General features: G+C 36.1%; 3 protein-coding genes across 7 annotated transcripts; all 3 read right to left on the reverse strand.

The window, feature by feature from the left end:
• Positions 1-2,475: 2,475 nt before the first annotated feature.
• LOC104898833 (protein TIC 22, chloroplastic) lies at positions 2,476-15,625 on the reverse strand. Of its 5 annotated transcripts, XR_790841.3 has the most exons (9): positions 15,184-15,622; positions 15,037-15,099; positions 12,723-12,797; positions 11,095-11,145; positions 7,682-7,741; positions 7,535-7,600; positions 3,568-3,603; positions 3,099-3,259; positions 2,476-2,944 (listed from the first exon to the last, which is right to left on the reverse strand). XR_790841.3 is itself a non-coding variant. In XM_010685944.3 (8 exons), exons 1-8 carry the CDS (start codon positions 15,580-15,582, stop codon positions 3,167-3,169), a joined length of 843 nt encoding a protein of 280 aa, XP_010684246.2. In that variant the 5' UTR covers positions 15,583-15,623; the 3' UTR covers positions 2,476-3,166. The 5 variants fall into 5 exon arrangements, 1 of the variants encoding a protein (XP_010684246.2); XR_007268389.2 differs by lacking the exon at positions 3,568-3,603 and having other exon boundaries at positions 15,184-15,625; XM_010685944.3 differs by having other exon boundaries at positions 2,476-3,259; positions 15,184-15,623.
• Positions 15,626-25,303: 9,678 nt separating this feature from the next.
• LOC104898831 (hypothetical protein) lies at positions 25,304-25,994 on the reverse strand. The gene has a single exon (XM_010685942.3). It carries the CDS (start codon positions 25,992-25,994, stop codon positions 25,497-25,499), a length of 498 nt encoding a protein of 165 aa, XP_010684244.2. The 3' UTR covers positions 25,304-25,496.
• A 206-nt stretch (positions 25,995-26,200) lies between these two features.
• On the reverse strand, positions 26,201-28,565 carry LOC104898832 (protein WHAT'S THIS FACTOR 1, chloroplastic). The gene is made up of 2 exons (XM_048648006.2): positions 27,256-28,565; positions 26,201-26,352 (listed from the first exon to the last, which is right to left on the reverse strand). Exon 1 carries the CDS (start codon positions 28,491-28,493, stop codon positions 27,297-27,299), a length of 1,197 nt encoding a protein of 398 aa, XP_048503963.1. The 5' UTR covers positions 28,494-28,565; the 3' UTR covers positions 26,201-26,352; positions 27,256-27,296.
• Positions 28,566-72,089: the final 43,524 nt, after the last annotated feature.

Genomic DNA, 72,089 nt, shown 5'->3' on the forward strand with positions numbered 1-72,089 from the left:
GCGACGAGTGGAGACCATACCCATCCGACTTTGCTGGAGAGTTTGTTGAAGATGAGATGCAATCAAGGTGACGTTTGTTGCATTTATAGGTGGAGGGTCAACTACTTATATCTGACCCGATGTTGCGGGATGACCGACTTCACAGTGGATTCCCCATCGGGGTGGAATCATCATCATTCGGATAGAGGGATAGCAACATAGGTGCATATGGGATGCTTGAGCACTCCCGTAACGGTTAGCTTGGGAGCGTGTCTTCTTGGTTGGGGCCATTGCTGAGCAACAATGAGGTGAGTTTTGCTGAGTAGCATCAAGGTGAATCTTGCTGAGTAGTGGCGAAGTAACTTCTTGTACTATCCCCACAGACGGCGCCAAACTGTTTCTGCTAAGAAATTGAGGATGCTAATGTGTGCTGAGAGACTTGATGTGGGCTCTAAGAAGGTATGCCTGCGATCCGTTATCCATACCTCGGAATCCTGCAAAACAAGGTTAGCCTACCCCGGGGGTGGTCTCGGAATCGGCCCTCCGACGCTCAAGTCAGTAAATGATTGAGGTAGAGAGAGAAATGGATCAATGTAGAGAGAGATGCTCTGGGTTTTGCAGCTTAGAATTGCCTACCTTTGTCTGATGAGACAACCCCTATTTATAGAGGATAGGAGCCCCAAAAAATGAGGGTATTTTAGTCAACTCCAGCTAGTGGAGGATTGGCTTCCCTAGATGTAGAGGTATTTCAGTAACTTTGCCATAGGTGGGCTGGTCCAGGAAATGTGCTCAAACACCAACTACTATCAGATTTGGAATTGTAATCCCACCATTCAATCCAGTCATTGTCCTATTTTTTGTAGCTATTGCAAATATACTTACCCAATCTAGCTATATTCCAGACCTTCTCATATCTAAACCCCAAACCACCATTCTGTATTAGAAGATGTAAGTGATCTCAAGCTACATGCCTAGCTTTAGTATTGTACTGGTGCTAGACCAAAAAAAAAGCCCTACAAATTTTCTCAAATCTCCTCTAGAACACTTATCGAAAGAATACATACCTAAGCCAAGTAAACATGGGTACTCATTAAGAACTTAGTTCATTTGATGCACTCACCCAAGATAAATTCGTAGAGCCCCCACAGTCTTATATTAGCTGTCATCTTTTCCACCAAATTGTCACATTCATAGTAAAGATCCTCTAGAGCAGATATGAACTACTAAAGAGACTTAAAGGGTAAGCTTCTCTCATAAACTCTTGAACCCTATTAATAAAAGCCTCATCCATACCACAATAGTAGAAAGTTGATTTTTGAGCATTGCCTTTCGATCTAGAATAGGAAAAAAGCCTAAAAACTCTAAACATTAAAAGAAAATGGATGGAAATTTCCCTTAATTTTTTTTAAATTTTTTTTTGAAAATTTATTAAATAATGTCAAAACGTTAACTTTTATTTCTCATAGATTATCTGAAAGGATTTAATAACACATTTTAAGTTATAATATTTGATAAAAGATAAGATACGGTAGTGGTATACAATAAAGGAGAAATTCAATTGATGTCACGTAGGTGTTATTCTTGTAAGAAAAAAAAAATAACTATTATCAATATGATGCTCTTGTGCCAGGCTCAATTTATTTTGGTCTATTTGACTAGAAAAATTTCTTTGCGTTTTTTAATTTACCATAACGAAGTCCAAAACCTTTTTTCATTTACCAAAATGACAAAAGCACATTTGTTATCATCAAGTTATCACAAACTTACCTCTACTGGTTTTACCAATTTGATCAGGGTCTCAGTTAGAGATGGCAGTGGGTAATGGACCCTACTCGGATCCGTAGATCCAGATCCATTTTTTATGGATCTGGATACTCAAATTTTGGACGCTATGGATCCGGGTAGGAGGATCCTCCTTGAAAAAAATGAATCTAAACCAAGTCCTAAATTATTAACCATATTCAGATCTGTTTACCCATTTTTATAATATTATAATATTAGTTATTGCATGTAAAATGAATTTTCGCTTGAATTTTGGATTATTATTCTAATTCATTTGATTTTTGTGCGAATTTACAGAATAATTAAGTCCGAAAATTGAGTTGATATCTATAATTTGATAATTGAATAGTTGTAAGTAGTTGCAATGGTTATTTTTCAAAAATTAAATGTATTTTTTGGTTAATATTAGATGACTTTATTATTTAAAATCTTTAATTATTGTGAAAATTAGATTGATTTGAAAACAATACACAAGGATCCATTTTGGATCCGTTTAGGACCCAGATTCATAGGATCCATACGAATTTGGATCTGGATCCTCATTCTTATTATCCAGTGCATCCGAGCAGGATATGGATCATTGCCTAAAAACAAATCTGGATCCTAGAGAATCCTGTCCAGATCCTACCCATTGTCATCTCTAGCCTCAGCCGAACTTACTTGATAAATTTCCAAGAGCAATAGATCAAAAGAAGCAGCGGAAGGTACACCAAATTAGAATGAAAAAGTTAATAATTAGTTCTCGTTCACCGAGACGTGCACAACTCCCTTCCTGATACAAAATCCACTTTAACTAAGACAAATGTAATTGTAACTATTACGCAGATAAAGTACAAGTCTGCCCTCAGGAGAATGGATACCAATGTATCTCGATCCACATTGATTCAGTAACTACTGGTATGTTATCTAACAAATCCGCACATCCAGGATATATCAGTAAGTTCGATCATTAACGACATTAGAGTACTAGTAAAAAGGGTTCATTGGTGTCATGTCACCAAAGTCTCCTGTAAACAGGTAAGACGAGCACATTATCTAGTAGCTGCATGCCAGCCCAACCAAATCCCCTTTCTACAGTTATTACCTTAATTTGTTCTATCTGTGTACGTTCCTGATATGTCAAAAAAGAAAAGTATAAGTCTGGCCTGATGCGTGCAGCATCCATTTCTGCCGTTCGACAAACCTGCTTCAAGAAAACTGACCTCAGTTATCCTACATCTTTGTAAGAAGTGTAAAAAATTTTCAATCAACTGCCAATCTTGACAACCATCCAGTACTGAATATAGAGAATAAAAAACAATTCATATTTTTTCTAATCAACTGACAGATAAAGAGACCTCGAGTCTTCAATGCTGCTTCCTCTACTCCCAAATCAGAACTACGGGCATAAAGTATGCACTATACATCACACTTTTGCCACCTCTTGAATGTGTTGTGAATGGCTTTTACCAGGTGGAATGAAAATCAAATCGTCCCAGCCAGAATTCTTCTCCCTTACCTGTATTCAAACAGAGTAAACATAACTAAGGGTCCGAATTCTACATATAGTGCACTAAGCACTACACTGGAAATCAAAATTCTTAGGACACACGGTTTGACAAGAAGCCCTCATTTGGACCAAGTATTAGAAACTGCAAAACATTAAAAATAAAACAACATACATAATATAGGAATTACTACTAATCTAAGGATAGAAGAAACTGAGGAAGTAAAGAGGGAAATACAGCTAATAATAGCATTAAGTACACTGAAATTGCTAATGAGAAAACGAAAAGCTAAAGAATCACATTAAAGCACAACATTTACCTCCATTTTCTTCAAAACATTCTCTAAACTCCCCACCTGTTCACCCAAAACAATTAAATTATATGTTATTATATAAAGATCACCAAGAAAAAGCAGAGAGTTGATAGTCCAATCGAACTATGACATGGGCTGCAGCTTAAGCACCAGAGCACATAACCCGGGTCAGAGAGTTAGTGCCCCAGGAGATGATTATAATTTTGTAAAGACCCACAAGAATCTACGGGTCTGATAAATCAAGTTTCTAAAGGATCGAAAGACAAGACATCCTACAACATCATCAGCAAGAAAATGGACATACATTTGATGTCTCGTCCTTCTATGGAACTCATGTTGGGAGATACATGGGTTGTTTTAGATTACGGCAACAACATTAAAGCAGGGTTCGAGATCAGCCACTGCCAAAATTATACCATCCAAGGAAAGTTCTAGCAGGTTAATCTAAAATGTGCACTAGAAAGCCAGCCAGGTATAAGTACAGATGGTTCATAAGACCAAGTTATCTGTACAAATCAAAACGAGAAGGAAAATTGAAGAGGACCGGACTTTTGAGATTCATAAGGAAAACCAACTTAACTTGCACAACCTGTACTTTTTGCCAAGCTTTCTGTAACCTTGTTCTTTTACGTGGGTAATACGCAAGATTTACTCATTCAGTAAGGTTTGAAATGGTGTATAAGTATTAGAAACAGGGCTTAATTTCTATTTAGCAGCAAGAGCCAACAAATACTTAAATCTGTTTTAGTGCCAGAGAGGCAATCAGATTCGTATTAGAGGAAGTTCTCAAGCAAGCCAGAACCCCAATATCTTACATGTAGCTCCAGCACAGGAATCATCAAAGAACAAAAGAGATGTGGAGAAAACATGCTCTTACCAAGAGAAATAAGAATACCCGTACGAATTTCTTGTCATGCCCTTAGGGCTTACCAACACCCCCTCCACTTTTCAAGCATTCATGAACGAGGTATTTAAACCATTCCGACGTTTGACGATATCCTTGTGTATAGTCGTGATGAAAAGACCCACTGTGAAAACATAAATTAAATGGTAATGGGGGAAAATCCGAGTTAAGTAAAATTTAGGTGGCATATTTAGGCCACGTTATCTCATTGAGCTTCGGGGAGACCTTGGGCTCACGGGGTATTATTACAAGTTTATCGCCAATCATGCCAATATTGCACTAAGCAGAACTCAAGAAGCATGCTTTCAATTTGGGGGGAGGAGGTTGCAATAGCTTTGAACAACTTTAAAAAGGCAATGACCACGGCACCGGTGTTGGCCATGCCAAACTTCCAGCAAACCTTTGTGCTCGAGACCGATGAATCAGGGCTTGGTTTGGGGGTGTAGGATTTTTCAGTCACACATTTGGGGGAAAGGGCTCGGCTAAAATTAATTTATGAGGAGCTACAACAATTGTTTTTGCCTTGCAAAAATGGCGACATTATATTTAATGGGGAGGAGATTTCTTATTCGGACACATGAGAAAAGCCTAAAGTTCCTCATCCAACAAAGAATGGTAGGCGAGGAATATCAAAGGTGGTTCAGCAAGCTCTTAGGGTTTGAAGTTGACATCCAATACAACCCCGAGGCATCCAACAAAGTGGTCGACGCTTTGTCATGCAAATCTACTGAGGTTGAATTGGGAAATTTGGAAAGAATTTGTGGAATTCCATGGAACCAAATTCGGCGAGGGATTAATGACGATGACTTCATCCAGCGTAAAGAAGGAGATTATGGAGGGTCAACTGCATTCGGGTTTTATTGTTGCAAGGGAGAAGGTGTTATACAAGGGTGACGTCATGGTCCCAACATCATCATCAATTACTCAAGCTCTCTTGATAGAATATCATGATTCTCCTACCGGGGTCAGTGATATTCTCCTACCGGGGGTCAGTTGGGGGAACTCAAAACTGTGCCTTGCTACGGAGAAGGTGTTATACAAGGAAGCTGTTGTGTATATCCAAAAATGCTCCATAGGCCAACAGCAAAAAACCCTTAACACCAGCCCAGCTGGGTTGCTGCACCCCCTCCAAATCCCAACCCAAGGGTGGGATGAAATCTCAATGGATTTCATAGAGGGACTTCCCCTCTCTCGCGCTTGTAGTGATAGATCGCCTGTCCAAATTTGCGCATTTCATTAGCTTAAGACACCACTCAATTTAGTTGGTCAACTGCATATCACCCTCAAAGTGACGGGCAAACGGAGGTCGTCAACATAAGTTCGGAAACTTATTGCGATGTTACATCAGTGGGCATCCCCGAAAGTGGGCTCAATGGTTGTCGTGGGCCGAATACTCATACAATAAATCCCCACACTTGTCCTCTTTGTTCTCTCCTTTCAAGGTCTTGTACGGGAGAGACCCCCTACCTTGGTGCGAGTTGGGAAGGGGCAGAACCCCAGTGGACTCACTGGAAGAGCAGTTGCAGCTTCGTGATGCGATGCTTGATGAGCTGAAGTTAAATCTTTTGAAGACTCGGCAAAGGCAGAAGAAATGGGCAGACATAAGGGAGCACAGAAGAAAATTTTGAGGAAGGTAAGTGGGTTCTCTCGAAGCTCCAATCATATAATCAATAGTCATTGGCAAAAAGGCAATTCGCAAAGCTGTTTCCAAACTTCTATGGGACATTGCAGATCATACAAAAAGTGGGGCAAATAGCCTACTAGCTGAATTTGCCTGCAAAAGCGCAAATTCACCCAGTTTTTCACGTGTCTCTACTAAAGCGCCTTCAAAGGCCTTCCCCCCTCTGGTCAATATCCCCCCAGAATTAACCTTTGATATGGAAATGTGCGGTTTTTCACGTCTCTAGTCTCTACTAAAGCGCGCCTTCAAAGGCCTTTCCCCCCTCTGGTCAATATCCCCCTAGAATTAACCTTTGATATGGAAATGCACACTGAGCCTAAGGCCCTGTTCGGAGTTCGTGGCAGCAGCAGCATGGAGGTATTAGTCAAATGGAAGAATCTCTCGGAAGAAGAAGCAACATGGGAGCATGCCAAGGTTGTCCAACAGCAGTTTCCCACCTTTCACCTTGAGGACAAGGTGAGTCTTTGGGCGGCGGGTAATGTAACAGAATGGAGGCCTCCAATCAAATTCACTTACTCTAGACGCCAAAACAAAGGTACACCTGGGCAGCCTTCTAGAAAACTCTAGAAGAGGTAATGATTGGGAAAGGACGAGCACTGTTGACAGCTCACAAGGACAGCACAGGAAATAGTACAGAATGGAGTGTGGCTCAGAGAGAGAATATTCTGTAGAGAGAGAAAAAATTGTACAATCTAGTAGTATAAAAAATGAGGAGCTAGATAAGAAAGATATGAAAATTGTAAAAGATCTAGTGTATTGGGAGTGTGAAGGCTACTGGAAAACCTTTCTTTTGTTCTTGTTTACTAGGGGAATCATCCTCAATCAATCAAAGTCTCTCTCTTTCTCCTTTATTTCTCTCTTATTTTCCATAGTTGTGCTGCTGCTAGCTGTTTTTATTACAAGGAGCTTTTTTGGGTGTATACGAGCAACTAAGTGCATTGACGTAGACATGATTCTATCCCAAGTCTTAGCCTATTGGGTACCACCCCAAAGGACTTTACCAACTAAGCTAGATGACATCCATTAAGTTAGATTAATTGTTTAAGTGAGTGAAGCTCATATAAGCAATATAAAACTCTCCTAATCCAAACCCCCCAGTTAGAGACGCCTTGGAATTGTGAATTAGAATGTGTTAGTGTTCTTGAAATTTGAACGCCTTGGAATGCAAGGGTCTAAGTTAGTATCCATCCGGTTACATATCTGGAGATGGGTGTGATTCTTTGACTTTGCACAAACAAAAAAAACTATACCAAATTCAGTATTTCTAACTATCCTCCGTTTCTTTTTAAATGCAACAAAGGGGTATTTTTTGTAAGATATAAAATATTCCTTTGTTGCATTTAAAAAGAAACACGGGAGGTATTTGAAAGTTTTAGATATTCAAATACCACTATGGGCTGAGAGAGGCCCCGTCCTCGCGATGATCTCTGAGATAGTTCTTTTTCTATATCTTCCTGCAGCAAAGAATCATGAATTTCAGTCTATATTCAAGTCTTATTGATGGGGAATGAGAAAAAACCAAAGAAACAACTGACCTTTCTGAAAAAAATAGGGCAGTAACGCTTATTTTTCTTCTTGACGACTAAAAGGTCGGACTGCAGCAGTCAACAAAATTTTTTGAAAAAATTGGATTAGGAAGGGACGAAATGAACAATTCATATGCACGTGTACAAGTAATAGACCTACATTTTGCGAAAAAGAAATTAGATAGACCTAGTGTCAAAACTTGTCAAAACATATTCATGATTGCTGATCACAATAAGCAGCTTCAATTCCCCGGTTGCGTTCTCTATCTTACTAAACCTCAAATGAAAAATCTCAGATAAATGAGACTTTTCTCTTTTAAGGTAGCCGCTGCTACTAAAAAAAAGTACATTCAGGGGTTATGAAATAGCTCGACCAGAGAGGTACTTCAAGGGCAAGAGTTAGTCTTACTCAAATACATATTTGCTGTTGAATGAAGACTTGCCTTAGGATTAGTCAGTTCTATTTCTCGATGGGGAAAATCTATCTTCTTATCAGTTAGTTATACCATTACACAAAAGCTAGTTCAAAAATATACATGTTCACTCAAAACTCCTAATTAAAACCACCATTACAGATTGCAGCTAACTTACTTTAATGATGACAAAACAATCTTGGGAATCAGGCCTTTAGGGTGGGGATACGCAGAAAATCAACAGCAGTAACAAATAGAAAATTTATTGGCAGCAATAGCCCATTTGATTTAAGTATAAGGTAGTGATGAAGGTGCAAACTAATAGATTAGCCTAATGAAGTGAACTAAACAAAACACAATAAAGAATTGTGTTTTAAGTTGTAGAAAGAAAACAAGCAATGAGAGCCACTCTTAAAGCTTGAATTCGGATATTAAAGTTTAGGGAATAGAATCACTCTTACCCTAAAATTATATGGTATTATCAGAGTAAGAGATAACTCTCGAATTCTGCTAATAAGGGTGAACACTTGTAGTTTAACCTACCAATTAATTTGTACAAGAAGATTAAAAACATTCAGTATTTAAGCTCCAAAACACGTTTTTTTTAAAAAATTTTACAAAACTCAAATCTCCTTTCTGTTCATACCCTTCCATCCCTAAATGTCTAGCAACTAAACACATACAGGAAACATTAGAAATACACGTATACTTAAGTTTACAAAACAAACATACAAAACAGTCCTAAAAAATGTAAAAATTCGCAACTTCTATCTTTCTTGCTTTTTATTCTGATTGGTGGCTTTAAAATGGTTGCAAACCAATAGGGACCTTACCCTCACTTGGAGAATGCTCCAACCAAGAATAGAAAACCATCATTTTCTCAAAAAACAAGGCTGCAACTGTACCTCAAACTCGCCACTTTCAGGACAGTGCTTCACCATTTCGGCTTTCTCTTCTACAGTTCAAGATTTTGCTATAAAACCAATAGGAGGGTTTCCTATACTTAATGTTCCTTCCAACCATAGGTCTTTTGCTGCAATTGGATGAGAATCCGTGGCTGCCAATAATAGAAAGAAAACATGCAGATTTCACGTTGTTCCAGTACTTCCAGCAAATTGCAGCAAGCATCAATTAGGAGCTTTTCTTCCTAGGTTAACTTGCTTATCATTGGACCTTCTTAAGTACACATCTCAAGCAGCTCAGTATGCGGGAGCTGAAACTTGCTTAGCAATCAAAATCCGGACTCCAGAACCAGATGGACAAGCAACTAAATTACGTGCTATGTCTGATGCTGCTGCGAATTCGTTACTCAATGAAATGTGACCAAAATTTACATGATGACATTTCAAGATGCGAGCAATCCGAAAAAAAAAAAAGAATCATTGAAAAATTCCAAGTAGATTGCTCACAATCATCAAAAACATTTTGCAGCACCAGCAACAAAAACAATACACTATTTTTTTAGCTTCCTGTGCTACTTAATCACCACCTTAGGATGATTAGCGTTGGTTGAACCCTTAACCATCTTCTTAATCCTTAAGATTAACCAAATCCAAAGATTAAATACCCGTAAAACAATCTCCTAAGGCAAAATAAGCACAAGGAAAGAGCAATAGACATCTTCACAATGAAAGGTCGCCAAAACAAGACTGAAATGGTCGGTTTAACCAACTGTACAAGGAATAAGTATTTCTTAAGACACGGAAAAAGAATTGGTACTGCCAAGAATGAGGGGAAAACCCATTAAAAAAAAAGAAAAGAAAAAGAATAAGGTAGAGACATTGAGGCTTGCGAACCAGCACAACTAGAATATACACCTACCACAAGGTAAGGTTTAACCACCACTACTAAGTTATATATCTAATTATATATATATACCCCTGGCACCCCCTATCCCGCATCTAAGAATTTGTTACATATACCAAGAGCATAGAGGCTCAACAACAAGGTTTTCCATGCCCCACAAAATCAACTTAACTTTCAAAATCTATGAGTTGATACAACTGACAGATGACAACCAAAAACAAAATGTGTAAACATGAAAAGCAAAAGGAAAACCAAGTATGAACCCACACTTAGGTTGACCAAGGCAGTCAAATAATTTGCTGGGGGTGTATGCGAAATTGCGAATTGGTTCGAACGTTCCACCGGTTCCAGTATGGAATTTGGCAATTCGCAATTCGTCGATAAAGGGGATCCTCCCTAAAATCAAACTACTATGAAGCGAATACCGTTCCAAATTCGTTCCGCTTTCCAAAACAAATTGTGAATTATGTGACAGTGGCAGCTTAACATGCTGCACTGAGTCTGTTGCCAGTCTGTTCCATATAACCTTTATCAAGTGCTATCTTAATTCTCAAACCCATAAAAAAAAGTTCTCTTAAAATTTAAACATTGTTGTCGATTTCCCATAAGTAAACATATCCTATGATAAAAACACAGGTAAGGCAGCGTACATCTACAAAAAAACATAAGGCCATAACCTTCTTGAAGTGGGACCTTGCAAGAGACATTGAGGCACTAATATAGTTCGGTACATTAATCATGTTACACAAAATCTTCCACCTCATGTTTTCTCTAAGATAAAAGAAATGCCAAAAGAAGCTTAGAGTATGGAGTTTGTTACTCTCACAAGGCAACAACGAGATCATTTCCAAAGAGCAGAAGATCATATCATCATATAGTAAACTTCTAAAGGAAGCGTGAGCCACGAGAGTCAAGAGCTTTAAAATCTTCTTACTAAATTAAACAAGGACTGCGCAACCAGTCCTTTGACAGCTTGTACATCTATCGATCAAAACTCAGTGTCTATATACAATAACTTCTATTGATAAGTGACTCAAGTTACCAAGCAAAGGCATACATGACAAATAAGAAGATGAATGTGCATTTAGTATTTTTTACAGAGATAAACTGAAGCATGTGGAATTAAAATTTTACTTATATTCAAGCACGAACAAAATATTGCTAGTAACCAGAAATGTGATTAGATGAAGCAATTTAGCATACCTGAAAGACAGGAACGCCGTCAAACCCACTTTTAGTCTCTGATGCTTTTAACTGGAGCAAGAAAGTGAAATATTGTGCATCAAGAAAGATTTTTAATTCTATATAACATTTCTATGTCAGGCAGGTCAAAAATTTCATCCGAAATTTGCAACCTTTTTCAGTTGAGTGGTCAACTCTTGTAGCTTCCAAAAAAGAGTATGCTAAAGACATGGAATGCTTTGTTCACACAGTTTAAGAGCAATAACTTTCATGAATACCTAGTAGCCTAAGAACAACATAATTGCATACCTAATGGCAACGATCCACAGCAAATGGCCACTATATCATTATGGACCACCAAGGGGTACATTGGTTAGAATGACCAAACATAAAATGATCTAGTCTTTTTTCCTTGTTTTCTCTACTGTATTTGAAGAATTCTACCAAGGTGTTGCGTGTATTCGTACAAAAGAGTACTTGATCTTATTTTCCATGCTTAAAAGGGAAGTGTTTATAAATGACTGATTGAAATGGAAGCAGCATCATCATGTGATCACTAATTGGGTCCAGTTATATTAGTGGTTGAGGAAAACAGCTAATACACAAGGAGATCAATTAAAATGGTGGCTGGTTTTGGCCCAGGATAAATACAGCTGCTCAAAAGATTTAGGCAGAGCATATTGGTCTTAGCTCGTCGGTTATAGTAGGGAAGTTATTGAAGGTAAAATTATGCACTGGAGTAGATAAGTCGTATTGTTTTGCCATATAGTTCGGGAAAAGCAATAGTAATTAGTGGAAAAGACAAGTTTAATTGGTGTTTTGCTTATAATGAACGGCCAGCAGCCTATCTTTCCAATTTCATGCACCCGAATTAAAAGTCGAAGAAGTGTCATTTCTAATAGATTTGGAGCTTTTTACAACACTGACTCCTATGTGTCCAAGAATCTTCTTTTTCAAAAGGAGTTTGCTATTTTTCACATTTGGCTAGATTTGGCATTTTATTAATTAAAAATTCTATTAGGAAATAATGTTCCAGAGATTCTTTTCGGCCTTGTTCCAAATTTAATGTGCTATTCTGTCCAAGGAAGACTGGCTGAAATCTTCAACTGTTTTTGATACCTTCTGGTCCACACCTAGTACCTGTTACCAGAATGTGCCATGCAAGTTCAATTATTTTTGCTTATTTCGATTAACACCTGAAGTTTTACTTGATTATCAGGTTCTTCATTGACTTTGATAAGTGATATATGTATTTGCCTCGCCAACTTTTCATATATTTTCTCTTCAGATTCAATGAGCGAAGGTGAAACCTTCAAGAACCCTTAACTTCAAAAGTAAAACTAAGCCTACTTTTGCTTTTCTTAAATTAAAGATAGTTGACGGGAACCAAGTATCTAAAAATAAGACCCTCAAAATTTTGCTAACATGACACATAGTGAGGGTAGTTACTAATTTAGAATTTGAAGGTCTTATATTTTTCAATGATCAAGACTTTAATTAGATTGTTTAACTTTTGGGAAACAATCGATTTGTGCCACTAGGAAAAAGAAAACGGAATGGCCTTTTTACAAAGTGGCTAAGACTCCCCAAATAAATACAATACAAAAACAATCAATTTCAAGAAAAAGTAGTTGAAATACAGAGCTTACATCCAACGCATTCTTAATTTGAACTGGATCAGGCAAGAAGCGGAATGCAATTCCTTCAACCTTTAACATGTATACCTGCAAAAGTTCACATTGTTTCGAAGAAATTATAAGGATGGTAAGTAAAGGGAGAGACGGGACGAGGCTAAAATCAGGGAGCAGAGCAAGGTAGAGAAAAAATAAAACAAAGAAATAGACACAGTAATTTACAATCAAAAGACACAACTAAAAGCTAGTCTGCAAAAGCCACCCTTGTATTCGATTTCCATTCATCCTTTCATATGTGATTCATCATGAATGACCTACAACTCACCCATACTGTCCACACCAAAGAAGCTGAGAGAAATATAACCATGTGGATAGACTAGGAGCATTTTCCATATGTTCTATTTTAATACCTACATCTCACTAGAACTGAAAACATTGCCAATTGTCTAATATTGGAAAATTCCTCATTAGAAACCAGTAAAGATATGAAAAATAAAAGGATAACTTCAGCCTTTTAATATTTCAAAGTAGAAGACCTAGAATTTGCAGAAAACGTTATTATTCGTAATTCTGATAAACCAAAAGTCAAAAAGCTATTTACTATAGCACAAAGTCACCAAGTATTTTACCCCTCATCTGTAAGAAAGTCTGTAACTTAATAGTACTTTAAAGCCTTCTAATAAAGCTACACCAAATAAGGTTCGTGCTTATGGTTGCTAATTGGGTTAAGCAGCTCGAACTCGACTCAGTCAAAATTCGGTCAATGCTCGACTTGATCTAGAACTCGACTTGATACATTAACAAGTCAGTTTGAGCTAGCCTAAACTCAACTTGATAAAAATGTCAACTATTATTAGGATAAAATATTAAACTAACTATGTGTATGTTACTTGAAAAGTTGAAATGACTATGAAATTAAGAACTTAACATTAAATACATAAGGCAATAGATTAATAAAAATAGAGGAAACTTTATTGCCAACAATTTACGGATACTAGTCAAGTGTATCTGCTTGTGAGCAACTCAAACTCAACTCGAAACTTTAACGAGTTGAACCAGGCTAGAGAATTTCAAGTTTGATACCTTAATAAATTGAGTCGAGCACATGCCAGCTCATGACCGACTTGCTCAATAAGCACCCCTAATCTAGCTCTTGCAATTGAGTACAAAACTTCTATAATAAAAGTTAAAAGAAGACCTAAAATCCGTAAGTTTTGTCCAATCGCGACTACATAACCAAAAAGTTACAGAATTGTTATATTTTTTTCCACTTGTTGTAACATGCCAGTTGCAAACGTTTCAGTGTGGCTCTCTTCATTCACATAACAAACATACTTAGAACCATCTCCATATCCCCATTCGAAACACACCAATAACTCTGTCTAACATGTACATTCTCTCCAAACTTTCAATCCAAACAAGTAAAAATTACCCAATAACCATCCAACAACCTCATCCAATCATTTCAACAATTTCAAGGAAGATAAAGAAACACAACCAAATAAAATGGGAAATGTTTGTGTAACTTAAGGCTCGGCAACCGCTTTGAGAGATAGAAGGATATTAAATTCAATATTTTAGAGTGAGAAAAACCATTAAGATTATTACATTAGTTATACTTTCGTTTCTATCTCGGAGTTGTCAACTCTTAGCATCACCCTATCACTCAACAACTAAAGTGATCTGACTTGAGTTTGTGTTCAACCCACTAAACAAACCAAAAAAATAAATAATTGAGAAATTCTTCTAACAAAAGAAGAAAAAGTTAGTAAGAGCATAGCAGAATTCACAGCTTTTGAGCATATTGTTAAACATACTTTGATGGTACCTTTTCAATTTTAACACTTCGACTTTCACACACTTCAATACACAACTTTAACTATCAATATATAATTACTTAGTACTAAATATTACAAATAGAAAAAAGAAACATAGATATAGACAATATATCCGTTGGGACAAACCAACTATATTTAACATAGAAATATACTCCTTCCGTTTTTTTAATTGTTATACTTTTCTTAAATGATTGTTTCTTTTTAATTGCTACATTGTTTAAACTTTCTTTATTTGAAGTATTTGGCCCACCATAAAGTAATACTATTATGTTTCTTTTTCTGTTTTTCCACCCGGAAGTACTACTTTTCACTTTTGCCATTCTTCAAAAAGTAACTCCAAAAAGCTGTCTTAATTCATACAACAATGTAACAATAAAAAGAAAAGGAGGGAGTATCTACTAGGATAAAGTCAGAGCTAACGTATAAATAATGCAAAAGTCAAAGCGTTGCCACTAAAAAGAAACACAGAATTAATAGTTAACATTAGTCACCTGGTCAAGGCTGATGGGAACAATCTTAGCCTGACTCCGCAACTCCTTCCTCCTCAACTGAACCTAAATTTCCAAAAACATCATCCCAAAATTCAACAAACAACTCCAAAATGCAATGGATAATAACAAAAAAAAAAAGCAAAAAACCTGAGCAAGGAAAGCCTCGGCGTCCTCTTTGCGAAAACAAAGCAAACCAATGGACTTAGCCCCATCATTAGGGTCGGAAATCAGCACAAACTCATTGTTAGTATTGCTAACTGTGTAAACCGAAGTTCCCGCGAGAGTATTGGCGACATGGTTGGAACTCGAAGCGACGTTGAGTGATTGCTTGGCTTGTCCGATGGAAGCAAAAGACGATGAGAGAGAAAGAGGCGCAGTGGTGCGCGAACGAGGGGGCGACGGTGCGAGTGTGGAGATTAGGGCGCCGGCGAGTCTGCGGCCGTCGTCGAGACGAGTGGTGAGGTCTGTGCCGAGTCGGTTGATGAATGTTGAGAGTGATAACAAAGGATTGGTGCGAACCAAGGGTGCGGATTGTGGAGAGTCCATTTTACTTGCTTGACTCTTGTTTTTGGAGAGTTGTCTTCATTTAATATATTTTCACTCAAAATTGTATTGTGCTCCCAGGAGCACGTAGCACATGATGCTCCCGGTATCAAAACGATAGCGTTAATGCGTTATGTCTTTTATTAGAAACCTATAAAAACAGTCAAATAGAACATTTATTTCAGCCGATCGTTATTATATTCGAAATTCTCTTTCTTCTCCAACACTATATTTTTCTTCGCGAATTATTGATTTCATGATGATCGTTGCTCGTCGATCTTTTTGAATTTAGCTCATCAAATGTCGAATTTAGCTTCTGGTATTTTTGTTTGAAGTTCGACAGAAAATGCTAATTCAATTTTTCCTAATTCGAAATCAATTTGTAAGTGTTGAATGATTTCAATTGCTTATTGTTGGTTTATTGTTGTTCAATTTTGCAATTTGTTGTTGAATTGTTGCTAATTATATTGTGTTGTTGCTGGTTTTGTGAATTGCATGTTATTTTTTGTGATTGCATTGTAGGTTGTGTTGTTAATTCTTCTACACAATTTGCTAATTCAATTGTGAGTAATTCAAAATCAATTGGTAAGTTTTTGAATAATTGTATGATTTTTATCTTAAGTAATTTCATAATATCATGTGTTTACAATTTTTATGAATTTTTTCTGTTATTTTTGTGAATCAGTTCATAATTGAATATAAAAGTGTAGAACATTATACGCAATTGAATTAGAACAAGTACCAATTGAAGTAGAACATGCTTAAAGTAATTATGTAGAACTTAATGAGCTTGATGTGATCATTTTTCATTTTGAATATTATTAGTTGGTGTTAGAACATTGTCTATGGTCTTTTGAACAACTATGTATTTAATGTAGACATAATAGAATTTTCTATTTTATTCAAAAAGAACATTTTCCGTTTTCATTTTGAACAAATTTTCATTATATGTAGAACACGTATTAGTTTGATGTGGAGCATAGTACAATTTTCTTAATATGGAACTTATTTCCTTTTAATTTTGAATAATGAGGCATTTCTATAGAACATATAGAACAATGAGACATTTATGTAGAACATTCTAATGTTTGAAACAGTACATATATGAAAAAGAACATATGTCATTTTCATTTAGAACATTTCTGTAGAACATTCTAATGTTTGAAATAGTACATATATGAAGTAGAACATCCTGTCATTATTATTTTATTTTGTGATTTAGGGAAGAAGACTTATGTAGTTGAGTTTAAGGAAGGTTCTGAATCTGAGTTGCTACAGAAGCAAGTGAAAAATGATGAAGAAGCTTTTGAATTGTACAATGAGTATGCTTTTAAGTTTGGTTTTTGGTGTTTGTAAGGGTAAAACAAGGTGCAGGGTCAAAGATGGTAGTGTTTGTATGAGACAAATGGTTTGTTGGAGGGTTGGTTTCAAGAATGTAAATAATGTAGGACAAAAGTTGTATTTGAAAAGTTGATTATAGAACTGGTTTGCAGAGCTTATATATAGTTTCATGTTGATGAAGATGGTGTTTATACTTTGGTTGCACATGTAATGGGACATAATCATGGAATATAATGGTTCCACTTCATGACCGTCATTATATTAGGTCACATAGATTAGTGTGTTTTGAACAATTGGCATTTATTTCAAACTTGTAGAGAATTGGAATTCCTGTAGCGGATGCTATTCGGTTTATGAGGAAAGAAGTTGGGGGTTCTCCTAATCTAGGTTTTACTGTTAGTGATGCTTATATTGCTCTTGCTGCTGAGAAGGTTAAAAGTAGTAGTTTTTCAGACTCAAATCGGTTGATAAAGTTTTTTGCACAAAGGCAAGCAAGTGAGTTACATCTAACCATTGGCATTTATTTCAAACTTGTGTCTTTTGAGGATTACACCTAACCAGGCTTCTTATAGGTGTAATCCTCAAAAGACACAAGAATTACAAAGGCAAATTGAAGAATTAATGTCTAGAGGGTATGTACGTGAAAGCATGAGTCCATGTGTCGTTCCTGGATTGTTAGTACCTAAGAAGAAGGATGGTACTTGGCGCATGTGCATTGATAGTAGGGTTGTTAACAACATCACTTTGAAGTATCGTTTTCCTATCCCTAGATTGGATGACCTACTTGATGAGTTACATGGTTCTACTATCTTCTCTAAGATTGATTTGAGGAGTGGTTACCATCAAATCAGGATGAGAGAAGGAGATGAGTGGAAAACTACATTCAAGACTAAGATGGGACTATATGAGTGACTTGTCATGCCATGATGAATGAGTTGTTGAAACCCTTCTTAGGCAGATGTGTAGTGGTATATCTCGATGATATCCTTGTGCATAGCAGAAGTGTTGTGGAGCATCTTACTCACCTAAGAGAAGTCTTTGAGGTGTTGCGCAAACAGAAGCTATATGGGAAGCTAGAGAAGTGCTATTTCCTAGCTCCTAGTGTTACATTCTTAGGCTACATTGTCTCCAAAGATGGCGTGTCAGATGATCCATCCAAGGTAGAGGCAATCAAGAGTTGGCCTATTCCTTCTACCATTTTAGAGGTACGTTCCTTTCATGGTTTAACCTTTTTTTATAGAAGGTTTGTGCACAACTTTAGTAGCATTGTAGTTCCTATGACTGAATGTATCAAGCAAGGTAAGTTTACATGGACTAAGGCAGCTCAGCAAGCATTTGATATCATTAAAGAGTTGTTGTACAATACCCCTATTCTTGCACTTCCAGATTTCACTCAATCTTTTGCAGTTGAATGTGATGCTAGTGGGGTTGGCATTGGAGCTGTGATGATACAAAAGAAGCGCCCTATTGAATACTTTAGTGATAAGTTGGGTGGTGCTAAGCTCAATTACTCTACATATGACAAGGAATTTTATGCAATAGTTCGAGCACTTGATCATTGGAGTCATTACCTTCGTCCAAGCCACTTTGTGTTTCACTCTGATCATGAAGCATTGAAGTACATACATGGACAACAAAAGTTAAACCCTCGACATGCCAAATGGGTTGAATTTTTGCAATCTTTTAACTTCTCTTCTAAGTATAAGGAAGGCAAGGCATATATGGTGGCAGATGCTTTGTCTAGGAGACACTCTTTACTTGGGGTGTTGAGTTCAAAGCTCCTTGATTTTGAGTTGGTAAAGGAGTACTACAAAGAAGTTGAGAATTTTAGAGAGGTGTTGGAGGCGTGCTCCAAGGGATCACATGGTGCTTATGTGATTCATGATGGGTTCATTTTCAAAGGGAAAGGCTATGCATTCCTTCTTGTTCCATTTGTGAGCTCTTGGTGAGGGAAGCTCATGGTGGAGGTCTTGCTGGTCACTTTGAAATGAACAAGACTTTGGCTATTCTCCAAGAGCATTTCTATTGGCCAAAGATGCAAGGAGATGTTCAAGAGGTTATCTCACGTTGTGCTACATGTCAAAAGGCCAAGATCACTTTTCACCAAGGGTTATATACTCCTCTACCTATTACAGATTGTCCTTGGGAAGATGTTGCTATGGATTTCATTGTGGGATTACCTAGACACAAAGAGGCAAAGATTCTATCATGGTGGTCATTGATAGGTTCTCTAAGATGGCACACTTTGTTCCTTGTCACAAGATTGATGATGCTTCAAAGGTGGCTGATTTGTATTGTAAGGTGATCATTTGTCTCCATGGTGTTCCTAAAACTATTGTGAGTGATAGAGATACTAAATTCATGAGCTACTTTTGGAAGACCTTATGGAAGCTCCTTGGTACAAAGTTGTGTTTTAGCACCTCACACCATCCTCAAACTGATGGGCAAACTAAAGTCACTAATAAAACTTTAGGCTCCTTACTTAGGGGTTTGGTTAGCAAGAGTACAAAGGATTGAGATGTGAAGGTTGCATATGCTGAGTTTTCTTATAATAGGTCACCTATGTATGTGGCAAGATGCTCTCCTTTTGAGGTCGTCTATGGTGCTAACCTTAGGGTGCCTATTGATGATCTTATTCCCTTCCCTAGTGATAAGGTTTATCATGTGGATGCTAAGGAGAAGGCGCAAGCTATGCTCAAGCTTCATGCACAAGTGAAGGCTCGAATTGAGAAGGTGAACACCAAGTACCAACAACTAGCTAACAAGAATCGAATGCAACATGTGTTCAAGGTTGGTGATTTGGTTTGGTTGCACCTAAGGAAGGAGAGGTTTCCCAGGACTTCGGAAGAACAAGCTAATGCCACGTTCATATGGACCATTTAAGATTGTAGAGAAGGTTAATGATAATGCCTTCAAGCTTGACTTACCTGGAGACTACAATGTGAGTGCCACTGTGAATGTGGGTGATTTGGCTCCCTATGTCCATGATGATGATATGGCTCAATTGAGGTCAATTGTTTCTAAAGAAGAGGAGGATGATACAGGATTAGTTGATGTAAGTTTGCTAGCTCTTGTTCATAAGAATGTTTCAGTGGACCTTAACTCAATTGATGTACATGGAGGACTCTTCATGGGGATGACTACAAAGGTGGTAGCATGTTTGCTAACCAACTTAGGTAGCATGGAAGAGGTGTGTGATATTAACATGTCTATGAGAGTTCTAATTCTGTTAGGACTCATACTATCTTTATTTGCTTTCCTAGTTATGTTTGTAATAGGAATCATGATTTTGCCTGCGTTCTTAAAACCATGGATTTTACATGATTCAAAAGTCTAGAGAGTCTAGGACTTAAGGATTTGTCCTAAGCCTATTAGGATTAGTATGTTTGATTCCTACTAGGATTAACATGCATAAACTACTATAAATACCACCTATGTATTCGATTATTTTCATAGAGTGATTAATAAAAAATTTCGTGAGTTTTCTTAAAACTTAAGTGTGTTTACACAATTCTTTTGATTGCTGGTGGCTTTGCTTTTATGCTTTCGAAACCCTTATCTTTATTCATTGTGGTGGCTTTGCCTTTATCATTGAATAGACTAAGAACTATCTTGTTCTTTATTTCGAGTGTTTTGTTCGAACATAGCTTAATTATTATACATACTTCCGCACTTGTTAGTTGATCTTGATAGATTAAATACATCAGTCCAACTCCTAACTGGACTCCTAGTGGGGGAAACTGTAAATACCCCTGTTTGTACACAAACTCCGACACTCTTCATTTTCTCTCTCCTTCCTCCTCATTATTTTCGGCCTCCATCTTCTTTATCCCTTCTCACCCGACTTCTCCCTCCTCCTTCGCTTTCGATGAGCCATGACAGCAGCCACTGGCGCTACCACCAACCGACAGCAGCAGCCGGCGCACGCCCGCCCTTCTCCCTTGTTGCTGCCGATTCTCTCTCTTCTTCTTCTTGGTTTATTTCTTCCTCCTCTATTTTTATTTGATCCAAAGTTTATATTTTTAAGAGTTTTTTAATATGTTTATGTTTAAAGTAATAGTTTGATGATTTAAATATGAATCTATGATTATATAGTTTATATAATGAAGTAATTAAATTTTAGATTTAATTATTATGTTTGAATTGAGATCTTAAGTATCAAAGTATGGATTTTTAGGGTTTTATAAATTGGAAAATCATTGTAGTATACTATAGTTTACAAAATTGAGTATTCTTTTGATTTTAATTATGTTTAAGTATGTTTAAAAAGGGTTTTATTATTTTATAAGTTGCTGGAAATTTCGTAAGTATACTTATGATGAAGTTTTTATGATAAAAGTATGAGTTTTGACTAGTATAGGGGTACTATACTCAAAAGTATTAATAATTGAAGTTTTAATGATGGGAAAGGTTTTTAAATACTTTTAAAGAGGGTTTAAAAATATTTTAAAGTTGGTGGAAATTATTTGAGTATTATTCTAGGCTATGTTGGTATTTGCTATGCGAAGAATATTCTTTAGGCGACTTTTAATCTTGTTAAAGTAGCCTCGAATTTTGACTACACAAGGTACGTACATACCTATGTGTTGATTGGATTAATATAATGATAAGCAATTAAGAAAATAAGTGGACGAAAAGTTTAGGTCCTTATCTATAAATAAATATGTATAGATACAACATATATACTCAGTCTTTAAAAGAGATTTGAAGGTTAAGTATGGATTTTTCTCGTTTATCCATGTTTCACCAAATTACTCCAACATATATGGCATATCCCTTAAAATGTCCAAATTATCATACGGCATTGGATATTATATCAGGAGATAAAGATAAGTTCATGAAAAAAGAACCCGGTAAATGGAATGCCACAATCAATAGATGTAATTGGAAATAATTCTATTATACAAAAGGATTCAAAATATATAAACAGATATAAAGCCTTTCAAATAGGGTTAGATTTAGACTTAATGCAAGAATGAATATCTCCAAAATTTTATAAAAATGATCAAGTCACTTCCTTATTGGTATGCAATTCATGGGATAAAACCATAATAGAAGAAATTTGGCAACCTGATATGCCTTAGAGATATCTAAGAAGACTTTTTGTTAAAGGAAATACAAAGAGCAAAGAAGTCTTTCGAATGGTGGAGGGATCATCTCAAGAGATTTAGCGCAATATATATGTGCATGTCAAATATGACATAATCTCATGATCCTTGACGTGGATCCCCATTGGATGTTACAAAATTATCCCATGGGACCACGTCCTAAGCAAACTTACTTAATGGATTTCATAGTGGCTAGAAGAAAGAGAGACGGAAAACATGATAGATTATTCTTCTCAACTAAATTCAGTCATTCTAAAGAGAGATTTGTTAATCACCTTAAAATAATGGAAGATGCTACCTTCAGAATATTATTAGAAAATATTGGTTATAGCCATTGAGTGTAATTCTCTGCTAATAATTTGTGGGTTCTGAGCACATCACCTCACAAATCAGGGAGGCAATTTGTTACTACTATTTTTATATGATAGCTAACATTTATTATGATACATTGTATTAAGCCCCAAATGGTTTAATGTTTATGTAGATATAGAGGCCCAATCATAAAAAAGAAGCCCATAATAAAAAGTCAAGGAAGGTCAACGACCAGAATCCCATAAAAGAAAGCCTATAGAAGTCAAAAATGTTCAGGAGATGGAAGCCAAATAACATCAGGACATGGACAAAAACGTGGGTAACTGATTATGAGGCATGCAAGTTACGTGGGTAATGAGACGTGACCACTATGGCGCCAGAAAGGAAGCAGTTATGATTTGAATCATAAATGATTCAAATCATTTCTCTCTAAAGAAGCAAGGAAGTTATGCGTAATTATGAAGTATAAATACAAGAAGTAGGATCAATTGAAAAACAACAACCAACACACAACAACGTGCAATTTACTTCCTTTCTAGCGTAGCTTTAACCTAAAATTAGGCTTTGTTTAGTTCACCTGAAATTTTCTGATCTGAACTTATCTGATCTGATCTGATCTAAACTTATCTGATCTGATCTGATCTGAACTGATCTGATCCGATCTTGATCCGATTTACAAGATTTTATCTTTTATAAAATATATTATTACTATTATATTATTACTTTGTAATTCATTATTATGCAATACATTATAAGATCTTATTTATAGTATTACTATTATTATCATTTTATTTCTATTACAACTTTTACACAACTTTTATTAATAATAATAATAATAATAACTATTATCATTATTATAATAACAACAACAATAATTATAATTATAACAATAATAATTATTACTAAAAATAATTACATAACCCAAGTCAATAATTTATAAGAGCACTTATACAATGTTTCACACTTTTCCTTAAATAAAATATTTCACACTTGAGAAGTCGGCAGACTCAACTCTTTTTTTCCATATAATATAACATATGATATACAAACAACTATGACTTACGCAAGAAAGAAATAAATAGTGTGCAACTTCAAATAGCTTGAGAGATTTGGAATTCGGTAGGAAGAGGTATACCCAATCTAAATTTATAATTTATATCTCGCACTTAGCTTATTTTGAAATGTAATCCGAACTTAGTAGTTTCGTTGTCATGAATTTGAGCTATCATATTTTATATATTTCTTATTTTTGCGTCAATTCTATTATTTAATAACAACGAAATAACTTAAAATAATAATAACAATGATATTTATAATGACAACAATAAGATTAATAGTAATTACCAATATTAATAATTAATAAGTACAACAACAATAATAATAATCCTTTTGAACAAATGTACTAGTAAATAATAATACTCCCTTTGTATATTTTTATCTTTCTCACTTAGAATCTTGACACTATTGACAATTAGAGAAAATCTTTTAGATTTTTCTCAATATATAAGAAAAAATATAGTCGTGTGGGGTCTTGTTTGATTCGTCTCAATGAGTACTTTATTAATATTAATTATTATAATTTAACTAATATGTAATGAAAGATATTTAATAGTAATAATGAGTTATTAAATATAAGCATGATCTGAACTGATATGATATGATCTGATCTGATCTGGTCTGATATGATCTGATCTGATCTGATCTGATCTGAAATCAGTAAAAATAAGGTGAACTGAATATAGCCTTAGTCAACCCCATTCTGGTGTTATAGTTTAGTTTCTAGCCTATACTTAGAGCATGTACTAAAGTGACAAGTTTGTTCATCTCTAGTTTTAGCCGGAACTCATGAAGGTATTCATCTTCATGTTTTTCCTTTAATTTTTCAGCCTGATTTATATTCATGTGTGTTATACAAGAAGCATTCTAGAAGTTTGTGATATCAGTGGGAATATTCAGCTCGAAGTAATAGATTAATTATTGTGTTTTTGTTCAATTCAATAGCCATCGCCTGAATTTATTAGACGTTGTAGTTTAATTAATTTAGATTACAAAAAAGTACGTTAGCAAGGTTTTAACTAATTAAAACTGGTAACCCCCAGGGACTAAGTCTCCCGTGGCACTCAATATCTAACTATTGGGTGTGCATTGACTTGTTTGCAAAGTCAACCAACTGATTTTGCACCATCAAACTCATAAATATTTTATTTGATAACCGCTTCTAGTAATAGTGGTTTCCCCTTTATTAATCAGTACTGCTAGTAGCAGTTTGTCTTAATGTTAACCGCTACTTTATATAGTGGTTATTTGTCGAAAATAAAAACAAAAATATTATGGTATGCTGTCTTATATGAACGGTATACATGGAAATAATTGTAATTGGACATATAGAGGGAATTAAAACTCCCTTTAACAATATTTAGGGAAAAAATTATGAGTTATTTTGATAAAATGCAACTGGAGAAAATAATTTATTTCATCGTCATGGGCTTGATACAGGCACCTTAAAAATTATGGGTTGATGCTAGAGCACGGAATCGTATGATGTGTTTGGTGAAAGTTTCTACACAACAGTCAAAATACGCAAACTTGCCATTTTTATAGGTTTTACCACGACCAGTCTCTGTTGTTGGGGGTGTGCCCTCGACTCAAAGGTACGCAAACTTTTGCCTGGGCGTTTTCCAGTGGCTATTGTGCATGCAGGGAAGAGCCCCAGAGGGCCTTTTGACTAACCAATGCAATGAAAATATTTTGTGCAAATTCTTGAAACTAGATCGGTGATGAAATGATACTAGATCTTACAGGGTGGTTAAGCCTATAATCATTTGGAGCTTCCCTTACTTCATCCATGCCAACTTCTTACAGGGTGCTGCATCGATGAAGCGATAGCCGCATTCATGAAGACACCAAAATAGCCTAATTTAAAAGAGCTATTACAGTTCAAGCAAGGAATAGGAGTATAGGACTACGCATATAGGTATAAGAAAATATAGCGTGAAGGAAATTACTATCTGCAAAGAGCTAGTATTATTTGGAAAGTACACACAAAAGAAAGCATCATATGCAAACAGCTATTATTTAAAAAAGCAACATAACCAAATACAAGACCCTCCTCCTTAGCCTACATTACCCTATCACCTTAGAATCAAAGTTGAGCTCTCAAGTCATTACCCTGCCTGGACATTGGTAGGTGACACTACAATCATCACTGACAGCAACCGTAAAGTCATGCGCAGGCTTAGCCAGGAAAATAGGCAAACGAACGAGCAAATCACAGACACATTGAGTGTCAACTTCTTTCAACCAGCGGCAACATTCTTCTACTGCAGCGTTGACATGGGTACTTGTTGTATGCCTATGCCTGTGGTGGTGTCCATGCCGATGACTATTTCTCGGGGGGCAAGGGGGTTGAGCAATTGCAGGTGAACTAGGAGGAGAAGGTGGAGCAGGAGGTGGTACCGGAGTATACGGAAGCATAGAACATGCATGGTTAACAAGCGCGAACTGGGAAAGGCACAGCGGACGGAGGGCTGGAAAGCTCGGGAAAGGAAGTGCAGGGGTGGGTCTATATTGACTGTTTGACTTTGATATCAAAGCTAAAAATGCAGCAAGGAGCACCAGTATAGCAGTCTTTGTTCTCTCCATTTTCAGCAACATCACAAATTAAAAGGGCAAGGACAGATGCTAGATAAAAGAATAATGTTACTTTCTGTAAGTAAGTAGATTGTAATTAGCTTCTCTACTTAAATAGTAGGGCATTCATGCACTTCTTGTTGGTCACAAGATGGCGTTTCTTTGATAATCAGAATATTATAAAAAAGATGAACAAGGGAGTGATTTTGGAAAACCAGCTGATATAAAGCAGATTAGGTTCCAAATGGTTGTAAAATATGGCATTTCTTTTGTGTGAGCAACATTTTGCTAGATTATGACCACTTTGCCCATAGCAGCTGTTGTAATGACAACTTCCCTCCTACCTTGTCCTTAAGTCAAAGTTGTTTCCCGTAGTGTGCTCCTGCATAAAAACAATTAATCAAATAAATTACAAACTGCAAATCTACTAAATAACATAATGTGCAAACTTTCCCCTCATAATTTACATTTCATTATTCACTTTATCTCTAATCTCCAAAACAGGCAGAATCTATCTGTGAAAAAAGTTTTTTAACTTAATCATAATGTTTGTTTGATAAACGTCCATCTCCTACATAAAGTGCACTATGTCAAATCTGTTGGAACTCATATTCTCTAACATGAGCTAAGGTCAATTCATGAGCTTTGAAAAGGCAAATACAATTAACTGTAACCATGTATGCTTCAAGCAAGCATTTCAGCTAGCTCTTGACAGTAAAAGAATCCCAGATATATTACCAACAGCTGAAGACATATTCTTGAACATGAGCTAAGGTCTTCTGAACGTCTGAAATAGTTTCGACATTTATAGCAATTTCGATTCAGTATAAAACTTTGTCTAATACACTGAGTGAAGTAGAATTACAATCTGTTCAGCTCTAACTACATTGAAGGGTAGGTAACATAGCATCAACAGGGCTAACCGGCAAAGTATTCATTATTCATATAGTCATATCAAGTTAATTCTGGCAGCAATCTTCCTCAAACAAAGGAGCAAGCATATAGCAGCAACAATAACAAATAAATAATATACAGGGTAAGGAGTAAGGCGTAGCACACTCTAGGGGCCGAAATGCTGGTACTCCTCATGTTGTTTATACTTCAAACCCAAGCTAGTGAGCTACACATACATAACCAGCAACCTCAGACAGATGTAGCATAACATCAAAAACTGAAAACCACGAACCCTACTTTTGCAGCCAAAATCTATAATATAAGACCTTCATGAACATAAGAAGCATTTCAAATCCACTGCACAAGATAAAACATTCTCAAACTACTTAACAATGAATGATTCAGCAAATTCTCAGCCCACATTCAAAGCTGTTATTCACTCTCTTGAAACTGCAACTCCGAACTAGCAGGTGACATTAACTCCATATCCTTCCCAACAGCTTCCCTCCTCAACCTAAGTTCCTCCATCCTCACTTTCCATCCCTCCTCCACTAACTCAACAAACTTATCCTTAATCTCAAGCAACGGATCACGATCAATCAACACACCATCCTCATACGCCTCCCTCAGCACTGCAGTCTCAATCCCTCCTTTCAGAGATACATAGAATATACCCGAATGCCTAGTGAATGCACTCGAAAATGCATTCGACAGCCTATAATCCTCACTGAACTTCCCTAAAATCGGAACAGGCATTCGCTTAAACAACGATAATGACAACAATTCATGAAGCACTCCCACCATTCTCTTCTCCATTTCCCTGGAACCTGGTTCCAAATTCGAAGTATCATCATAAGGATTAACATAAGGCATCTCTATCCAATCTCGCACCCACTCTCTCATCTCTTTCTTGATATAAAATCCAGGTGGTAATCTCCAATTAAACGAAGGCCTCACCTTAATCCCTGTTAATTTCTCTTCATCCTCTGCCCTTTGCATTATCACCGACCTCGCGAATTCGGTCTCCCAACCAACTAACTCCAAGAATGGTTTCTCCTGCGACCCACCAACTAGCCTAAAATACTGTGGGTATCTAGGCACAATCTTGCTCAAAAAATCATTAGGAAACCCGAATTCTCGCTTCACATGAACTAACTTCTCCACATTAATGGCTCTATTTTCTGCCATCATCAACATCTTACACAGTTTAGCAACGATTAATGGTTCATTCTTGGTATTAATAAACTCCTCATGTTGCAATAATCGTCGAAGCGAATTACTTGGGCGGATAAATGGCAGAAGTTGTGATTTGGGTTTGATTCGATCATAGTAGGTGTCGAAAAGAAGTGGATTTTGGTGAAGGAAGGTTTTGGCTTTGACATTGAGTTTGAGTCTGGTTCTTCGATTCTCTAAGTATTGCAGTGGCATGAATTGACCTGGTTCGTTGAGGACTTCTTTTACAACTCTGGCGCAGAGTCGCCATTTTTTGTCGGCTTGAATGGCTGTGTCAAGCTTCTCATCTTTGCGCCAATGGACTTTTAGGTTGGAAAATGATGCCCATTGTAGCAAGATTCTAACCCTGAAATTAGAATTTAGGAAAGGAAGTGATTTGGGCTGATTCAGTAGCATAGTAGCTTTGGTGGTGGTATTGGTGTTGGTGTTGGTGTTGGTGAATGTCAGGTTGAATTAGTCAATTTAGGCTCTTAAAAAATGAAAATAGAAACCATGGGTTTGAGTATTATGGGCTCGCCTATGATTCCGGTTTCAAGTAGAGCAGTCCAAAACTAAAAACTGACCTGTTTTGGAAAACTAGGAATGTCAATAGAATCGGGCGGGTGCGGAGGAGTGTATCTCAACGGATCACATTCATCACCACCTTAAGTTTTCATGTCCATCTCCCGTTGGCGGGTGTAAAATCGAAATTCATTATTGTCCCGGCTAGGTACAAAGTAAAAAAAAAGTATCATCACTCCTTTCACCCAATCGGTATTGATATCCATCTCATACCGATCTCACCCTACCGGCCTGAAATTAATAAATGTACACACTTAGTATATTATATTAAGAATTCAACATAAGTGTATTCTTTAAAATGTTTGCATAAAAACATTAAAATACACATTATGAAATTAGGGGATTAACTTTTGCCTTAATTAGGTGATGTGGGGCGTGTGCGTGTCTACAATTTGTAGGTTGGGGTGGATGGGATTAATGGTCGAACATTTATGTCGTTAGAGGATTAATAATTTATTCATTTAGCTTAGACCTAAAACCATTGTATTAGGGTTACTGAGGGTCAAACCCATAGAAAGCAAGCTGCTGAACTAATATGGGGAAAACTTGTTATCGAAGATATGATCGTTTTGCAGCGGATGAGATTTCTTTCATCTTTGTTCAACTAAATTCTTTCAGTTTCCCTTGTGTTTCATCTTATTTTGCTTGGAGACAAGCAATAGTCTAGCTTGGGAGATTTGATGTCTTGTTTATATTATTGTCTTTTATGGGTTTTTAGATAGCTTTTGAGAGTATTTAAGCTAGTTTAACTTTATTATTTAGTTAAGTATTTGAATTATGCAATATTACTCCTTGTTGTGTGTATTTGGGCACCATTGACTTGCATGTTATAAGAACATGCTTAGAGTACATTTATACAAGCCCAATCACTAGGACGCGAAGAGGAAACCTGAAAGAATGTCAAAGAGCTCAAAAAGGACCTCAAATATTAAAGAGTAGGGCAATCCTTGCACCCGGGTTGGGCTATCCTCTAGCTCACCTTGTCAGGGACTGTAGCAACGATTCAACCAAGTCGACACTCTCGGGTGACTTGGTTGACCCGTCCAGTTCAGCTCCAACCTGAGCGTTTGGGTCGGGTCAAGTTCTTTTACATAAATTAATCCTCATTTTTCTATAGGGGTGATTATGTAGATATACTTAGTTTATTTAGCACTATTTAGAGGAATATATAGTCTGTCATTCTAGGATATGCTTTCATACATTAATATTAAGTGGAATTTTGTTTCTAATTAGCATCCAAATCTTAGCACCTGAGGAGAGAGAAAGTGGATCTTGAAGCTTTTGAACTCCATTTTTAGAATTTATTCCAGATAAAGTTTTCATTTTCACTATTCTTGATTTATTTTATTTTATGTCTTCCTTTGATTAATACTTGGATTATGGAATTATTGGATTCCTCTTCCTTTTCTCCTCCATTTATGATGAACATATCTATTAATGTTTTGCCTTGGTTTTCTTATATAATGTGTGAGTAGTTCTTTACTAAGGGAAGGGATGTACTCTTCAATTAATGCATAAATCCTTGATCTAGGTTAGTGAGTCGTTTAGCATTGGGATTTAGCTTGTTCAATCAAACTTGTGTTAATTGGTTTATTGAGTGCTTAATCACTACATGCTTGCATTTAGGAACCTTTAGTGAAGAATTAAGGAATGAAGCTAGGGGTAGACTTTGTTCTATTGTTGAATTTAGATTTCCTTGAAAATAGACATTTTTTAATCTATGGTTTCTTGATTAATCAGCATCCATGTTTGTGAAATTGCTAGATTAGTTACTTATGCCATGAGAATAGGCCATGAGTGACTAATCGAGCTTCTTTGATTAGCTCGGGAGAGCAATTAGGGTTTTGTTTGAACGATTCTCCCCTTGCAAAAATCCCAATATGATTCCATTTAATTTGATTTGTATGCGTTGAGAAATCCCTCAATCCCCTAGTTCCTTTACGTGTGATTCATCTTTTACATCCTATTTTTGTTAGTTTAAGTTGTTGGATTATCAAATTTAATTTAGACCTCAGTCCTTCGATCTATTCGTTCCTCAAACCCAAAATACCTTTAGCTCACTGTAATTAATTGATGCTTGACCCTACTTTCTAGTGGATTTGACCCTTTGCTTTCCTTATATTGGGTAGATTAGTTTTTATTTGGCGTGTCACAACGAGCCCGTCAAAATTTACCGTCGTTGCTAGGGAGGTAATTGTTGACATCAAATTAATTTATTAGTTTTGAGACTAGCTCACCTTTTCTTTTTGTTTAACTCTTGGTTCTTGACTACTTGTGGAATTTTGCCTTGTTATTTGCTCATCTTTTCCTTGGTTGCGTTGTTTGCATGCCAAGAGCGTTAATGGACGAGCCTTTGTTGAGTTCCTTGGTTTTGTATGATGACAAACAAATGAGTTGTTATTCTAATCTACTTGTTGATGTGCTGTCTACTACCCTATGTGCTTCAAACATGTTAAAGATTAGGATATTAAAGGAAAAAACTCAATTCTTGAAGTGCATGAAGATAATGAAGATTGTAAATCTTATTTGTCTTTTTGTAATATTGTGGACTTGATAAGTGAGGGAAAATACTTTATTGTTCTTAAAGGGGTACCATTAGTGTTATGAGTATAGTTAGGGGTGTTCACCAGTCGAGGACCGAACCGCACCGGACACGGAACCGGCTGAACTGATGGACCGGAATCTAGAAAAAATTGGACCTGGATCGGACCGGGAAAATTCCAATCGAGTCTGGTCCGGTCTTGGACCTGTTGGACCGGAATCTTTATTTTTTAAAAAAAAAATCTTTTTTATTTGATTTTGAAATATTTATAAATTAGATATATCAAATTGAATAATTTTAATAACAATACTCCTAAAGTTAATAAATAGTAGGTTCTTAAATTTCTAACTTTTCACTACCTTTAAGACTTTTTCAATATATAAACTTTTTTTTTACTAAAAAATCAGAAATTCCAGTCCACCGGTCCGGACCGGACTGGAAACCCGAAATCGGGATTTTCTTTGGAGCGAGGACCGAACCGAAATCTTCGAACCGGTCCGATCCAGATTTCGGTCGACCCTGGTCTTTGAACAATCCTAAATATAGTATCTAGTTAGTCAGTACTAATAACACTACTAGGTATATTCAAAAAAAAAAAATAACACTACCATGTCAAGGAAACAGTGCACCCTAACTGTTAAATTGCCTATTTATAGTTGACCATTTTAAATGATTTTACAAATTATTGAAGATCCATTGATAAAATTATTATTGTAAAAATATATGCCAAATCAAGGGAAATATAATTAGAATATTTGAATGAGAAATTTTGTAATACTATCTTGGATATTATCTTGTTTCATTTATGGAAATTAGATAACATGTAAGATACTTTCCATATACTTGTGTATCTTCGAAAAGTATCTTGCACCTAAGATATGACCTTATTTTAGGTTATAAAAGCACTATCCCAAAGCTTACAATTACTGATTACAGTCTCCATTACTCGTTGATGCTCTTCTTGGATTAATTGGGTATTATTTGAAGAGCACCTCGACGAACAATTTTACCGTTTTCCTATCTTGGGTGCACCCTATACTAGGGTATCAATATCTCTTACTTAGCTTTGTGTGTAAGAATTATTGAGTGATCATTCTTGAGTTTGTAATTGAATCACTAATAGGTTTGTGGTTGGAGAACGTATATAGGTTCAAACGCGAGTGCTTGTGAGGTTAAGTGCGAATTAACACATTTAGAGTTAGGTGTGGGGTGAACTGTATGTCAGGATAGATCAAATTGTACGTGAGCTTTGTTACTTTTGTTCTTCGAAGTAGATTAATAAAAGTGACTAAGTGGTGGTTGACATAGACTCTGAGTTGAGTCAAAAGTCGTTAAATTTGTGTGTTTGCTTATCATCTATTGTTTTGATTATTTAATTGTTTCCGCTACTAGAACCAGTTCAGCTATTCCCTGATCGAAAAAGTTTTAGAACGCACCGTTTTTTAGCATACTCAATTCCACCCCCTTTCTTGAATATCAGGTGAACCAAGCCAATAATCCCTAGTGATCTTAATCTTGAGAGCACATCGACACAATTGAGAAGGATTTTAAAGAACCAATGGTACATTCTTCATATATTTAGCAACCAATCGAAGGGCCACCATTTGAGCAAGAGACATATTCTTCTTCTAATTCTAGTATTATGGGTGATGAATAACCTCCTAGAGCATTGATGGATTATGTATATATTATGAGGCTTTTGAACTTAAGTGTGGAATTTATTGTCCTACTACAACCACTAACTTTGAGTTCTCCCCACATTTGATCGGGATGATTAAGCAAGAACCTTATGGAGGTAACCATTGGAAGGGCCACCATTTGAACAAGAGACATATTCTTCTTCTAATTCTAGTATTATGGGCAATGAGCAACCTCCTAGACATTGAGGGATTTTTATATATTCTGAGGCTGTTGAAATTAAGAGTGGAATTCATTGTCTTACTACAACCACTAATTTTGATTTCTCCCCACATTTGATCTGGATGATTAAGCAAGAACCTTATGGAGGTAATTCTCATGAATGTCCTCATGAACGGCTAATTTTTTGGAACTTTGAGCAACAGTCGAGCAAACTAATGTGTGAGTCAAGAGTTCGTGAGTTTCAATCTCTTTCACTTCTCTCTTGTGGGCAAGGTTAAGGAGTGATTGCAATTCATTTCAAAAAAAATGTTTGACTACTTGGGCACAAGTCACCGCGACTTTTGTAGATGAGTTCTCCTCTCAAGAGAAAACCTCTAAAGCTAAAATGAAGATATCTAACTTCAATTAAGAAGAGGATGAGACTTTGTATGGAGCTTGAGATAGGTTCAAGGATCTTCGAAGATCTTGCCTCACTATGATTATAGTGAATTAATGCTCATGCAAAGATTTTGTGATGCCCTTCTTCCTATGACTCGTGCAACCTTTAATTCAGGTGCGCATGAGTGGCCAACTAACTAAGCTTGCGGTTGACAATATTTGTCCTACAATTGAAAAGATATTATTCCACTACTCTTAGGGTATTCTACTTCGAACACAAGTAAGAAAAGTGCAACTAAGGGTAACTATATTCTTGATGCCATTGATTGCATCAATGCGAAGCTTGACGCTTTTCCAAAGAACTTGCAAAAGGTAAATTTGGCTTCTCCTAGCCAAAACACCTCTCAAGCCTTTTTTTTCTGAGATTTGTGATGGATCTGACCATGCTAGCTAATATTTTGGTGGGTCTATGGACCATGTAGCTTGAGTGAATTCAAGAAATGAACAAGAATTCCAAATTCAAAGGAAGGTGGAACAATGTGAGTGGCGAAGGAAGAACACTCAACCATCTCAACATTACTAAGCTCCAAAGAAACCACCCGATTTTCAAAACCCTCATCAAAGATTCACACAACAACCCCCTAGAGTCCCATCGAACCAACTCAATCCAAACCTCACTCTTGAACTCAATTTTTGGTTTAATGACCAATTATGAAGTCATGATAGAGAAATCTACATTGAATAATTTCCCAAGTTGTCCATAAGATTTTTCAATATCTAATTAGGTTTATGAGTCTTCTTTTGAATATTTGTTGGTGATTGCAAATCGTTTTTTGATAAAACCCTTCGCACTACAAGAAAAATTGCATATAGAGGCAAGGTAGATTTGCCTCTGAAACCAAAGATGTTGCCTCTAATTGCCTTTTGAAGAAAACTATTGGTTGCCTCTAATAGTTTTGTCGCTAATTAATGGTTGCCTCTTAAAGTCCCTTTTTTAGGCAATAGAACTGGTTGCCTCTAAAAGACTCGACATTTAGAGACAACCATATATCCTTGCCTCAAAATATACTTAGAGGCAATCATGTATGTTCTTGCCTCAAAATATAATTAGAGGCAACAATACATATTCTTGCATCAAAATATAATTAGAGGCAATATATATTCTAAAAATTACATATATTTAGGGGCAACCATATAATTTTATCTCGCAATATATTAAAAACAATATAACAAATTGCTTCTAAAAACCACATATATTTAAGGGCAATCATATGAGCCTCGAAATATAATTAGAGGTAATATAAAAATGTTTCTAAAAATTAATATATTTAAGGACAACCACATAATTTTAATTCAAAATATAATTAGAGGTGATATCTTATTTTTCAAATAGTGATATTTGGAAGTAATTTGAAACCTATCATGAATGGTGTTTGGATGCACCGAAAACAATCTAGCGTATTTGTAACAGCCCGCTCTTCCGAGCTGCTAGCGAAAACACACTCGGCAACCATAATCAACAATTGACTCTTAAATAAATCATTTCACAGCGGAAAAACAACCTTAATTACAGCAATAGCTCGACCAATATTCTCAAATGCTATATACAACGAAATATAAATAACTATTCCTGAATCAGCTATCTAAATACAAACTTAATCCATAATCTACGACGACATCATAATCTCGCTTCAATTCCAATTCCGAGATCTAAATATCAAACCTGCAAAACATCCTCCACTTACTATTTCCAGTTCATAAACAATCCAAGGTTAATTGAGTGTAGCCAACCGTATCAGGTCAAAAGAGTAACCATCCTCCACCCATACATTTCGCACTTTCTATTTTCAGTTCATAAACTAAGCCAGCAAAACATTTACATATTCATATTCATCGAATAATATTTCCAAAATCAACGCATTCATAACTATGTCCATAGTACGAACTCAATTATCAAAAACAAAAACAGAGAGATTCACACACAGAAGGGCATAAGTAAATGATTTTACCGAACATAGAAGCTACCTCATACGCATTCCAGATTTCAACAATACAACCTCCTTCATTAATCTTCATCTCCAAATGAGACTCAAACTTCATAATCGTTCTCTAACAATTTACCTCATAACAATAACAGTAATTAATAACTATCCTTAAACTAATCTAAACTATAAAGTGAATCCATAACCAATTCTCAATCTAGAAATTACCTTCACTTTAGTATGCTAATTTCCTAAATTATGAATTCATAACTACAACTCTAAATCATCAAACTAAACCAGCTAAACTTAACTTCAAATATAACAACTCCAACTACAATAGTAATAACCATATGAATACCATATTATATCCTTGAATTAGAAGCCATAGGAAACTACGTCTAAAAGACATCATCTTAACTTTCAAATTTACCTACAATAGTAAGTTTGTACGACAAAGAAAGTGACGAGAGGAGTGAAATCGGAAGATAGAAGGTTAGTAAAGAGAAGGAGGAGTAGAGAAAGCGACGAGAGAAAGAGATTTTTTTTCGGGTGGGCATTGAGGTTACTAGGATTCATAGGAACATGTGGGCTTTTCGTCGACACTAATATTAGTGTGGACCATATCCACAAGTCTAATTCAGAGTTTTGAGTCGTCATCTATCTTATCCTATCCCATCTTATCTCCTCTCTTCAACATATATTTCCCACTTATCTATCCTATCCTTTTCTAAAAACAAAAACGATCTTGTTCGAAAACAATCCCACCCTTTTTTCTATTTTATCTTCTCAAATATAATTTATTTTTCCAAAACAATCATCCCCCTCTCCAATCTTCTAAGAATAAACTTCTTTTTTGCAAAACAAAAGAGTTTCAAATAAAATAAAGGGGTCCCTCTCAAAAACAAAATGAAGTTCAAAAATTCTAAACCCAATACAATCAAGTCAACCCTAGAGTTTACGCATTCATTTTACACTCATGTGCATATTTCAAGTAGTACATGTTGATATTTGGGTCCATGCATTCATCTTTCGCCCATATAAGTATAGCTCATGTCAAAAGCTAGACCCATTTGCATCTTTATGTGATAACTAGTGTAAGTTAATCCCATGTAGGCCCAATCTAAGTCTAAGGCGTTTCTAGCTCTAGTTTTGGATGAGCTTCCCCCAATTATGTCCGGTAAACATAGTCAATTCCGAAGTAATTTCCATGTAGGCCCAATCTAAGTCTAATTCCGGTCAGTTACAATATCAAGCTTATAATCTTGAGTCAAAACTTCTATATTGTTATAAAGGCACAATCCTTAAGTCCAACGAAGCTACTTCTCCAGCCTTTGAGTCTAGCGAAGCTATTCTCCCCAATTACTATAGAGGCCCAATCTTTGAGTCTATTGAAGCTACTCCTCCGACCTTTGAGTCCCGCGAAGCTAGTCCTCCCAATTGCCATGAAGGTCCATTCCTTGAGTCTAGTGAAGCTACTCTTCCAACTTTTGAGTCTAGCGAAGCTAGTCCTCCTTATTGCTGTAAAGACCCAATCTTTGAGCCTAGCGAAGCTACTTCACCCTATTGTTATAAAGGCCCAATATTTGAGTCTAGTAAAGCTACTTATCCTTATTGCCATAAAAGTCCAACATTTGAGTCTAGTGAAGCTACTCCTCCAACCTTTGAGTCTACTGAAGCTGGTCCTCCCTATTACCATAAAAGTCCAATCCTTGAGTATAACGAAGCTACTCCTCAAGCCTTTGCAGAGTCCAACGAAGCTAGTTCTCCCTATTGCCATAAAAGCTCAATCTTTGAGTCTAGAGAAGCTACTCCTCCTTATCGCCATAAAGGCCCAATCTTTGCGTCTTACAAAGCTAGTCCTCCTGATTGCCAAAGGCTCAATGTTTGAGTTTGACAAAGCTACTCCTTCCTATGGCTATAAAGGCCCGATCTTTGAGTCTAGTGAAGCTAGTCCTCCCTATCACCATAAAAGCCCAACCAACGAGTCCAGTCTGCTTGCAAAGTCCAGTGCATGTTTGCATATGCATATAGTTAGGTTCATGTCTCCATCATAGTCAATCCCATCCTGTACCGAAACTCATAACATTTTCAAACCATCCATCTCAAATAATTTCTCATTTCCAAAATCATTTCTAAAAAACTTACAAGTGAGGTTCATTTTCTTTATGTTCAGGATCGATCGTGAGATTACAACTTATGAACTCCCAACGGAGAGGAAAAAACGTCGTCGCACTCCAAGGCTCATCAAACGCGCATACTATTAACTTTTCTGGAGAATCATTTTCAACTTTTGAATCATCATCCGAAATGGGGGATTGTATGCTTGATTTTATTCACCTACGCAGTGTGAGCGCGTATTGACTACCTCATTGAATTACAAGAAAATTCACCTATACAGGCAACACCTTGAGGCAAACAATTTTTTATAGCCTCTAAAAGTGTTTTTTAGCATTAGTCAATTTTGGTTGCCTCTAAAAGTTGTTTTTAGCATCATTAAATTTTAGGTTGCTCCTAAAAGTACTTTTTAGCATCAATGAAATAATAGTTGCCTCTAAAACTATTTTTTTAGCATCACGAAAATTTATGTGCCTCTAAAAGTAGTTATTAGAATCAATGAAATAATGACTGCCTCTAAAACTTTTTTTTTTTGCATTAGGAAAATTTATGTTGCCCCTAAAAGTAGCTTTAGCATTAATGAAATAATAGTTGCCTCTAAAAACTTTTTTCACACATCAGTGAAATTTAGGTTGCCTCTAAAACATCTTTTTAGCAATAGTAAAATCTAGTTGCCCTTAAAAGTAACGTTTAGTATTCATGAAATTCATATCGCCCCTAAATGTTTTCTTTAACATCAATTGAATTATGATTCCCTCTAAATGCTCTTTTAAGCATTATTGAAATTGATGTCGTCCTTAAAAGCTCATCCATTACCACAAAATTACCTTTGGGATGTAACCTCTATATTCTCTTTAGTGTCGCCTAAGAGGCTATTATGTAACTACTGACTCTAAAACTATTTGGAGTTTTAGAGTCGCCCCTTTGAGGTGACACATATGCTATTATGCAAGTGGCCTAGTATCTAAGAGGCGACAAGAAAAATATATTTGAATCTGAACTAATTAACTTAGCTAATTGATCTGATTTTTAACTATAGTTGGATCAGTTAAGTATAAATTTGGAAAACGAAAACTATGGCCAAACTAATTGATTCAATTTTGTTGGTGTTAACCAGATTAGTTAGTAATATTCTGAAAAAAAGAAGATGTCATTTTCAACCAGCAAGATAACTTTACAACTCATCTAAAAGCTTTCCTTCATTCTTATTTTGCCCTTCAAGGTATTCTCTGTATACAAAGTGTACCAAAATCACCATTACTATACATCAACTATGACTAAAAACACACCGTATAAGTCAGGGGAGCAAAAATTAACTTGACTGTGATGTTTGTTGAGCGTGTTGAGCAATAGATTGCTGATTATTCCGTTGTGGGGCATGCAACCATTATTCTCAAGCGGGAGCAAACAACATTGTTAGAAGATGGGGGTGCAAGTGCAACAAAGGGTGTAGATTGTACTTTCACAACACCTAATATCAGGAAAAAAAAAAGCATATATATGTATCAGTTTAATATGGAACAAAAAAACCACACTCTAAAATCTATAATTCCAAAAAGATAACACTCATTAACAAAATAAAATTAAAAGGTAGCTAGGAAAGTGCACATACTAAAGGAATCATATGTAATCACAACGAGAGAGAAAGAGAAGTGAATAGTATTGTAGTTTGGATTGCAAAAGAGGGTCATTTCTATCAAGAGCTGAAATAGTATGAATGCTTTTGTAATTAGGAAATAAAAATCTAATTTTGTATGATAAGCTAGAAATATATTTCAAGATTAGAACCTCCGAGCAATGTATATATGGCCACTAAAAATAGAGCATTCCATTTTGTTGTTTCTTGCAACCCATATAGACAACTAATAGAAGTAAGTATTATAACGATTGGACTTGTACTTCGCGCCTCTATCTTATGACGCCCAAACTGCTGACCCTTGCACCTCTAGCTGGTAATTCTAAAAATTGAAAGGAAACACATAAAATTGAAAAATTATATAAAATTTAAAAAATTAAAAATTTAAAACTATATTTACACCCAAACTATATTCCGTTTTGTTTTGTATTTCTTTCCTGAATTTGCAGGTTTGATATTCAGAGCTCGGAATTGGAAGTGAAGCGATATATATGATGTCGTTGTAGATTATGGATTAAGTTTGTATTTAGATAGCTAATTTAGGAATAGTTATTTATATTTCGTTGTATACAATATTTGGGAATATTAGCCGAGTTATTGGTATAATTAAGGATATTTTTCCGCTGCAAAGTAATTCATCAAAATAGTTTATGGTTATTGAGTGTGTTCCGCTAACAGCTTACATGGAATCCTATACTGAATTTTTGCCCCTTTTGTTTTCTTTCCTCCTCAATCTTGATAATGGTTGAAGTGGAGATACAGAAGCTGATGACATAATTGAGGTTTAATGCATGAAATCTTACGAGTTTGAGACTTTGGTTTTATTTAAATTATTATTTTCAAGTTTCGAGGACGAAACTTTAAATAAGGGTGGTAGTATGTAATAGCCCGATTTTTAAGAGCTATTTAAACGTTAAATATTTATTAAGTTAATTATGTTTCAGAAATTCTTATTTTATTTTTGATTTATGGAGTATTAGTTTTATTTGTTGTTGTTGTAATATATTTTTACATTAATTTTATGAAGTTATTAATATATTATTTAATATATCGCGTTTAATAAGTAATTTGTTGATTTGTACTTATCCGATTAGAAAATTAAAGTCGGTCTTGCACCCCCTTTTGTCGTTTTGATGAAACAAAACCCTAACCTAATGGTTTTCTCCCTCCCCATGGTACTTTCCAAACCCAAAACCCCAAAGAAAACTGAAACCCCGTGAAAACCCATCCTCTTTCCCCTGTCTTCTCTCTTCGCTGCGACCTCGCCGCACCTCCCTTTCAATTCGCCGGCGATTTGCCAAATGCCGGAGATACCACACCACTCCCTCTTCCTCTGTTTCGTCGCTGCTACTATTGTTAGTGGGTGTCGTCCTGCGTTGCTGCTCTTCGTGCGTCGCACCGCACCATGCTGGCTTCGCTGGAACTTCTCTCCTCGGCTCGCGCCGCTACTGCGTTAGTGTTGCTGCTGTGTTGAATTAGTGTTTTCGCGCCCTTACCCTTGTTGGTTGTGCGACCGTGAAGGTGGCTCTGCTTTTGTTTCTCTCTCCTTTCATTGTTGTTGCTGCCAGTAGTGCGTCCTCTCTCTCTCCTGTTGTCTTCTCGGTGCTGCTTCCACTTTTGGTGGTGGTCGTGTGTTGGTGGTTGAAAAACACCAAGGTATTTTCTTCTTTTCTAATGTGTTGTAGTTATTGTTGTTATGGCTCCTGATGGTCGTTGGTGGTTGTGTTGTCGGTGCTGCTTCCACTTTTGGTGGTGGTCGTGTGTTGGTGGTTGAAAAACACCAAGGTATTTTCTTCTTTTCTCATGTGTTGTAGTTATTATTGTGGTGGTTGTGTTGTTGCTCTTGTTGTGTCGATGTTGCTACTGTGTTGGTGTCCTGTTCTGTTTTGCGTCCCTTGTGTTGTGGTGGTGTTGTTGTTGCTGTTATGATTGTTGGTGTGGTTGATGTTGTTGCTGTTGTTGTTGTGATGGTTGTTGGTGTGGTTGTGCTGGTTGTTGGTGTGGTTGTGCGCTGTTGTTAGTACACTATTATTGTTGTTGTAATGTTGATGGTGATTTATTAGTTCTAAGTGATGGGTAAGTTTGTAGGTAAATTTGAAAGTTAAGATAGGATAGATAAGTGGGAAATATATGTTGAAGAGAGGAGATAAGATGGGATAGAATAAGATGGATGACGACTCAAAACTCTGAATTAGACTTGTGGATCCGGTCTACATTAATATTAGTGTCGTACCAAAAGCCCACATGTTCCTATGAATCCTATGAACAACTTTCATACTCATTTGGACATTTTCATACTCATTTATAAGCATTTGACTATGTTTAATCAATGAGTACATAAAACTCAAATGAGCATGTTTATTTTATAAATCAAAAAAATGATAATTAAACAATTAAATAAAACCTCAACCCAACTCATAATTAATTTACAAACTCATACTCATTTGAACAACTTTCATCTTCATTTGCACATTTCCATACTCATTTATAAGCATTTGAATATTATGTTTAATCAATGAGTACATAAAACTCACATGAGTATGCTTATTTGTAAATCACGAATGATCACAATTAAAAACTTAAATAAAATCCCAACCCAACTCATACTCCTTTGATAAACTCATACTCATTTGACTTTATACTCATTTAGGTAATGCATACTCATTTGGAGAACTCATACTCATTTGGCTTCATACTCATTTGGAAAACCCATACTCATTTGGAAAATTCATACTCATTCGGGTATGTACTCATTTGACCAATTCATACTCATTTGGTGTACATAGAGGTACGTACACCAAGGTGTACCTTTACTTTATGTCAATAAATGGCGGGCTTAGGTTATAAGATGACCAACCATGGTTTGGGTCATAGTATGACCAACCATGGATTGAGTCATAGCATGATCTAAATACAAATATAAAAAAATCATGGATGCAATCCCATGTTTTTTAACAAGGTTCATGACTCAAACTGATGCCCGAAAAAACCATGAGTGGACATTCTTTTATACACTGTTTTTCAAACTTATTTTCGATTACCTTGGTAAGTTTCCAATTTTTTCGCGAATTAGAGCTTTTAATTTTTCTTCATTGCTCATCGAGTGGGATTTCGTTTTTCATTTGTGCTTCCATTTAAGTATATTTTGGGGTTTATAATGGTTGTGACAAGGATCATGATGACATTTGTGCTAGTTTTTTGGTTGCTTAAAATATGGAAAATGGCATGAATTGCATTTTGTGAGTGGTTTAATTTATGTTGTAACTAAATTATTAACTCTACTTTTATGAATACAAACTAGTGCAGAGATGGTGAATTGGTTTTGTTGTAAAATTACTTTCTATTAGTTTTATTATTATTTTGATTTTTTTCATCGTTATTAGGTTTTGAATAGTTATATTAATTAAGGTGATTATAGGCTTATTAAGATCATTATACCTAATAAATCATGTCATTCTCCAACTTGCTACACATTTATCTCAATTCCAATTAATCATGTCAGTAGAGAAAGCAATTAATTAATTAAGATTATCGTTCCCCTCCTATTTAAGACATTTCATCATGTTTCAACTCTTTTCTCTATAAGGAATTTTGGTGGATGCATTCATTTCGGTAACTGATTCATAACCTGAATTGTAATTCAAGAAATTTGTTATCGAGTTAGTTTATGCCTTACATCCAAAATATATTTGAAAGCTTTAGAGTATTGCAAATTGCCAAAATAAAATAAAATAGTACATAACTATAAAATCATGAGGAGAATATAGGTTAGTTTCTTTTTCTTTTTTTCTCCTTGGTTATTTGTAAGTTACGACTATATAAATAAGTACTTATATCAGCTATATCTACATTATGACTCTATTTGGATATAAGAAGGAATAGATAGAGGAACTAAGTATACCACTACCTGGAGTGAAGGACGTATACTTTCCCATTCATGCTCAGTTAGTAATAATTGGTTTCTTGTCTCTCTTTTTGTTCCTTTTACTACCTTACTTTAGAGATTCCCACAATTCTATTACTTGGTTTGAGTAAGCAGAATTAAATATGCTAAGCCTTTAGGGAACAACAAAAGGCTGGATGCTCGTGTGTCCAACGCTGATAAGAAGTTGAAGCCTTATATTGTAGCCCATGCATCTTCATCCCCCTCCCCACTTTTGAGGAAAAGGCCTCTCCAGAGAAGTTTGATCAGGAGGAGGCAAGTGAGAAAGAAGAGGATGATGATGGACAAGACAATGAGACTACATAAGACTCTGTTGATGGATTATATTTCGCTTTCCCTTTCCCTTTCCCATATCAATAATTGTTGTTTTAACGTAAAACTTTTTCTGATATCCCCCTCCCCAAATTACAGAACATTTCTTGCTTTCTGGTGTAATTTGGTTTGCAACTGGTATGTAATATTTAGATAACTAGGGCCATCCTATTTGGATTGTGATTTGCAACAACAATGGTAGTCACAACATCTCTAGAATGATGTTTGAGCTACTTAACTAGATAATTTTTATGCTTGAATAAATAGTTTACTATTGATTTTGTGATGTGCTTTGGTTATATTGTTTGCTTGCATGATTGGTTTTTTATGATGTCAAAACAGGGAAAGAATGATGAAGTTGTCTAACTCCTTGAAAAAGCGGGAGATTAATGATTTCATGATAGCAGCTGAGGCTAGACTAAGTCTAAAGAATACTTAGATTTTTTTAAATCAATTCTGTCAGTTTAAACTGATTCTGTATTTTGTCAGACTCACAAAGTATGTTGCTTGCATGTATATCATGCGTTCCTTGGGAAAAGGAATGTTTGCTAAAAGAAAAATGAATGCAGCTTGATATCCTTTTAAAACGAATGGTGCGAACATCTGTAACTATGAATGGTGAAAGATTTATTTAATTTATGAATGGTGAAAGATTTATTTAATAAATATTTTTAAAATCAATTTCAAGTAATATCATTTAAAACGATGAGGACTTCATAAGGATAAGGCTTTTTGAAAATTGATCTTTCTTACTATGAGATAGGGTTTGGGGTTTAAGTTAAGAGGTGCGAACATCTGTAACTCGTTTCCCATTTTGTTCTAGAGAACGGACTCTTACTAAATGCATTATTTTCCATTTTAAAGTAATCATGGCTATTACAAAAAAAATAGAAAATCACATAATTTGCACATATACACATCAATCATTTTTAAGAGGGCCAATATATCATTTGTACATGGTAGATTTCAGCACCGAAGTTGCACTATGTACCAATCATTGTGGGATTGGAATCCACTCATGGATCAAAACTATCGTTGTTCGATCTTATGTCTTACCCTAAATTGCCAATTTAATAGAGGATGAAAAGGAAAGAATAGATTATGAATAACTCACCTTTAGAATTAAACAAATCTATTTGAAATGAGGTAATCCCTCCAATTAGTGATTGAAATGGGGTTAAGATAATTACTTTAATTAACGATTAAAAATGAAGGTTAAGATAATCACCCTAATTAGTGACAAAACTTAAGAAGAAAGATAATCATTTTAATTAGTGATTAAAAATGAAGGTTCGGAAATAATCACCCTAATTAGTGATTATCCAAGGTTTAAGATAATCACTCTAATTAGAGATTAAATGAGAAAAATAATCGCCCTAATTAGCGATTAATAAGGTTTAAGACAATCACTCTAACTAGTGATTAAATATGAAAGGTTAAATTAATCATCTGAATTAGTGATTAACCAGGGATACAATAACCACCCTAATTAGTGATTAAAATGAAAAGATTGAGCTAATCACCCTAATTAGTGATTAACCAATGATTGAAATAACCACCTTAATTAGTGATCGCGTTTATGATTTTCAAGAGGTCTTAGGAAAAGAGTTTTACTTCCTAATTGAAGGCTTTTGAGAAATAATCTTAATTGAAGATTATTAAGTCATTTTGAGAAAAATGATCAATTTGAAATCAAATTTGAAGATTGTGTTTGGCTAATTGGAATTTGGCGATTTAAAGTGAGACACGTGAAACGACCTAAAATCAATTTGGAGATCATAATTACCAATCTAATTAAGTCAAATTATATGATTGGTCCATTTGAAAATGGAGAATGAATTTAAAATATAAGATGGATCATCATATAATTTAACTTAGTTAGATTTGTAATTTTTCCTTTTAACCAGTATTGGGTCATTTAATTAATATATTATGATATATTGAGCCCAACATGCAATAGTTATAACATTGGTTGCTCATTTTATTCAATGTGTTATTTGAAATTCAACTTACTAAACTTAATTTGAAGTGAATTTTGGTATGAATACTCTAGACACTTTAAAAACTAGACTAGGCAATTTTTAAGACCCTTTTTTATTTATTTTCTTAACCAAAGATAAAATCAATGTTATGGAATTTCGTGATTTGCATGAATGTTTTTATAAAAATGAAATAAAATTGTATAAAATTTATTTGAACACGATTTTTATGTTTTTGGAAAGCTACTGATATCTACTTTAAATTTGATGTTTTTAGTTTTGACAAGCTTATGTGGTACTAGACAAAATTAGTTTTGCACAACATTGTTGTATGATTTTTATTTAACTGTACAAAATTCATTTTTTAGAAATTCTTTATCCTAGTTGCTGAAAACATTTTGAAATTCATAGGAAAAATATTACATCCTATAAAATATTTACATAATACAGACGAGATAATGAAATGAAGTACGAAATTAAAACTGACCAAAATTACAGTAGCACATTTTCTTTTTATGGAGATGTTTATGCACAACTCTACTTGAATTTTTTATGAAAATATGGTTTTCGTTATAAATAACAACTTGATTAAGAAAAATCACTCAAGCACATATTTGGTAAGAGTCTCCCCATTAGAGTTGACTATTCTAGGTGGGGGTGATTTAAGATTGGGAACCTATTAGGACTTCCACATACCCAAATCACTCCAAAAATAAAAAAAAGATAAGAGGAAACAAAGAGAAAGTTAGTATCTGATTAAGAAGATGATTAAGAAATATAACAAAAACTTTAACTTTACCTTGCTAACTCAATGATGCACTTATTTATGCAAAGCTTTCGACTTTTTTTTTTTTTTTTTTTGTGATTTTCTTAATTTCTTATGTGAGTTTCTAAATCCACTTAATTACTAACTTAAATCCTTTTTTTGTGTTTTTCTTTTGATAAACTTCTTTACTTACCAATTATAATGATATATTCTTAGAGAGAGGAACTAGAGAAAAGGAGAGTAGTATTGAGATTTTTTAGTTGTGAGAAGTGGTGAAGTTAAGTTGTTTTGTTTTGTGAAGTTGTTGTGTTTGAAGTAAAAAAAAGGGGGGGGGGGTATTTATAGGGAAATGAGGTGATGAATTAGGGTTTAAAGAAGGTAGAAAAACGGATTTTTCACCCAAATGTCAGATTTTTATCATCCCAAATTATCTTAATGACATCATACCAATTACATCACTAAATCCTCTCCAATCTTCGTACATCATCAAAATCATTAGAAATACCAATCTTCTTAATATATTTAGATTTGATTTTCACACTAATGAGGCAAAATCCGAAATTTAGCTTGTCCTAAACACACCCTAATACGTAAAAATGTATCGAAAAACGTGAAGGAAAAAAACTAATTGGGCACTTGCGCGCAGCGCAGAGCCCTGCGCTAGACACAGTACCATGCGCTAGGCACAATGGCCTACTTTTGGCGCAAGAAGTTATTTTGCGCTGGGCGCATGATCATACGTCTGGTACATGATAATGTGTCTGGCGCACAATTTAAAGCTTCCGAAAAAAATTGTATTCTTGGCTCTTACACTTAGGATTTGATTCTTATTCATATTTTTTTCATGATTCTCATTCCTTAACTAATGGATAAAAGAATGTGATTGGTAGTTAAAGAATATATTCTTATTCTTTATCCAATGAACAATGATTTGACCATCAAGAAAACTGATTACTACCAGTTTTGAGGGACAATTATAATTCTAGTGCCTACTTGCGACTCGTTTTTAAAAAAAAAACCTAACTTAAAACAAAGACGAGCATTATTATGCTGCAAATCATTTTATTAAACCGGTGGTTGTAGTTACTGACTACGAGTTACGGAAAATTACATTCCTAAGTCAGAATAGTATGACTAAAACGTGAAAAAAAGGAAACCCATACGATGCAATGAAACTCGCACTCTGGAACAAAACATGCCTTTGATGGAGCGTGTGCTCCACAATACTTGATGCTTTTCTTTATTCTTATTTCTTTTCAAAATCTTTATTTTACAGTTTTATACAAAAATGGGTCCAAAATTTGGTGTCTACAGTGTTTTGTTGAATGTGCAAAGATGTTATGGAATGTATTTTGTGAGATCAATTGCAAACTTGATCTCAGAACATACACTTCCTTATAGTCCTTAAACTGTCCTTAGATCATTCTCAAACCAGTTCACTGTGCTACTAATTGAATTTCAAAGTCCGCTTTTATTTTCGAAAGAGTCTATTGAAGATACTTTCCTAAAAACTATTCTGGAAAGTTTGACTTTGCGTATAATATTATTGTTTAAGTATGAGTTGTAATTAGAGATTATCCTATTTATTTTATTTTGAAAAATCAGTATTAAGTCTAAGGAAATATATTTGCAAAAAATCGAGAACAACAAATTTTAGGCAAATATATTATCGTATATAGATAATTCCTAATTTACAACACATAGCCTAGTTAAGCAAGCAACATTCCACGAAATCATTTGAGCTTTTTCCTGAGAAAAATTCCAAAATACGAAAAGCTGCATTTCATATGAACCCTATAACACAATTCAAATTAGTACATCAGTTGAGAGTAAAAATTACTCTTCATTTAAAGCTTTTTGAAGCATTAGTTTCAGGGGTAGCTTCTTTGAATGGAACTATCTACTAGTGTGCAGTGTGGTTCGGGAAATGGTTCAGGGAACCACTTCATTAAACAAATATACTTAACTGTTGGGGAATCATTACCTTCATAGGTGAAGACTTTGATTGAGTGTAATCATTTTATTCATATGAGTTGATTATAAGAGTGATTAAAGTAGTGGAGGACATATGCTTAAGTTGAGCCAAACCTTGTTAAATTTGTGTGTTGATTTATTTATTCCAATGCGTACTTTAGATCATGTCTTTTAGTGATCTCATTTCAATTAACATATCAAATAGAAAAATTGCTATAAAATCTCATACTAAATTCATCATCCCCCTTCTTAAGTACTATCTGGGTCTTCAATTGGTATCAGAGTCAAACTTATTGAAAGAATAACCCCAGAGAAGGATCATGATGTCAGATTATTCAAATGGAGGATCGAGTTCGAAGCTACCCAAGTTGGTGCAAAAACTGCATGAAGAATCACATCATGGGCACTGACCATAAGTGTTGGAAGATTGTAAAGGATGGTCCGTTAAGCATTGATGAGACAGATGATAAAGAAAATAATTCTACCAAAAAGGAGAGTGATTTCTCTTGTGCAGATTTCAAGAAATTGGAGAAAAACTCGAAGGCAAAAGGCATTGTTGATTGTGAGGTGAATATAATCTTGGCATGATCCACTACCAAAGAGATCTTCGACAAGTTTGAATTGGCATATGAAGGGACAAATGAGATAAGATGTTCTAAGATTGATTTATTGATGACTAAATATGAATATGTTAATATGTCTAAAGAAGGGACTACACGTGATATGTTTACTCGCTTTATGACTATTATTAATGAGTTATAATCGCTGGAATAAGTTTTACTCTCGAGGATCTTGTTAGAAGTTTGCCGAGAAGTCTTTCAGGTAAATGGTTACTGAAGGTAAGATCCATTCAAGAGAATAACATATTGTAAGTTATGTCTTTGATATAACTGATTTGGTTACTCATGACCCCATGAAATGTTGGTTCATTCCAAGGAAGAGACCACTGTCAGAACCAGAGGTATGGCACTGAAGGTTGAAGAGTCAGATGACGAAGATGAGATAAGCCTTATTGCAAAATATTTAGAAAGTACATAAGGACTCAGTCTAAATGAATCTTTTTAAGAGGTAAAAATTTCTTCAACACATCTAAAAAAGTTTCCATTATTGGATGCTTGTAGCAGTTCATCTGATAAAACTGTTGTAGATCAATGTATGGAAGTTGGATATGCATATAGGGAGTCAACAAGGAAGTTATTGAAACAAAATCTTGTCACAAGTGAAAATAGAAATGCTGAATTATTAGAGCAAATTTGTTTTAATCTAAAAAAAAAACTCCCAGAGTTAGAGGTCAAACTAGAAAATACTGAAGTTGAACTTGAGTTAATTAAATTTGAAACTTTCAAGACAATGATTTCTCTGTTGACGTGGAAATAGATTGGTTATTAACTTAAGTAATTCTAAAACTTGTGATATGATTATGGTTCAATTAAAGAGATTGCACATACGTTCTCCAAATATGATTTGTTGACTTGCTTTAGAATTCTTGCGGATGATGGTAAATATCAGTATAGAGAATTTGTTGCTCAGGAAGCCTTTAATGCAACTAGTTCCTCTAGTGTTCCTATTGTAAATGCTGAGGAGATTCACAGTAAGTATGATGGCATTTTATGTGATCTTCACTCAGAGTTGCATCTTTTAAAATCAAAAGATAGTGAGACCACTACGAGAATGGATGCAAACTTAGTTCAAGCCTTCAGGATGAATTGAACAAAGTCAAGCTGGATTTTAGCTATTTCTGGTGAGCACAACTTGATTCAGTTGGAGAACTAAGGAAGAGAATTTGTCAAATTTTATGAGGAATTTGAACAGGTTGTTTGATGGTTAGAGTACCTTAACCCATCTCACGTCTCAGCCAGGATACTCTCAAAGATTTGGTTTGGGGTAATCAGGTGAGTCTTCTTCACAAAGGGTAAGTTTGGGCAGAGATAATACATGGATTACAAAATTCAAGAAAGGTAAGTATGTTATTGCTCAAGATATGCATTTGTGCACCTACTGTGGTAATAATGCTCATACAATTGAAAACTGCTGGACCACCACTAATACAAAAAGGGCAAAGAGAATTGTTGAAATAAGCCTTACAGAACGCCTTAGGAGTGTTCTTTTGCTAAGCATTGTATAAAGTTTATAGAACATGCCTAGGAGGCGTTTTGTTTACCCTGTCAAAGAAAACATGTATCTCAAAGGACCGTTCTCTTTTCCCTCCCTAGAGAAAATATATAAGGAATGAAGAGAAAATAGTTACCATATATGATATTTTAATATTCCTTTAGTATATAGAACCAGTACCGTAGATAACCATTCTCTATTCTTATTTTTTTAGAAAAAGAACAAAATAAAAATTTATATATATGAAACCTACATACCATAAATATATACTCTAATTTTCTTTTGAAAAAGCTCAAAATCTTCTTTTTCCAATAGTTATTACTAACATACGTTTCACAACAATGCAATAATATATATTCATAATATAGACATTATACAAGTTACAACAATTCACTAATATTAACCATCAACATCTAAAATTTAATCTAACTCTCAAGTACTACCTGGCACAAACCACGACATTCTAATTTTGCGACGACAGAGCCCATCTAAGAGTGGTTTCCACCAGAAAGACATCTGGAGTGATACATTAGTGTCGGCAGAGGCGAGAAATTGAACGTATAAGACATAATAGCGAGGTGTAGTGAATTTTCACGGAAAGTGATGTCATCATGGTGTTGAATGAGAGGAGATTTTGTCGCCAACTGATATTAAAAAATGCTTCAGTAACTCTAACAATGGAGGGAGTATTATACCAATGGTTTTCCCCACATTAAAATTTGAGAAATGACAAATGACTACCTGAAGTTCGAGTTCTGATTACCCCATCGTTGGTGTCATCAAAATCAAAGTGAATTCCTCACTTCCTAATAACTAGTTCGTTGCTCATCATCTTGGACTCATCCCTCTCACCAGTGTGTGGGCTATTTTCCCCTTACTGTGACGGTGACGGGCAACTGCATTGGGGATGGGAAATAAAAATGGGTGAAGGTTTTGAAATTGGTTAGCGAGGTGCATGATGGAGGTTGAAGAAGATAGGAGAGATAGGAGGGATATGTTAGTTGCAACACCATATATTTTCGCTCATAATTTCTTTGAGTTATTTTCCCTTAATTACTATTTTATGTTAAAATTTGAATATTTTACTTTTTAAGAATATTATATCGCAATACATATTTTTTACTTTTCAAATGTTATACTTACATAATTTACTTGCTTAGAAATTATATATGTTATAGTATTTAAATTTGCGCGTTTGAGCTACGTATTTTATTTTATCGATTTTTGTCGCGTTTTGGACCATTTGTGTAACCAACTTTAGTCCGCCTCTTTTATTTAATTGCTGCTGCCCAAAAATCTAGAAAAGGAGGGAGAAACTTGAAGAGTTTAGATCTGCTTTGAAGTATTTGTAAACCCCCCCATAATAACCCTCTTGATTCCCTCTTTATTTCCCTTAATCACCTATTAAGATCCCATTTGTAAACCAGTTTTACTCCCTCTCTTGCTGCTGGTTGATGATCATATCTTTCAGCCTATAACCCCCGTATTTACCGGCTAAAGTGAAAAAAATAAAGAGAATCAGTTCCCATTCATCACACAAAAATTCACCCTCATTGCTATACTTTTCTACTCTAAAACCTCCATCGTTTCTTATAAATTTTCTTGAGTTTATGTACGTTGTTTTCGCTGAGTAGAAGGTGATTGCGTGGAAGGTAAAGTTACGCCGTAGAAAGAGGACTAGATACTTTTACTGCACACCTCCAGTTGGCCCAGGTAACAAACGACTTTCCTAGAGCGAATAGTATTTTTTTAATATAACCCACCAAAGGGGAGCTTACTTCAATTAGAATGAGCACCAACAAGTAGATCACTAAGAAAGTCATTATCCCAAATGTTTTCACCCTCCTCTATAAGGGCGGTATGGGCTAATGCTTGGGCAGCATTATTGAAACTACGCTTAACAAAAGACCAGAACACATTATCAAAACAACTAGCAAGAGAAAAAATGTCTTTTGAAACAAAAAACAAAGTACTCTTTCCCGTCTCATGCTTCTTCAAGGCATTGATTCACATTCACATTGTCATTCTCCACCACAAGCTTCTTAAAACCCATCAACTTCGCCACAGACAAGCCCCGCCAAATAGCAAGGGCCTCGTCCCACGGAACCTCCATCACGTTACCCAATATTTTCGAACCACACGCCAGCAACTCCCCCCGGAAATCTCGGTAGACTATCCCAAGCCCTTTACCCTAGACATCCTTCACTCTAGCATCCACATTCAATATCACTCAACCCACCCCATGACACTCCCGTCCAGCCCCCCTTCTTACCCACATCCCCTCCATTGTCGAGCTTGTGCTTGCCATCAGCAACCTCCCTCGCCTCTTTCCACACTTTCTCGCATAACTACATACCCAACTCGTAGCCATCACCTACTTATTGCGAGCGTCCCACACAACCCACGTCATAGTAAGACCTCAAACTGACCACTCACCCAATCCCACCAATCCACCAAAGATGTGAAACCCTTCTCATTGACCTTCTCCAAACCACTCGCCTGTCATATACAGCGTGCCATTTTACACTCCTTAAGCGCATGTAACACATACTCCTCAGCAGCCCCATACACACCACACTTCGAGTCAAGACTTGTAATTCGAACACTAAGCCCAAGCTTAGTTGCATTGGTAACGTATTTCTACTAGGGCGCCACACAAAGAGCTTCATATGAGGAAGCATAATTGAGTTCCAAATCTTGTTCCAAAGTATATGAGAATGTGAGTTTAATGTTGAAGCCTCCACCCTTTATATATAGCTCGATAAGCAGACCATACTGGATACTTTCCGTCTCAAAATCCCAAAAAATCGAATCTTCAATGAAGTGATTAAATGGAATACTTAAGATACGTTGTTGTTCAAAAAGAAGAAAAAGGTTATTCACAAGGGATTAATTCCACTGTCTTGTAATCAGATTAATAAGCGCATTAACTTTAAGCGTCTCATTATGGTCACCAACAGGAGAAATGATCTTCCTAGTTTAAGTATTTGGGATCCAAGGATCCTTCCATACTGTCACCTTCTCACCATTCCCAATCCTCCAACAAATTTTACACTTAACCGCCCACTTAGCCTCCCACATTCCTCTACATGTATAAGTAGGATAATTTCCAACCCCCGAATCCAAGAAGGAGGAGTTAGAAAAATACTTAGCTTTAAGAATGGAGTGAAGTCCCCTAAAAAAAGAATGGAGTGAAGAAGAGAGTCATCTAAAGTCATTACTCTCATTGCTTTCTTACCAAGAAAGCCTAATTAAACAATTAGACATCCGAAAATCCCAAACCACCATCCCTTCTAGAACAACACAGGTTTTTCCAAGCAACCAAATGAATTTTCCTTTCACCAATCTTTTGATCCCGCCAAAACTGAACAACAAGGGATCGTAACTTATTATAGAAAGAAGATGGAATCTTAACATACTCATCACAGAGGTAGGAATAGATTTGGCAATGACCTTTATCAAAAATTCCCTACCTACTTTAAATAGAATCACCCCCTGCCATCATTGTAGCTTCTTCCATAATTTCTCCGAATCGTTAGTGATCACTTTTCTTTAGCGCCCCACAACAGATAGCAACCCCGGATATTTTCCATGACACCCCACCAAGCGAACACCAAGCCTTTCCGCAAGACATCTCCTTTTTCCTTCCACCACACCTACACTAAAAGACACCTCAGTTTTATCAAAGTTAACTTTCTGCCCGAAAGCTTGCTTATATGTATCCAAAACATCCTTAACTATATCAATCTCAAGTAAGTACCTCCAGAGAAGATAATACATTCATATGGGAACAGTAGGTGAGAAACATGAGGAGCAATAGGCCCCACACTCACCCAATGCAAACCTCTACTCTCTTCGGCCCTTCTCAGCGAATTAGAAAATACTTGTGCACATAAAATAAATAAATAAGGAGATAAGGGATCCCCTTGTCTAATACCGCGAGCAGGGGTGAGTTCCTCCGTTGGATCATCATTAATAAGAACTGAAAAATTTTATAATCTTAACACACTCCATCACACGAGCCATCCAATTTTCATCTAGCCCTAACTTTAACAAAGCAGCTTCTAGGAAGCTCCATTCAATTCGATCATATGCATTTGACATATCGAGCTTTAAAGCTATATAAACCTCAACTTGATTCAAAATTTTCATATAATGGAATAACTCAAAAGTAGATAGAACATTGTCAGTGATTAATCTCCTCGCACAAACACACTTTGATTAACAATAATAATATTACAGATAAATTTTTTGAGCCTATTAGCTATAACTTTTGAAACTAACTTATAGACTACGTTTACTTTTCTTCGGGATAAGGGCAATAAAAGTTTATTCAAACTTTAAGGGGTAGCAGCACCATTAAGAATTCGATAACAGCAATAGACACAAAAAGACCAACAATGTGTCAGTAAGTATGAAATAATAGACACATACCATCATAACCAATAGCTTTAACCGAATGCATTTAACTCAGAGCAAATCTGACCTCCTTAGTAGGATAAGGTAATAGAAGGCTTCCATTTGTTTCCTGCGTAACACGGGGAGCAAAGTCATGCAAGGCTAGGTCTACAACCGTGGGGTGGAAACTAGAAAACATCCCCCAGAAATAATCAACAACAATTTTTCCAACATCCTCCCTGTTAGTATGTTCGACACCATCATCACCTTAAATGCATGACACTAGTGCATAATTGGCCTAAAGTATCACCCCAAAAGTGTTACTTAAAGGCCTAAAAGTGTTGCTTTAGGTCATATGTAACACTTTTATAAGTGAAACATCTGCCCGTGCTACCTATTCTCTAAAGTAACACTTTCCAATGCTAATGTTTCACTTTCCCAAGTGTTACTCAAAATTCTCTAACGTAACACTTTTTTTAAACTAATGTAGCATTTTTGTAGTGTTACTAATAATGTTTTATGTAACACTTTTTCGTCTATAGTAGCATTTTCTATGTCATCTCTTGACTTATAGTAACACTTTGTTAAATATTATATATCATTTTAAATCAGCATATGTAACACTCTATTAGATATTTGGCAACACTTCTTATCAGCTAGTTTTATAGTGTAACGCTTCTATTTCACATATCTTATAGTAACATTCTTTAATTTATCGGCATATATACAATGATAATAATAGTAAAACTTATAAACGTAATAATTGAAGGAAATAAAATGATATTATTGATATAAATGAGTAGAAATACTCAATGACCATTGTAAAAAATGAGCCAAAGAGTATACTCAATCAAAAACATACTATTGCATCCAATATATAAATAGTTAATCTAAAAATTAAATCATAAAATCATAATATATATATCTCTCCTTAAATAAACCTAAATCAATCTTAAGGTCATTCTTTCATTATTCTTCAATTCCATTATCCATGTAGGCATGCTTCTCGATGTATCATGCATGTTTGCTACTCTAATCCGCCATTATTTCCATCATCCTGCAATAAGGAAAAAAAAAACTTCAAAGTCTTATATGATAACAAATTTAGTCTGTCAAAAAAAAAAAAAAAAAAACTAGTGAGATACTTGGTAATATGGTAAAAGATAGGTTCTTATAGTTTGAAAAAAAAAAAATCAATATCATTTTACAAGCTTGCTATTATCAAACTCCTAGTATTTAATAAAAAAAAAAGAGCTCAAATATACTGCTAGTATTTATAAAAACCAAAGCGATAAATTTTACAAGCTTGCTAACCCGATACATGAAGCAATAAAAATGAAGATTCAAATAAATAAGGAGTGAAGCTATGGTATAGAAAAAACAACTACCTTTGGATTCATTTTTTGATGCGATTTGTAGCTATTATCAAACTCCTATAAACATTTCCTACTCTTTCAACATGGAGACAGTAAAATGGGCTAAAACTTTTAGTAATAATATGAATAAGCCAATAATTCTACTACTAATAATGTAGACTACAAATGATTAAACTACCGTCTCCATGTTATACTACTATTCACAGTAGTAAGAAAATGCTACTATTAATGGCAAGGAGGTATAGACTACATATCCAGTTCTCTAGACATAATAATACTACTGTCTCTATGTCATACTACTATTCAGAATAACATCGTGTGGCTCATGGCATTGAGCGGTGGTTTGGTGAGGTTCAAATGTATGTAGCCTTATGCCCTCATCTAAGCAATTGACACTAGTAAACCAGGCATGTTCTAGCTCTGAAGTCAGAGGTGTGCACAAACATTTCTCTGCCTGAACATCTTTGCATAATATGTCTGGTTCTCCTTTTATATGAATGTTTTCTGTGATCTACTATAGCTTAACTTTCTAAATGCACGGGTTGCACAATTGGAAGCACAACTTGGTTGCAATAATACTAGAGTCAGATCTTATGAAGGTATCAATGATCTTTTCTGTATTATTCTTTTCTCACATTTTGCAGCCATCCTCTTCTAGTTCCTTTGCATTGATATAATTTGTATGATCTATTTCTATGTTATGTTGTTTATAATTAATTTTACAAGATCCAACAACAACAATAACCATCAAGAAAAGTAAAATATCAAAAATTCAGGAGTCCAAATAATTCTATCACTTCGTCAAACAAAATTTTCCCCGAATTCAGAATATAATGTTCATCATTTTGATAATTAAGTTATGAGATGCTACTCTCAGGAGTATTTAATTCCCACCAGATAATCCTCTTCAAGGTGACCTCTCCGAGGTGCTGAGATTTGACCCGTGTTTTCTTTTAATAAGGTTGTCTAAACTCTACTATTGTGAGAACATTTTGGGCTCAATTTAGCAGCTTCAAACTTCAGAATCAAGAACAATGTATTATCATCATTTCATACTGTATATGTAGTCTACATTACCACATTTCTACTAAAGCAAAATGGATAAGGGTTAAATTAAGGTTTCCCAAGTGAAATCCAACATTAAATTGTAAAACCCAGTAAAGTAATCAATGATCTTGGTTTAAAGAAAAATTAACCTAACACAAAAGATTCTAAATTTGGCACAGAAACGAAAGCAAACTTTGGTACAATTAGAGTTTAGTCATAAAGAGAGCAAAAAAGATGAAGATCAATTAAGAAGAAGAAGGTACCTGAATAACTAAAAAGATGAAGGAGCCAATTGTTATTTTCATCTCGCAATTGTTTTCAAGATTTAACCGGTGAATTGTTCTTATGAACTTTAAATCAAAATTAGGGTTCATCTCTCTCTAACTTTGGGAATATCAAATAATACATAAACTGTAAAATTCTAACAATCAATCACAACATAGCTAGCCACCAACATAAAAAATTAATACAAACAATCATGAAATTCGAGCAAAAAATAGGTAAAATCGAAAAGCCCTAATTTGCATTCTAAGGTTCGAGTTTTCGAAGAATATCAATCAGAAATAAAAAAAAAATGAATACAAATTCGAGCCACTTACTTCTTTTAGTGAAGATGGGGTCAAATCCGAGTGAACATTGATCCGGAAGCTAACTAAGTAGGGGATTGAGTCAGAGCTTCAGCTAACGAACTGGAGGTGATGACAAAGAGAGGGAGAAGGAGAGCAGAAATGGAGGTTGTTGGTGTTTTGGAGGTTGAATCTGGAAGGAGCTGAGAGAGATCGACGATGAAGAGGAAGAGAGAGAAAGAGAACCAGTTTGTTGAAATGTAAAGCGAGAGAACAGATAGAGAGGCGACGACAGAAAGTTGGGAGGGAGGGAGGTAAAATAAAATAAATAAAAATAAAAATGACAGCAATGTTGTGAAACTTATTAATTAAAATATTGAGGAAATTTTCCAAATGCTACGTTTGTGAAATAATCAGAACATTTGAAAGGTAGAAACAAAAAAAAAATAAAATCCACTAGTGTTTTTTGGGCTTGTTAAATGTGGCACTACAATTATAAGATTGGTGATATGAGAGACATAGTGAACGAGTGTTCTAATTTAAGATGTGAGAAGGAGAATTTTTTTCTTACTTTTTTTAAATAAAATGAAATTTAACTCTCCTTTAACACCCTTATTTTCCAATTCTCATACCTCTTATTAGGCAATTTGTGCAGTTCGTGTCTCCAAACTCAAATAGATAATGTGAAGGATTTTGGGATTTGTATTTTTCATACTATTAAACACATTTAAAGTAAATTAATTAGTGAGGGAAAAATTATTTTCGGACCCAATTGCAATTGTAAAAAAGGATTTTGGACAATTAATATTTTATAAAGGTACCTCAAATACTATAAGTGCTAGTATAGATAAACCATGTAATACCCTAAAACGTACGTTAACTAAAAGATCAGATGTGTTTCTTACAAAAAAAGTGTTACCCTCTAAAACTAAAATGCTACCTATCAAAAAGTGTTACCTTGAAGTGTTACACATCAAAAAGTGTTACCTTGAAGGGTTGAAATGTTACCCATAGAAAAAGTGTTATATTAAAGTGTTACATATGAAAAGTGTTACCGTCAAAGTGTTACCTATCAAAAAGTGTTACCGTCAAAGTGTTACCTACGAAAAAGTGTTACCGTCAAAGTGTTACCTACGAAAAAGTGTTACCGTCAAAGTGTTACCTATCAAAAAGTGTTACATGTAAGTGTTACATATCAATAAAGTGTTACTAAAGTGTTACCTATTTGTTATTGAAAGTTGAATCTCAAAAAGTGTTACCATATAGTGTTACCTTAGATCAATTATATAGTAGTGAAAACATAGATGAAGTTTATATTCTCTATTCTTTGGGTGCTAAAAACCCGTTTGGCTCGCCCTGAGGTTGATACGGATTGAAGCTAGTCTGGTTCTCTTTTCTTTCTCCGTTGATCCGATCTGAAATAGTGTTTTTACGTTTTCGATCCGAAACACGTTGATGGAAAAAATTCGTATTATAATCCCCTTCCCAGAGGCATATATCTCCTGACCTTTGTCTTCAGAGCACCTCCTCCACATGCACCATACCCTCAATATCACGAACAAAGCATTGTTTTCCAGCTTTAGCTCTTTAAAAACATGGCCAAATTTTTTATCCCCCCATTGCTGTAACTCACCAACACACAAACACATTTTGGATCGAGGTCGAGGCCCCTGAACTCCCAAGAAGTAGCTATAACATTTCGCATGCTTCCTCTTCATCCTAAATCTACTGAAATTGGAAGAGTTTCAAGCCTATCCCCAAATAACCATCACGGTTTGCAAAAAAAGCTTCAGAGGTGCATGGTCCGATCTCTCCCTATCCAAATTATAAAGTTGATAAGTAGGAAAGCAATCCAACCAACCATTATCCACTAAAGCACTATCAAGCCTACACTACACATTATTATCTTCAAGCCTCCGATTATCATAACTGAACTCGTAACTCGACCATAACACCTCTCTAAACCGACAAACATCCACCGTATCACGAAATTTTTTCATTTGCCAGTCATCCCTACTATTCCTCCCCTTCATATCATAATCATAAAGAATGTCATTTAAATCCCCAATAAAAAATCAAGACACTTCCAATTGCATTTTCAGCTCACACAAGAGCTTTCCATGAGAGATGGTGGTCATGCACGTCCTACCACCCATAGAACCCATCAACCTCCACTCACCATCACAATGCCTGCTCGTATCAGAACATCTATATGGTGCACTGACATAGATAACAAATCAACAACAAAAATTTTCCTTGAAAGTAACGTAATACCCCCTATCTTCCTATAGAATCCACAACTAACCTATTAAAATCACCAAGATTATTTTTTATAGTAGAAAATTCATTCGCACTCAACTTTGTCTCCTAGAGGAAGACTAAATTCAAGGCCTCTCTTCGAAACAAGTTTCAAAGACTAGTAATTGCCAAAGGATTACCCAACCCTCTACAATTCAAACTTATGCAATTCTTTGGGCCTAACGGGTTTGAACCGTGCCAACCTCCATCACCATACCAATATGATCAATCAAATCTAAGGACATACCATCCTTTTTACATAATGAAGCGTCCTATAAGTCATCACCACATGAGCTCTCTCATGCTTGCCAAGAGAAACCCCGGAGCCATTAGTCTTGTTATGCGCCTTATCAACCCCCTTTGTTAGCTCTTACATGTTCTTGCAATGCTACGAGAACCCACTACCTTCGAGTCCATGCCAAGCACACCCGAGTTTGGCATATCCACTACCCATCATGCTCCATAGCCACTGCTTCCCCCATCTCCCCCAAAACACCCGGATCACCTTTTTCTAACTCCCCTATCTCCTATGACCTTCCCTACTCTTCGCCAGACTTCTTGATAAGCTGGTTCTTATTCACCCCTCTCTTCTCCACCTTCCTACGCACCCCTACTCTATACACCTTCTCCCATTCTCCCCTTCCCTGTTATTTTCCTCACCATTGCAAGTTGAAATTACAGCCTCTCGTTCACCCTCTTTTGTCACAAATAAAGCCCTCCTGTGTTCTTTAATCGTTGCCACTTACTGAACTAGCTTCTTCCTCCCCATGCGAGGAGACACTTCAAGCCACAAGCCTCATCCCAGACTCACATCTTGTTCCTCCACTCCCGCATTTGAGCAATCTTTCTCACTATTCCCCTTTACTCCACAAAGAAATAAAAATGGGAGTCTTTCGTATGGGAATGAAACCCTAATGTCCCTACCATCCTTCCCTCTTATGCGCTGAGTTCTAAGAATTTTTTTTGAAATATCCAGCAAAATTTTAATCCAATGATAGGATTCAACCTTAATTCATCCTTCTCCATGTCAAGGATATCCCCATTGGAGAACAAAATGCCCTCACATCATCATCTGCTCTACAGTTGAAAGGTAGATTCTTTACCCTAATCTAGAACGGAGAATGTGTCAGCTACACTTTTGAGGGTTGTTCATTGCCCTACACTTTATTGAGAACCAGTAATTTTTGCTTGAAACACTAAGGCATATCATTTAAAACTCGTGCTTTATCTTTTAAATGAAAAAATTGCACTACAAACATATTCACACCAATTACCTTAATCCCAACCTTCTGTGATAAACCCCAAGATAACAACATGGTTTATTAGAAGGCTTCGCTCTTATATGGTATGTCAGTCAATTATTTACCCACGATCATGAGAGAAACCCTATTATTGGTTTCCTTTAATTTTATGCTAGATAAACCACACCGCAATCATCATCGTCCAGATTAAGATTTTGGCAACACAACGTAAGACTATCAGTCATAATAGCCGAAGATCGACCTTGAGAAGAGGGAGAATAGGGCTTGCTTTAGCAAGGAGAGCATTCCTGTCTTTCAAGGGAGATCTTCCAAAAAACAAGATAAGGTGCAAGTTTGGTAACATTTTACAGCGATTAGCATTAATATAGGAATTATAATCGTTTTTAATAGTTAAAGTGGGTTTGTATCATGCTAGGAACTTGGGTAGGAAAGTGTGTTTATGGGTGTTATTTTCTTGCCAAGTTCATGAGACTCTTGTTTGGTTATCATAACTTTAATTATTACTTTGTTTATTTTGCTATGCTTATATTGTATGAGTATAGTTTATATTTTCATGATTATCATGAACATTGAGTTTGTATAATCTTGATTAAAATTTTCAAAGCATGTTATACGAGATGTTTAAAGCTTGTTAGAAGCAGATTATTAATGAGTGGTGACGTGTTGGAGCTTAATGTTTATGCGGGGTTATTGCTCTATTTTTTTGATTTCCTTAAGCTGATGTTTGGTCTTCTTTTACTATTGGGCAGCTGTTTAGTCTTCTGCATTTTACTATTGTGTTGGTTGGTTGTTGTCGGTGTTGGTATACAGCCTACTGGGTTGTAGTTTTTGTTTTAGGCAAATTTTCACACAAAGGCTAATTTACTTGGAGAGAGGGTTGACAATTAACTTGAGTTATGAAATAAATTGCGTAAAATAAAGTGTGAGATATTCTAAATGACATGAAGCAAATTTTTACGTGGAAACCCTTAGAGAAGAGGGAAAATCGATGGGAAGATTGGTATCCTGCCAATTCATTAAGTATGCTTGAGCTTGCGTGTGAGTACAAAAAAGTTGCTTTAGCCAGTAAGTGAATAGTAGAGGAGGTGAGCATGAGATGATTTTATAAAGTGAGCTATTGAACTGCATTTATACTAAAATACTATTAACATTGTCCCTTTGTATCATTTTGTATTTGAATGGCTATTGGCTCAGATCCTTTTTTATTGGGAATCAGAGATATCTCCAACAAAACAGTTGCAATCTTGCTCCACCTTCTCCTCAAGCCGGCGCACTTCCTCCTAACTTATAGGGAGTCTTCAACTTCTTTGCCAAATCAGCGATCCATACTTCTTTTGCTCATGCAATAAAACAGTGCGACCTGGACCATAAACTAACACAAAACCTTGAGTAACTTGCTGCCATGTAAGATGAAAACTAACCCCTAACAATAGCCCCTAATTTTTCTTTTGGCGGTAAACCAAAGAAGGGAAATTAAATTTCAAATATGTTACCTGCCTTGCAAAACGTGTCCTACTGTGGCAGTTTCTTTTGTAACCCTGACTAGACATCTAACCTCCCACTTCATCTATGAATGCAGTTCCTTGGGAGATGATAAGCTTCTTCACCTTTCTTCTTTGTTCGCTCTAGTTCTCTCTTCTCAAGTAATCTTTCTGTCTTACTGGTTTTTCCTTTTCCTTTGAATCTCTCTACTTTTTTCATCATCTCTCACATAAGTTGTCTTCATTTTTTATACTTCTTCTGTTCCAACATGACTAGAGTAAACCCTAGATCTTCCTCTAGAAATAGCTCTTCCCTGAGGGAGCAAACGTATTTTGTCCCTTGAAAATTTTGGAAGATAATAATGTCTATCCTAGGATATTATCTGTAGTAGACTTGCAAGAAGGTAGGAGGACTTATGGTTTTCCAAAGGATGTTGTGATCAAGTTGCCTCTAGAACATGAAAGAATGGAATGGGTTTACCCAGGTTTGTTTTTTACGACTACCCTTTTGCACAATTAGGGTGAAAATTTCCTTTTTCTCCCTTTATTTGCCAACTTTTTGCTATGACAGATATGTCACCTTGTCAAATCCAACTAGGGGCATGGAGGATCTAGACGAGTGTGCATGTTTCAAGTAAAAATCTGAATATAAATTTCATAATAGATGAAGTAGTTGTCACCTACCAAAATAAACATTTTGGGAAAGGGCGTTTTACCCTAGGCACCAATGAAGGCCATGATGGCTTGGTTGAGAAAGTCGACAGAGGTCGTGACAGGACTGGGCCACAAGATACTTTTTGTGATGGCAGATTCAGTGGGTGATGTTGGAGGTTTCTTCAAGGAAACTGGGAGATTTGAAGGTATCTTGCTAGCCATTTTTTGCACTTTTGCATTTTGTATTTTGACAGTTTGCTTACATCTTTTGCTTGGCAGGTGTTTCTTTGAACTCTTTCGATCGCGAATAATCAGCAAGCTTTATAGACTTGATCTTGACACTCAATCTGAAAGATAGGACCTTCCCATATTTCCTACACACTTTGGTCTTAAGTTGCTTGCTCAAGCAAATTTGTCCAACTTGCCAAGCAGGAGAAGTACAAGAACTCGCTCAAATTCCAACATGTCTTCCTGTATGTACCTTGCTCGAGTCTTATGGTGTGTTGGCATTTTAACATGACAAACTTACTTATAAGTTGCTTACCATTTCTTCCAAAAACTACCGCATCTTAGTGCTCTACGCAACTTTCCAACCAAGAACTGATTAATGGAATCTGCAATATGGGTGGAGTTTACTCCTACTGCTGCATCAGTTGGCTATCCTGCTCCTCAATTCTCTTGCCCTGCAATGCCAACTTCTATAACTCATGCGTCTTTCCTGGGTGGGCAAAAGAGGAAGAGTATTGAAATTGAAGTCCCAGGAGACTTTTTCTCTATTTCTACTGATGCAACTCCAATATGGCCAAGCACCAAGAATTTGTGGTTTCATACTGCTAAGACTCATCATAAAACCATGACTCCCTCCGCCGTTGCTTAAGAAGGTGTCATCCTATCTGTTCAGATAATTTTTGCCTCTTTTACTTTTATCTTTTGTTGCTTAACTTACCTTACTCCCTGCTTAACTTCTTGTAAACTTGCTTTTTACCCAGTGCATGCAAACCTTCCTTGCTACTCAACGGAATCTAACTGAAAAAGCTGACAAAAATTCCACTCTTATCCGGGAGAGGGACATAGTTGAAGAGATGTCAAGGTACCTGGCAGGGAAATTACGAACGTTAAAGGAGGGCTACTAAGGGTAATGTTGCCCAAATTGCTATCGAGCAGCAAGAGCTGCAGCGCCTGAAGGACTAGTTGGAGGAAACTATGAAAGTTGACACAAAGAAGCAAAATGAACAACTAGACGCTCTAGGCCTTCAGTCTGGATGGCAAAGATCAAGACTATGGAGGAGTATGTTTTCGACAAGCATATATCTTGGAACCCAGCAGGCCAGAGGTTGGGCTATGAGGAGGCTACTAAGGTAATGTTTCCCAAATTGTTGCCAAAGTTGTTGATAATTTGTCCACCCATATGACAACTTTAATTTCCGACGCATCTTCCATCCTTATTGATGTGGATGCAGACAATACTGCTTAAGATGCTCCTTTATCTTGCTATATAAATAAGTTTAAAACAACTTTAAAAATGTGTGGTTTTACTTGCTGAAGGGAGCAAGGTTAGGATAAGACTTCGTGTGTTTTTGCGCCTACTCATGGGATCAGGTTTTATATTTGTTTTTGTGTTATAACTACTTGCTAGAAGCATATTCTCTTAGGAAAAACTTTTAGTATGACAAACTTTGCCTCTCCTTTTATTAGGAAGCCACTTAATAGAAATTTGTGGTTTATTTTATCTAATTGGTTTTGCTCATAGTTATTTTTACAACTTCACTTGATTTTGTTTGGTATCTTGTTTCTAATAATAACTTGTATGTATTTTTTTCTCATACATGCATGTTGTAGCAAACTAAAACGTCCACCTGTTCTGAAGTTGATTTTCGTATTAATTTATTTCGAAACTGTAGTGTTATTGCCTATCAAAGAATTAACATAACTCATTTTGATGGAAATAGAATGATTGTATTTGCTATATATTGAAATATCATATAACTTGAAATGCCATTAAGGACTTGGCGTAAATAGAATTGGAGAATGTAAACTTTCTTACAATACATCTTTATTTGTAAATGACATGTCGTTTTAAAAAACTACAACTCCTTGCGACTTCTGCATTTTGCTCCTATGTCGCCAGCTACCAAACAACTTCTTGTTGGATTTGCTTCGCATGTGGTCCTTGTCTTTTTGCGCACCTTTGGATTTGGTGGAGTTTGGTTAAAGATGCCTACGAAGTTGCTTCCAACATTTTAGCCCCTTGCAAAACAATATGTCAGACCTAGACCATTGGCATCTCGCAAACGACCTTCCAATGCTTAAGTTAGCATGTGCTCTTGCAAATAAAACGGATATAAACGTAACATAGGAGTTTCTGTGAAGGTGTTACTACAAGTTGCCTGTTTTACTTTTGTGACTTACATGTTACCTAAGTTGTAAGTCTCAATGAAGTTTGTTGGAATTGCTCACAGAGTTGGATTTTGGTTGTTTGCAGCCCCTTAGCATTTTACTAACAGTCCTCCGATGCTTAAGTCAGTAAATGCTTGAGGAGGAAAAATAAGAAGTAAAAAGTAAATATAAAATGACAAGTGGAGTTTATAATTGATATTGTTTTAGATGAGTTGCGTTCCAACTGTGTGGGATTTGCAGACCGTTTCTAGTGACTAACATGTATGCTCTTTTGCCTATTACCTTTTTAATCTGGTATGTTCCTTCCCAATTTGCAGCCAACTTGCCTACCTTAATTAGGATCTTTAGTGTTTTGGAATGTCTTCCTGAGGTCCTAATCTTGAACATTGAATTGCTTGGCTTTGATGTTTTTGTTGTAACTTCTTGCAACTATTTGTTGGTAAGCTGTCATCCTGACTTTGGCTATATTTTTAAATTCGTAAGTGGTTTCTAAATAAACGGACAACTCTGCATCGTTCCTATCTTCTATCATGAGTCCATATCATGCAATTGGCATGTATATTTCTGCCGGTATAACTGCTTCACAACCAACAACTAAAGAATAAGGAGTTTGGTTAGTTGCATTTGTAGGAGTTGTTCTGTCAGGTCAAAGTATCATAAGTAACTCATCAGCCCATCTTCCCCCGACTTTTTCAATGCGCTTATTGATGTTGTTGACGATAATTTTGTTGCTAGATTCTGCTTGCCCATTGGTTTGCGAGTATCTTGGTGTAGATTGCCAAGTCTGATTTTCCATTTTTGGCAGAATTTACGCATTTTGCCACTTCTGAATTGTGATTCATTGTTGCAAATGATTTGTGAGGGGATACCAAATCTACATAATATGCCGCATTTAATGAAAGATATTACCTCTGAGTCGGTGACTTGCTTGTACAATCCTGCTTCGATCCATTTTGAAAAATAATCAGTCATTGCATACATAAATACTCGTTGTCATGGAGCTTGCGGGAGTTCACTAAAAATATCCATTCCCGACTTCATGAATGACAAAGGTGCTAAAAATTGGGTAAAATTGCCCAGCATGTTGATGTAAAACTGCAGCGTGTCTTTGGCAAGCGTCACATTTGCGCGCATATTCCATAGCATCTTTCCTCATAGTGGGCCAAAAGTAATCCATCCTAAGTGCTTTGTTGCATAAGCTTCTACCTCCGGAATGGTTACCTCCTTTGCCATCATGCAACTCATGCAAGGCGGTGGGTACGTCGTTTTTCTTGAGGCATCTTAAGTAAGAACCTACAACTGACTTGCGAAACTGTAGGACACCTTAGGTAACCCATCCCATGTGGTATACTTTTACCTTGAAAGTTCATGTGTATCCAAGTTGCTTAAGTAGGATACCTTCTTTTAACCATTGGATGTACTCTTTCGTGCTGTTTGCTTCATTAGGGGAAACTGCAGTACTGGTTTCATTCACCTGATGGTAATCTATTGTAGGTTGCATGATATGCACAATAGGTATGTTTCTTAGGTTCAATGTTTTTGAGACTGAACCTAGGTTGGCTAAGGCATCTGCTTCTACATTTTGCTCTCTGAGAATCTACTTTATGGTGGACAAGTCAAAAACATGGTAGCAACATCTTTGACTATGTGTAGGTATTTCCTCATCTTCTGATTTTTTGCTGCATAAGATCCGTTAAATTGATTAACAATTGGCAAGGAGTCGTAACTTACCCCAATGTGTTTAACTTTGAGTTGTGCAACGACATTTAAGGCGATAATCAAGGCCTTGTATTCTGCCTCGTCGTTAGTTGATTTGAATTCGATATGTACATATAGCTTGGGATATTTTCCCCTTATGACGAATTTAGTACAAATCCAAATCCTGCTCCGTTTGCGTTTGATGCTCTATTAGTGCATAGTGTTCACTTAGGACTGGTTGTCTACTTTAGCAACTGTAGTAACTCTTCCTCAGCCCCGGTTGCAGATTTGGACTGAAATCAACCACAAAGTCTGCTAAGGCATGCGACTTCATGGCTGTTCTTGGTTCATACATGATTTCGTATCCACTTAGGTGCACTAGCCACTTGGTCATTCAGCCTAACAATTGTAGTCTATTCATTATGGATCTTATAGGTAATTATTTTTTATGCAAATAGAATGACATTTAAAATGAGGACGTAACTTAGCATAAGCCATAACTAAATCAAGTATGAGATTTTCTAGTGAAGTGTACCTCGTTTCAGCATCTACTAGAGATTTACTTACATAATATATTTGGAATTGGACTACATCTTCTTCTCTAACTAAAACATCACTTACAATTGCGTTTTACAACTAGGTAAAGTTGCAGCACTTCTTTGTCCTTTGGCTTGACCAAGGGAGGTGGTGTCATCATGTAGTTCTTCAAATTCTAGAATGCCTCTTCCTGTTTATCCATTCATGGGATTTGTTCTTCCTTAACATGTCATAAAATAGTTTGCAACTATCCAACAATTTGGATTTGAATATGTTTAGCGCCACAACTCGTCTAGTCAACCTTTGCACATCTTTGACGCATTTGGGAGATTGCAAATTAAAAATTGCCTTAATTTGCTCTCGACTTGCTTCAGTTCCTCACTGAGTTACAATGTACGCAAGGAACTTGCCATATGCAACATCAAAGGAATGTTTCAACTTCATTTGGTAGCGTCAAGGGATTTTGAATGCTTCTTCAAGATGATTTATATGGTCGCCGACTTTTTTGGATTTGACCAACATGTCATGAATATACACCTCCATGGTGTCCCCAATATGCTTTTCAAACATATTGTTTACTAACCTTTGCCAAGTTGTGCTTGTTTTCCTCAAGCCAAAGGGCATCATTTTGTAGCAATAAATTCCTTGGTCTGCTATGAATGTTGTTTTCTCTTGATCTACATGGTAAGGATTTGGTTGTATCCGCTAAAGGCATCCATGAATGTTTGCAACTCCTAACCTATGGTGGCATCTACCATGGCGTCGATATGAGGCAGTTGAAATGGGTCTTTTGAGCAAGCTTTGTTGAGGTCTGTAAAGTCAATGCAAACTCGCCATTTCCTGTTCTTCTGTGGCACCACCACTATGTTCGCAAGCCAATTTGGATACTTTTCTTCTCAGATCTTGCTAGTTTCTAGGTGGTTTTGCACTTCTTCGTTAATAACTTGGTTACGTCAAGGCGTAAAATTTCCTGCGTTTTTGCTTGACAGGCACGTGATTAGGATTAACTTTAAGTTTGTGAGTTATTACCTTAGGGTCAATGTGAACCATGTCTTCATGCGACCACGCAAAATAGTCTGCACTTTTCTGAGGAACTCAATTAGGCGTTATCGCAATTTTCCTTGCATATCTTCCCCAGTCCGGACAGTTTGGTTAGGTTTTGACGGGCCGAGGATGATTTCATCTATTGGTTATGCTTCAGGTTTTGCATACTCCTCGACGATCAGCCGTTGTTGTAGTTGTTATGCTAGCATCTTGCTTGTTGGGGAAGGCTTCAGGCGTTGTCTTGTAGCATTCCTTTGCCAACTTTTGATCTCCATTCATCTCTTGCACTCCCTACTTGGTAGAGAACTTGATGGTTTGATGCTAAGTGGATGGCGCCACCTTCATGTAATGAATCCAATGCCTACCAACAATGATGTTGTAAGAAGATAAACAATCAATGACTAAGAATTTTAGCTGGATGTTGACGCCTTGTGCATATGTGGGCAAAGTGATTTCGCCAAGTGTGTTTTTTGCTTCGCCACTGAAATCCACAAGTACTGTGGATTTTTTGGTGATGTCCCCTTCGCTTAGCCCCATAGCTTTCAAGGCATCCAAGATGAGTATATTTGCTGAAATGTCGTTGTCAACGAGTACGCTTCTTAGTAGGCAGTTCCCAATTGTGAGAGAGATCACTAGCCCATCATGGTGCAGATCTGCTAAATTGGCGGCATCTTTTTCATCAAAGGAGATTGGCATGCAATCTGATTTTGCTCTTTTGTTCATGGCCACTAGCTTCTCCATGGTGCTTTCTTTTTCGTGGCGCTTTGCGGCTGAGTATGCTAAGCCACACACATCGGATCCTTCGAATATAAGATTGATACTTTTGGTCGGTTGCAATGGAGCTGGCGCCCTTTCTGATGTTGTCGCCTTGCGCTAAATAGTTGCTTTTGCCTTGTCAACATGACGTCCTCCAAGAATCCTTTCCTTAACGAATGGAAAACTTATCTTCTTAATGCAATACATTCAACTGTTTTATGCCCGATGTTTGGATGGAAATTGCACCATCTTAATGAATCTTTCTTGTCCTGCGGCTTGTCAGATTTTTGGGCCATCTAACGGATCGCCTAACTTGTCAAGGTTGCTCACCAGTCCTACGAGACTGACGCTGAAGTTGTATCTCTGATTGTTGAAGGGTGGTTTGAGTCCATTAAATCTACAATTTGCGCAACATATTTGTAATAAGGCGTGTATTGGTTGTAATACCTCTTGTCGTTGCTTGGGGTCTTCCCACCACCTTTGTCAAGTTCAGTTGCACCCTTTCTGGTGTCGACATCTTCCTCGAATCTAATTTGCGTGAGGGCCTTAGCTTGGGCATCTTCAAAGGTTGGACAAGGGTATTTTGGCAGCTCACTATACAATTCAGATTCTTCGAGTAAACCTCTTCGGAAGGCCTCTATAGCTGTAGGATCATAACATCTTGGGATTGAATCTCTTGAGGTACTCTCTCAACGGTTCGCCATACCTTCACCCAAAACCCTTGCACATGCAAGCTTGGGATGGTGATTTTTTTTTCTTATACTAGGTGACATGCTCGCTGTCATAGAGTTTCATGGCTAGGACGGTAAAACGCTTTGGGATCTCGACCAAGGTAATGGCATCTGCAAATGGCAAGTCGGCATAGCTGGCCAAGGCGACTTTCTCCATGGGTCTTGGCACCCAGGAGATTTTAAGGATCATATTTTCAACCTGCCTAAGATGCTCACACAACGGATTCGCGGTTGTAATTCCAAGCATGACATTTTGCACATTTTGCCCAGGCGGATTGCTTATCCCATTGGATGGTTGTTGCTGAGGATCAACTCCTGATTTGGGCGCGGCCCCAATGGGGATTGGTTGATCTTGAGGGATGCCATCTCTCGTATTTCATTGAAAGGGGAAATCCATTCAAAAGCAGTTTGGCGGTTCATACTGGTATACTCATCAGAGGTGGCGGCTGGCATTTCGTTGTTGACTTGTTCTGCTCTAACATCTTCGCCATTCTCATGGAATGGATCTTCTATGTCAAGTTGCTTGGCTATGCTGCCAACATCATTTTGGCATTGCCTCTGGAGATTGGACGCGAATTTTGCACAAGACAACATTTGGCTGCGAAGTTTGTCAGTTTTTCTTTCAAAATTAACACCTTTGGCGGCACTTTCTTCCTTGAGGGGAACTCTTCATTTCGTTGATGGCTCCCATGGTTTGTGCCATGGCTTCTTGTCGTGGCACTTCAGAAGGAGTGCTGGTAGTTGCGGGGGGATCCAACTTCATTGATTTTGGCCATGTTTCGTGGCAAGTTGCTTAAGATTGATAATGTTGCTTTTTAATTATCAGCCCCATGGCGGGCGCCAAATTGTTTAAGGCAAATTTCACAAAAAAGACTAATTTGCTTGGAGAAGGGGTTGACAATTAACTTGTCATTTGAAATAAATCGCGTAAAATAAATTGCAAAATATTGTAAAGGACACGAAGCAGGTTTTTACGTGAAACCCTAGAAAAGAGTGAAAACCCACGGGAGGATTGGTGTCTTCCCAATTCATTAAATATGCTTGAGTTTGCATGAGAGTAAAGGAGGCGAGTATGATATTATTTTACAAAGTGAGCTATTAAACTCTATTTATGCTAAAATAATATTAATGTTGCCCCTTTGTAGCCATTTTCTCCTTCAATTGCTATTGGCCCAGATCCTATTTTTTGGGAATGAGAGATATCTCCAACAAGAATTGCATCTTGTTCCATCTTCTCCTCAAGCCGGTGCACTTCCTCCTAACTTATAAGGAGTCTTCAACTTCTTTACCAAATCTGCGATCCATAATTCTTTTGCTCAAGCAATAACTTAGTGCCACCTGGACCATAAACTAACACAAAAACTTCGAGTAACTTGCTGCCATGTAAGACGAAAACTGAATGTTAGAAGTTGATAATCTTATAATGTTGATGTTAGTTTTTGTTTCTTTATTATTTTTATCCAAAATTATTAGAAGATTTTATTTATCCTTTTTAAATATTATCATTTAAAATCCGAAAATCAATTATCCTTGGGATGAAATATGAGTTTCCATAATATCTTTAATTTAGAAAATAATTACTAAAAA

The sequence above is a fragment of the Beta vulgaris genome, chromosome 7, assembly GCF_026745355.1.
Source record: "Beta vulgaris subsp. vulgaris cultivar EL10 chromosome 7, EL10.2, whole genome shotgun sequence".
In the NCBI taxonomy this organism is placed as follows: Eukaryota; Viridiplantae; Streptophyta; class Magnoliopsida; order Caryophyllales; family Amaranthaceae; genus Beta; species Beta vulgaris.

Coding starts and splice junctions, on each gene's coding strand:
- LOC104898832 (XM_048648006.2), bottom strand. CDS start 28,493: ATGCTACTGAATCAGCCCAAATCACTTCCTTTCCTAAATTCTAATTTC.
- LOC104898833 (XM_010685944.3), bottom strand. CDS start 15,582: ATGGACTCTCCACAATCCGCACCCTTGGTTCGCACCAATCCTTTGTTA. Junction 7,742..11,094: donor ACGGCGTTCCTGTCTTTCAG/GTATGCTAAATT, acceptor TGACTGCTGCAG/TCCGACCTTTTAGTCGTCAA. Junction 7,601..7,681: donor GCCCTATTTTTTTCAGAAAG/GTCAGTTGTTTC, acceptor TCTTTGCTGCAG/GAAGATATAGAAAAAGAACT.
- LOC104898831 (XM_010685942.3), bottom strand. CDS start 25,994: ATGTTGCTGAAAATGGAGAGAACAAAGACTGCTATACTGGTGCTCCTT.